Source organism: Mangifera indica, unplaced genomic scaffold, assembly GCF_011075055.1.
Source record: "Mangifera indica cultivar Alphonso unplaced genomic scaffold, CATAS_Mindica_2.1 Un_0018, whole genome shotgun sequence".
Taxonomy (NCBI): domain Eukaryota; kingdom Viridiplantae; phylum Streptophyta; class Magnoliopsida; order Sapindales; family Anacardiaceae; genus Mangifera; species Mangifera indica.
The window spans coordinates 341,790-412,881 of NW_025401110.1; the positions used below are offsets into that span (position 1 = coordinate 341,790).

At 32.0% G+C, this 71,092-nt stretch overlaps 9 protein-coding genes across 12 annotated transcripts; 4 read left to right on the forward strand and 5 right to left on the reverse strand.

Moving 5' to 3' along the window:
* The first annotated feature begins 1,188 nt into the window (after positions 1-1,188).
* LOC123205897 (rhodanese-like/PpiC domain-containing protein 12, chloroplastic) lies at positions 1,189-5,456 on the forward strand. The gene is made up of 8 exons (XM_044622956.1): positions 1,189-1,560; positions 1,636-1,755; positions 2,075-2,166; positions 3,037-3,137; positions 3,297-3,407; positions 3,868-3,976; positions 4,466-4,516; positions 4,960-5,456. The coding sequence occupies exons 1-8, from the start codon at positions 1,338-1,340 to the stop codon at positions 5,038-5,040; spliced, it is 888 nt and encodes a 295-aa protein (XP_044478891.1). The 5' UTR covers positions 1,189-1,337; the 3' UTR covers positions 5,041-5,456.
* A 1,053-nt stretch (positions 5,457-6,509) lies between these two features.
* On the forward strand, positions 6,510-9,055 carry LOC123205896 (calcium-dependent protein kinase 34-like). Its single transcript, XM_044622955.1, has 8 exons — positions 6,510-7,349; positions 7,508-7,651; positions 7,739-7,891; positions 7,983-8,098; positions 8,184-8,351; positions 8,457-8,584; positions 8,680-8,779; positions 8,936-9,055. The coding sequence occupies exons 1-8, from the start codon at positions 6,656-6,658 to the stop codon at positions 9,026-9,028; spliced, it is 1,596 nt and encodes a 531-aa protein (XP_044478890.1). The 5' UTR covers positions 6,510-6,655; the 3' UTR covers positions 9,029-9,055.
* A 3,517-nt stretch (positions 9,056-12,572) lies between these two features.
* Positions 12,573-14,376, reverse strand: LOC123205864 (flavonoid 3',5'-hydroxylase 1-like). The gene is made up of 2 exons (XM_044622910.1): positions 13,477-14,376; positions 12,573-13,202 (listed from the first exon to the last, which is right to left on the reverse strand). The coding sequence occupies exons 1-2, from the start codon at positions 14,374-14,376 to the stop codon at positions 12,573-12,575; spliced, it is 1,530 nt and encodes a 509-aa protein (XP_044478845.1).
* A 7,170-nt stretch (positions 14,377-21,546) lies between these two features.
* Positions 21,547-23,297, reverse strand: LOC123205879 (flavonoid 3',5'-hydroxylase 2-like). Its single transcript, XM_044622934.1, has 2 exons — positions 22,407-23,297; positions 21,547-22,329 (listed from the first exon to the last, which is right to left on the reverse strand). The coding sequence occupies exons 1-2, from the start codon at positions 23,295-23,297 to the stop codon at positions 21,697-21,699; spliced, it is 1,524 nt and encodes a 507-aa protein (XP_044478869.1). The 3' UTR covers positions 21,547-21,696.
* A 7,057-nt stretch (positions 23,298-30,354) lies between these two features.
* LOC123205865 (flavonoid 3',5'-hydroxylase 1-like) lies at positions 30,355-32,215 on the reverse strand. The gene is made up of 2 exons (XM_044622911.1): positions 31,316-32,215; positions 30,355-31,044 (listed from the first exon to the last, which is right to left on the reverse strand). Exons 1-2 carry the CDS (start codon positions 32,213-32,215, stop codon positions 30,415-30,417), a joined length of 1,530 nt encoding a protein of 509 aa, XP_044478846.1. The 3' UTR covers positions 30,355-30,414.
* A 7,453-nt stretch (positions 32,216-39,668) lies between these two features.
* On the reverse strand, positions 39,669-41,453 carry LOC123205875 (flavonoid 3',5'-hydroxylase 2-like). The gene is made up of 2 exons (XM_044622928.1): positions 40,507-41,453; positions 39,669-40,429 (listed from the first exon to the last, which is right to left on the reverse strand). The coding sequence occupies exons 1-2, from the start codon at positions 41,395-41,397 to the stop codon at positions 39,797-39,799; spliced, it is 1,524 nt and encodes a 507-aa protein (XP_044478863.1). The 5' UTR covers positions 41,398-41,453; the 3' UTR covers positions 39,669-39,796.
* A 9,839-nt stretch (positions 41,454-51,292) lies between these two features.
* LOC123205891 (splicing factor 3B subunit 6-like protein) lies at positions 51,293-51,927 on the reverse strand. Its single transcript, XM_044622947.1, has one exon. The coding sequence runs from the start codon at positions 51,878-51,880 to the stop codon at positions 51,506-51,508; it is 375 nt and encodes a 124-aa protein (XP_044478882.1). The 5' UTR covers positions 51,881-51,927; the 3' UTR covers positions 51,293-51,505.
* Positions 51,928-53,390: 1,463 nt separating this feature from the next.
* LOC123205868 (protein LAS1-like) lies at positions 53,391-59,390 on the forward strand. 4 transcript variants are annotated; one of them, XM_044622915.1, is made up of 10 exons: positions 53,391-53,535; positions 53,760-53,952; positions 54,037-54,128; positions 54,509-54,586; positions 55,333-55,439; positions 55,778-55,833; positions 56,444-56,618; positions 57,595-57,678; positions 58,022-58,309; positions 58,401-59,390. In XM_044622915.1, exons 2-10 carry the CDS (start codon positions 53,785-53,787, stop codon positions 59,270-59,272), a joined length of 1,920 nt encoding a protein of 639 aa, XP_044478850.1. In that variant the 5' UTR covers positions 53,391-53,535; positions 53,760-53,784; the 3' UTR covers positions 59,273-59,390. The 4 variants fall into 4 exon arrangements, with proteins under 4 accessions (XP_044478850.1, XP_044478853.1, XP_044478852.1 ...); XM_044622917.1 differs by having other exon boundaries at positions 53,394-53,535; positions 58,416-59,390; XM_044622918.1 differs by lacking the exon at positions 57,595-57,678 and having other exon boundaries at positions 53,392-53,535.
* Positions 59,391-69,253: 9,863 nt separating this feature from the next.
* On the forward strand, positions 69,254-70,669 carry LOC123205898 (heat stress transcription factor B-4-like). Its single transcript, XM_044622957.1, has 2 exons — positions 69,254-69,658; positions 69,883-70,669. The coding sequence occupies exons 1-2, from the start codon at positions 69,416-69,418 to the stop codon at positions 70,387-70,389; spliced, it is 750 nt and encodes a 249-aa protein (XP_044478892.1). The 5' UTR covers positions 69,254-69,415; the 3' UTR covers positions 70,390-70,669.
* Positions 70,670-71,092: the final 423 nt, after the last annotated feature.

The window sequence follows — 71,092 nt, forward strand, 5'->3', positions numbered from 1 at the left end:
GAATGGATGGTGCAACACCAAGCCGGGTGGAGTGATGAGCATGAAAAGGCTATTTGCCACAGTGGTACTCTAGCTAATGTGTATGTGACAAATCTTGACTCAGTGCATTGTCTACAACCTTTTCCAACTTTCAGACTTTGGCCATTGATGATGGTTTTATCAGAGAAGGCAAAGGTTTTTGAGTTAATTATATATTTCATGATAAGGATGCGCTATAAGATGCTTCCAGCAAATATGCTTTAGAGAATATGTTCCAATACAAGGTAATAAGGTTAACTTGATCTTGGTGGGAAATCAAATGTCTACATGATCGATGCTCATGGTAGACAGGGGCAACAAAAATAGATAATAGTAAGTATTTCCAACTTTATTATTTAGATAATGGCCACAATTGTCCAAAAGATTAAATAATGTCATATCACAAACATGTAATTGTTTGTACACTGAGATAACTACTTAAAATGATTTTATTTTTTTATAGTGGATTATGTATATAGGCCCAAGGAAATTATAGTTGATATAACAAAAAGTAAAAGATTGATATATATCCAGATATAATAGACCAAAAACTAGACATGAAATATATGTGTGTGTGTGAGAGAGAGAGATAGAGAGAAAGAGGCAATGGCCAAGGGAGAAGAAAGAGGGAAGGATGATTGACAATAAAAAAAAATCAGTTGTCGAAGAGGAGAGAGAATCCTAGGGGTAAATTACTACTTTTCAAACTTTAAAGAAAAGTTTAAAAAAAAAATTATAAGATTTTCAAATTAAAAGAAAAAAATGTGGTAAAAGTTTAATTTTTAAAATTTTTTTCTTAAGTGATAATTTTATCTCTAATTTTAATTAAAATTTTTAATAAAAATTTATTTATAAATAGATATTTAAGTTTTAAAAAAAAAATGTCTTTTGGTCATCCTTTAAACTCATTTAAAACAATTTTAATTTAAAAAATAGTGATTTTAACATAAACTTCTCTACCTTTATCAGGTTTTTGGTTTCATTGTGGCTCAAGGCTAAATCTATTTATCACCATGCTAATTATTTTGTTCATATAATAAATGTCAATTTTATAAGCTAATTATTTTTTAAAATCTTTATTTAGAATTATAGTAGATGTATAATTTTATATGTAATTATGTGGTTAAATAATTAAAAATTAAAAATAAAATAATATTTAATACGTTATCATTTGTGCGAATCGTTGATTGCTCTGTTTAATAGCTACTTGTGCACAGCCTGCTTATCTCCGCCGTGAGTCGCCCGAGTCGATCGAACCTTCAACCTCAACTCTCAACAGTTTCGCTCACTCTGGCTCTCTCGAAACTAAATCCGCAACAATGATAAGAACTACTCATATTTCGCCAGTAGCATCACCAGTGCTCTTTGTTCTCAAACAATCGTTGTTTCCCTCTCTCAATCTCTCTTCTTCATTTCTCAATTATCACCAACTCTCCACACTTTCTTCTTTCCGAACCCTACTCCCCAAACCCCTCAAACCCTCTTCACTGCGGAGCGTGAAACGGCCCCAGCCTATGATAGGTCGTTTTCCATGCGCTAAAGGTAATGCTTTTGCCCTTCTGTCAAAACCCATTTATGGTTTTGATTTTTTGTTCAGTGGGTTTTGTCGCATTTCAGCTTCGTTTAGTGGTGGAAGTAGTGGCTCTGAAGGTGGTAAAGAAATTTTGGTGCAGCACTTGCTTGTTAAAGAAGATGACCTCAAGCTTTTATTGGATCTTCAGCGGAGGATTGCTGAAGGTGATAATCGGTTCTTTTAAGTGACTCGAAATGAAAATTTATGACTTAGTTAAGATAATAAGGGAAAAAAAAAAAATGAAAGTTCAGTTGTATAAGTGATAAAAAGACGTGCACAGATGCATAAGTCAAATGCAAAGTGAGATAATATATATATATATATATATATATATATATATATATATATATATATATATATATATATATATATATATATATATATATATATATATTTTTTTCAGATGTTTTGTTTCTGGATTTTTTCTTGTTTATTCCTATACTGATTTTTTTTTTTTTTGGTTTATCTTTTTATTTCACGAAGGAGAGGATTTAAGTGATCTTGCTGTTGAATACTCAGTTTGTCCATCTAAGCAAGAGGGGGGAATGCTTGGTTGGGTGAGAAAGGGGCAAATGGTAAATGAGAGAATTTTTCTTTTCAATTTGTTGCTTTGTTGGTGGCTGTATATAAAGAATCTTGATGATTAGACAATTCATTTTGATATGATTCCTAGACAATCTTTCTTTGATTCATGCAATGAAAGTGGTAGTGACACACTCCCTATTATTGCACAATCTACTATAGCTTTTAAGATTAAATTGCACTTTTATAATTTTGAACATTATTGTACAATCTTCTTTCTTCATTTAACACATGGGGAATATTATTAACACACACACTTATATTGCACGAACTGCTGAAAGTTTTTAAGATTATATAGCATGCATAGAGCATTGAAGCTCAAGTAAGTTTCTTGATTGACTGCTGTTGTGAGCTGTACTAAACCACTTCAATTTCAAGTAAAGGCTTTTTTGTTCTAGTAGCAGCCAAACTCTATTTAGCCGGTTTGAAATGCTCTAAGGAGGACTGAGTATGCTAGTGTAAGATGTGGTACTAGAAAAATAGTAATTATTTTGTTGATTTCGGTACCATATGAAGACAAAAATTCTTTTTCTTTGAGTGGGACTCTGCTAATTATGGATTGCAGGATATAGGTGAATGTTGCATATCCTGGTCTATGTGATAACTGTATTAATTGAGCAATATTTCCTCAATGATACAGCATTCCTAATGTTTGCCTTTGTCTTCTAGGTCTAGATCTTTGGATTGCAAAGAACATCTACATAGAGGAAACATATGGACACCCATCAAATCTTTTCATTTTCAACTGTAAATGTGAATTGCACTAATTTGAGCATCTAGATACTTGCTCACTAGTTCATGGGGTTATCTTAGTTTTCAATATGGTTGACACATGACAGTTCTTACATTGTAAATTCATCCAGGTCCCTGAATTTGAGGAGGTTGCGTTTAGTTCGCCTTTGAACAAAGTTGCAAGGGTAAAAACTCAATTTGGATGGCACTTGTTGCAAGTTTTATCTGAGAGGTATGCCTTAGAATCTTGGTTGAATATTGTTATTGATGTTTGATATCTTAAGCGTTTGCATCAAGAGATAACTTATTAGTGCTTAATGAAATGATGCAGATGCTAGCTCTTGCTTTGTCTGTGCTAATGTCTTTTTGCATCTTTCATTTTTACTGACAGGGAAGAATCATCTCTTCAAGACATTCAGCCTGATGAATTTCATGTTAAAATGCAAGATCCGGATTTCCTTGAAGAGGCACAGTTGATTGATGTTCGAGAACCTGATGAAGTGTATGCTTTTTTTATTACATTTTGATTCTCCAGCCTAGTTTGCTGAACTTTAACTCAGATTAACTATTTCTCTAGTTCATAATGAAAATTATTTTCTGTGAGAAAAAGGGGAGTAACCTAGGAAATATGCAATTGATGATTGTGTCTGCAAAAAGAATGATCTTATTCCACAATGATCATCAGTTATAATCAATAGTTGTTTGTCTGGAAGTTTATGCGCAAATCTAGGGGTGAATCTTTTTTTTGGAAGTAAGCTACATATTGGCAACTTGATGTAACTAACATGTTTCTCTAAAAGGGGCTATATCTTTGCTTACACATTTCTCTGTGGGAATAATGGCTTTGTACAATTTGCTTGTTTGTATGGTTCGCTGCGTTTTTCATAATTTCTAATCATTTTCCATCTTGATTGTTTCTGTATTTTTGTGTTCACCACTTTTTGATCTTTCTCATATGACAGTGCTCGAGCTTCTTTGCCAGGCTTTAAAGTTCTTCCTCTCCGCCAGTTTGGGACCTGGGGACCAGATATAACTACCAAGTTTGACCCTCAGAAGGATACATATGTAATGGTGTGTAAAATTTTTATCAGTGTTCAAAGATTTTCAGTTTTGTCATTAGCAAAGAGAATGGCTTAATGTTGGGTAATAAATTTATATTTTCTTTCATCTTGGGCCTAAGTTGTTCTCAATTTTCTCTTTCATATTTGACTGGAAAGAACTGTCATTAATTTGATGAAGGATTTTAAACATTTTCTTTCCCTCTATTGCTCTTGTATTTGTTGTCAGTGTCAAGAGAATTCTCTGAAAATTGCATTAGGTGTTTTTTATGGCTAAGAAATTTTGTCCTCCTTGCCCCCAAATCCTCCTATGTTGTAATGAAGTCTTATCTTCTTCATGATTTATCTTAATTATTTTCTGCCTTGTAAGTTTTAATGCTACTCAATTTGTAATTTTTTCTTTTGATTTTATCTTTTCATTGATAAAATAATCACTTTTCAATTTTATCCCCTTCCCTACATTGCCATTATTTTATAGTGCTAAAATACATGTTATGTGCAGTGTCATCATGGCATGCGGTCATTGCAGGTTTCCAAATGGTTGCAGACACAGGTAAAGCCTTTTCCATTTATTGATTCATTTCCAGGAAAAATAAAACATGCTTGTTTGCGTGTACATGGAAAATGCTATCTCGGAAAAATGACTATATATTTCAATGTTAAATTTCAATATTTCCTTAGTGCATCATTTATATTTTTGCAATCCTCCCTTGTGCCTTAATATCTTCCTAGTTTTACTTGGTTGTTTTATGACATATCATTGCACACATGTATACATCTCTGTAACGACAATTGCCTTCTTGTAATTTGTCATCTTATCATCATACTCTTTTTTTAACTTATAGTTGACATGCTGGAAACATTTCCAACCAACAGTTAAATAGTACATAGATTAAAGTGAATTGCTATACTGTTGTGACATTATATATAATTTTTTCTGAGTGTTTTCAATGTAGTTCTGACCTTTTATCTTGGTTATTTGTTGATGACTATCAGGGTTTTAGGAGAGTATTTAATTTATCAGGAGGAATACACGCATATGCTACCAGGGCTGATCCATCAATCCCTACGTATTGACACAACAACTTTTCTGATCCCCCAATAGATGTCTTACAATACTAGTTACTTGAGAACCATGTGCAACGGATCGGGTCCTCTTTCTATGCAACATTCCTACATGGTAAACAGTGTTCTGAACTTCAAGGGTTGATAGAGATTGAAATTGTTGGTATTGAATTAAATGGAGTGAGGAAAGATTAACCTCAGATTCATAGAGGTTGAAAGAGATTGGATTGAATGAGACTGAGAGATGGGTACAAGGGGAGAAGCTCAGATTTAATTGTTGGGAGAATAAAGAAATATATTGTAAACTTATCAGCCTTGTTAACCATGCATTTTATTTTGTATCGAGATTTAGACAGAGTGACCGATGAATTATTATTGATTGAGATGGTACGTTGATTATCAGTAATTGAACAATTTGATAAATCCAACCATGTGTGTTGTATTGTCTCTTTTATGCAGCAAGTGTGTTAGTTTTAGTGTATGATAGTAATGAGCCATGCTTTTCAGAAGCTCATAACCCAATTGTGTAGCTTTTGATACAAGTTACATTATATGAAATTCAATAAAACTATGAGTGCCACTGCGATCATGTAATTTGATTGATTTTGAATGAAGAAAAAAATAATATTTAATTATATAATAATATATTATCTATTCTTAAAAAGTGTGTATATATAATATTATTCATATGTGAGATAAATAATTTAATAAAATTAGGTGTATAATTTTTGTATATAATTTTGTATACAAGTAATGTTATGTTATTATATGATTAAGTTTTATTTTATCTTTAATTTTTAACTATCTAATTATACGATGATACATTGTTGTTTGTGTATAAAGTTGTGCATATAGCATTATTCAAAATAATTTATTTGATATACTCATTTTCCAAAACACAATATTATGTGTACATAAATAGATACACACATAATATATCATCATGTGATTGAATGTTATTTTATTATTGATTCAGAATCACTCAAGTAATATCGGATTAAATGTATATCTATTTATGTACTCAAAATATGTATACATAATTTTATAATTTTCTAAAACAATTTAACCTAGTAGAAGTACTATAAGATATGATTGTGGCAAACATTTTAACTTGTTTGTGTTGAGACCTTTATTTTATACAAACTTGGATGGTTCACTTTCATAAACAAGTACTTGTAAAATTAGAATTAGACGGTTGTGAATAAACAGTTTATGTTTTGGCTAATGCACAACTAAAATTATATCTTACTATGTTAATACGAAAATCACAAACAGGTTTAAAATCTTCCCGGAAAATCCTCTCAACCCATGTCTCAAAACACAAATCAATTACTTCCCATCAGATTGCCTGACCCTTTCAACAAGAATTCTGTCCTAAAATTCCTCATTATCCCAATTTCTACACCAAAAATCCAACCTGTTTCTTAATCCTCCTCTTTCTTTTCTCTCTCTATACATGTCTTTCTTTCTCTTTAGAACACTTTCGTCAACCTCCATAAGGAAACAAAATAGAAACATTTGTACAAAAAACAAGAAAAAAATTATGTTAGTCCATCTCTGAAACAATCCCATCACCATCATTTTTAATTAATATAATCCTTTCATCTTTAATCCTTTACCGATTAATATGGGCAATTGTTGCTCTCAGAGTAAGGCTGATGATGATGGAAAGGACAAAGGCTTATCTAATCACCATGCTGATAGTTCCACAGCTCCTCCCAAAACTTCTCAGAATTCTACAAATCCTGGCGCCAATTCTTCCTCCAAGTCTCCCAATAAAGGTACTGGCGGCGGGGGAGGTGGCGGTCCTCTCGGACCTGTCTTAGGCCGGCCGATGGAAGAAATAAAATCTACGTACAATATCGGAAAGGAGCTCGGGAGAGGGCAGTTTGGCGTTACACATTTGTGTACGCATAAGGCAACCGGTGAACAATTTGCTTGCAAAACTATTGCGAAGAGGAAGCTTATTAATAAAGAAGACATTGATGATGTTAGAAGAGAAGTTCAGATTATGCATCATTTAACAGGCCAGCCGAATATTGTGGAACTCAGAGGGGCTTACGAGGACAAACAATCAGTTCATTTGGTGATGGAGCTGTGTGCTGGAGGAGAGCTGTTTGATAGGATTATTGCTAAGGGCCATTACACAGAACGTGCTGCTGCTTCCTTGTTGAGGACCATCGTCCAAATTATACATACTTGTCATTCCATGGGGGTCATTCATCGAGATCTTAAACCCGAAAATTTCCTCCTTCTCAACAAGGAGGAGGATTCTCCTCTAAAGGCCACCGATTTTGGTCTCTCTGTGTTTTACAAGCCAGGTATATAACCTCCGAATTCGATAAATTGTATATATTCTGGTGAGTAATACTGTATACACAAACAATGAAATTGGTGACATGTTATCATTTATTTTTCTTATTTGTGTATGTAATTTTATTAATATTCTGACTCGTCAGCTATTTTTATACATTAACAGGGGAAGTATTCAAGGATATTGTGGGCAGTGCATATTACATTGCACCTGAAGTTCTGAAGAGGAAATATGGACCTGAAGCTGATATTTGGAGTATTGGGGTCATGTTGTACATTCTTCTTTGTGGTGTTCCTCCTTTCTGGGCAGGTAAATCATGTTTCAGTTCTTGATTTATAACCAATTTATTTGTTTTTAATTTTCATTGGAAGGCGACTTGGTGTTTTCCTTCGGCAGAATCGGAAAATGGGATATTCAATGCAATATTGCGTGGGCATATAGATTTTACAAGTGACCCATGGCCTTCAATTTCACCTCAAGCAAAGGATCTTGTTAAGAAGATGCTCAATTCTGATCCCAAGCAGAGGTTGACTGCCATTCAAGTTCTAGGTAATTTCGCGACGACAACAATCAATAACAAAATTTAACAGCTAGAAAGTAAGAACATTATGCTGATGAAATTGTGCATTATTTTTACAAGGTCATCCATGGATCAAGGAGGATGGAGAGGCACCAGATGTTCCTCTTGACAATGCAGTTTTGAGTAGGCTCAAACAGTTCAAGGCAATGAACAAGTTCAAGAAAGTTGCTCTCAGGGTACTCAATTAACTAACATTCCACCCAAATTAAGATGCATTTGATTGGTTGAGATTGATAAAATTCATCTGAATTTAACTGGCAGATCATCGCGGGATGTCTATCAGAAGAGGAGATCATGGGGCTGAAGGAGATGTTCAAGGGCATAGACACTGATAACAGTGGGACTATTACACTTGAAGAATTGAAACATGGACTTGCTAAGCAAGGAACTAAGCTTTCTGAATATGAAGTTCAACAATTGATGGAAGCTGTAAGTCCATTGTGATTTTGTGAGAATTAGCTAGTAATTAGTGATTATAATTAACCCAATTAATTACTTTAATTTCCTTTCTGTTTCATGAAAAATAAATAATAGGCCGATGCAGATGGTAACGGTACCATCGACTACGAAGAATTCATCACTGCAACAATGCACCTCAACCGAATGGATAGAGAAGAACATCTTTATACAGCCTTCCAACATTTTGACAAAGACAACAGCGGGTGAATATATATAGCTAATTTCATAATTTATAACTTCAAATTGTAGTTTAATTACCTTAATTACCATCATAATTGTTATTATGATACACATATAGGTACATCACCACTGAAGAACTAGAACAAGTTCTCCGAGAATATGGCATGAGTGATGGAAGAGACATCAAGGAAATCATTTCTGAAGTTGACAGTGATAATGTAAGCATCACAAATTAATTGTTTTAGTGTTTCAAAAGAACCGAATTGATGCCTCGTAAAAGACAATTTAAGTGGCAAAGGACCATAAAAAAGTGATTCAACTCAAATAAGATTTTTTTATTAAAATAAAATTGACTTAAATGCTTTATGTCGTAGGATGATCGGATCAACTACGAAGAATTTGTAGCGATGATGAGAAAAGGAAATGACATAAATCCAAAGAAACGGCGTGAGTCTCTGTTTGTTTAACATGAATGAGTAACAATGGTGTGTGATGGGAAAAATGTACTTTAGAAAATATTTATCGATAGTATGCATAGATGCTCATGTAAATTTTCCGAGGCCTGGATTGGGAGATGGCTAAACACTGAGATTATTGGCAGTCTTTTAGGGTTCATTTATAAATTAAGCATGATTTGTTGTTGTTGTTTGCTGGTTAGGTATAATATTTTTTTAAAAAATTTATTTATTCTTATTTTATCATGATTGTAAAGAGTTTAATCTTATGTTTTACTAATTCTGTAATGTAGATAATAAATCACCCATACATTTATGGGTTTATACGGCACAATTATTATTCATCATGGCAAGATTACATTACGGACTTTACATTATGAGTCTGCAATTTTACGTTGATACACATATTGGTAAGATATTATATAATAATAAAACCGAAGATCACATATATTTTTAGTATATAATTTAAATATATATAAGATATTATCATATGATTAAATAATTTTAAATTAATGATAAAATAATATTCAATCACGTGATGACATATCATTTATATACCTAAATTTTGTACTAAAAATATATATACATAGCGTTGCTCTACTTATTAACTTCTACTAATATGGTGAGACGATCCAATATTAAAATAATGTCAAGTTGGTGGTTAAATAGTAATTATTGACCTAATTAGTAAATATGAGAATAGGAAAAAAAATGGTATGGGAATTTTACGGATATAATATGATAAATGATGAAAAAATATGTTTATAAAAAAAGATCATAAAATTAGGATATGGAAAAGATATGAAACGTATATATATGAGTTTAATACGACACATCATCAATAATATGTTTCTAAAAATACAACAATATCAATAATAATTTTAATATTTTTGATGAGTTAACAATTTAAATATAAAATATCTAATTAGCTATTAAATTTAATATAATATAATATGTAATTAAAATTTGGCCAAAGGACTATTTCCCACCTACGGTATGCGTATTTCTCAAGTTTCCCCCCGTTAACTTTGAAAATCCAATTTACCCACCCGTGCATAGTTAAAACTAACGGTTTCAAGGGTAAAATTGTTATTTTGTCTGTATTATAAAAAATAAACTTAAATTTAATTTATTTCCCCCCCTAAACCCTAAAAATAATAATTTCACCCCAACCCAAGTTTTAAAAAATAGCATTTTCCCCCCTAGGGTTTCCAGTTTTCATAGTGTATTTTTTCGGTGGAGTTTCTTCCTCTCCGGCGACCTCCAGGCCATTGCTCTTCCTCTCCGGCACGGTTTTCTTTCGGCGGCTCTCCTAGGAGAGGTGATCGACGAAAACAAGTCGTCTTCGTCGAGATGAAAACGAGGTCTTCGTCGACGACGAAAACTCTTCGTCGATGAGGAGTCTTCGTCTCTGGACGAAGACAAGTCGTCTTCGTCGATCACCGCTCCTAGGAGAGCTGTCGGAAGAAGACTGTGCTCAAGAGTAAGAGCCGTCGCCTAGAGGTCGCCGGAGAGGAAGAAACGCCATTGGAAAAATGCACTCTGAAAATTGGAAATCCTAGGGGGAAAATGCTGTTTTTTAAAACTTGGGTTGGGGGTGAAATATTAGTTTTTAGGGTTTGGGGGGGGGGGAAATGATATAACTAACGGACTCAGTTAATTTTAACAACCCCTGAGTGGGTAAATGGGATTTTCATAGTTAATGTGGGGAAACTTAAGAAATGCGTATACTTTGGGTGGGAAATAGTCCTTTGGCCTTAAAATTCACTCATTACTAAAAATTATCGAAAAAAGTTAGAGATTTGATGACAAAAAATTAGGTTTTTTTGTTTTATATAATTATGATATTATTGTAATTAATTGAAAATATAAAAGATACTTTTGTATTTTAATAAATTTATAAAAAACAGAAAATATAAAAAACAGTAAAAATATATGTTTAATACAAGAAATATATAAAATACGTATTTAATATATTTTGAGTTTAAAATTTTGAAATAATATATTTAAAACATAAATTAAATAAAAAATAATATAATAATATATCATCTATATATTTAAATTATATAAAAAATATATACATATAGTTTTATTAACCTTAAAATTTACAAAGCAAGGATGGATCAGCCCTGAAAGGCTAAGGGTTCACTCAAGAAACATAAGCATTTGGAGCAAGCCAAGGATTAATCATAGCCAAAAGGGACACGTGAGAATTCTAAATGATGTATCTATGCACAAAAATAATCTAAATAGCATATGATTGAGTAGATAAAAATTAAAATGCGGACTTGGAAACTAATTACCTCCCACCCATCATTAATTCAAATCTTGATATTCTCCCATTAGCTTCATCATCCTTGAATTTGTATACTTATAAAAATAAATAAAATATATGAATCATGTTGAAAAGTCTTCTTAGAATAAGTATTAGAGAGAGTGTTACAACTTACAATCTTGTTCAGAATTAAAATTCAAATAATAACTTTCTAATAAATTATGTTGGAGATAAAATCACGATCGAATTTAATACAGAAGAAAGTTGTGTTTTTCATTTAAATTTTAGTTTCCAAATCATTTAAATTTTATGACTATAATATTTGAATAAGCACATAAGAATTAAACTTTGTGACATGAAAGGTAGGGTAAAGGGTGTGAAAGTATTTTTGTAAGATAAGGAATAACTCATATTCTTGTTGATTGTTTGATACTCCATACCACCTTAGTCCTTAGTTAGTAAACATACGTAGTATTCACGTTTCTGTATTATTTGTATATTAAACATATTTAAAAGAATTTTTAAACCCAAAACGTATTAAATACGTATTTTGAATTTTTGGTTAAACTTAAAGCGTAAAATTGTCTTTTTTATTTTTAATTATTTACAAAAATATCATTGTCATTTTAAAAAAATTGTGTTTAATTATTTAGTCATAATTGTGTTTTTTTCTCCCCTATGACTGGTACAAAGATTCATTTTGATTTTGAAGTCTAAAATCTAAAACTGATTAATTTGTTTGATTTTTTCAACTGATTGATACGTTATTTATTATACAAAGAATTTTGATTATGTATTAAGTTATATTAGGTTTAATAATAATTAAATATTTTATATTTGAATTGTTATATCGATTTTTAATAGAAGATTTGTGAAAAGTATTAAAATTATCATGATATTATCGTATTTTTAAAAACGTATTATTAATGATATATTATTAAACTTGTATATATATGTTTCGTACTTTTTTCGTATGCAAATTTTAAGAATATTTTTTTATAAACATATTTTTTATTATTTACGATATTATACTTGTATAATTTATATATCATTTTTTTCTTGTTCTTATATTTCCTATCTACGAGCTATACTAAATACAAAATTGAGAAGCAAACGAATACAACTTTTTATCTCTCTCATTATTTTAGCTGGGAATACGACGCTGATTACAACCAAATACAAATTACTCTGTAAAAAAAAAAAAGAAATTGTTGCAGCTCTTATGGCAAATATGAAAAGACCAGCCATTTCTGGCAAATTTAGGAGCTTGATTATCTGTTGTTAAACATAGGCACCCGAGGCAAGTCTTGGGGAAACCATAGCCGAAAGAGGCACAGCTTTTTGCAGTGTGAGGCCGAAAATTTCTTCCATGTCTAACTCTTTAACTCCCTCTGGTAATTTCCAGTCAAACGAATGAATTAAGCTTCCCAAAACGTACTCAACTTGAACCATTCCCATTCTCACTCCAGCACACATTCTTCTTCCAGCTCCAAATGGGATCAACTCGAAGTCGTTTCCTCGAGGATCAATCTTCTTATTCTTTTCACTCAAAAACCGCTCTGGTGCAAACTCTAATGGGTTCTTCCACACGTCGGGGTCGCGGCCGATTGCCCAGATGTTTACTTGGAGGCGAGTGTTTTTGGGGATGAAGTAGCCGTTTACAATGCAATCTTCGGATGAGAGGCGAGGCAGATTGAGAGGTGTTGGGGGGTGTTTTCTTAAGGTTTCTTTGCATATGGCTTGTAAGTATGGGAGCTTCGGGATGTCAGCTTCTTCGAGCCTCCGGCCTCTGCCGATTACTTTGTCCATCTCCTCGTGTGCCTTTTTGAAAATGGTTGGATTCTTCAACATCTCCGTCAGGGCCCATTCGATGATGCTCGATGATGTATCCGTGCCGGCCACAAATAAGTTCTGGCACAAGTTTGAATAGTCTAGTTGAGTCATGCGCTTAGTCAGAAATTATAATAAAATTATCTTTATCTATTTTGAATTTTTATAAAATAATACTTAATTATATTATAATATATATTAAATATGTATTCTAATATAAAAAAAAATCAAATTTATATTAATGGATCCAAGGGGGCAATTGCCCCTCCTTGTCGCTTCCTCCTCCGGTCCATGAGCTGATTTACAAATCAATTAAAACTCTAACTAAAAGAAGAGAGAAGCGTTTAAGAGATACCAGGATGAGTCCTTTGATGTTTTCGTTACTAAGTCTTTCGTCGTCTGGCTTGTCTCCGTAAGTCAAAATAGTGTCAAGCAAATCAGGGTGTTCTTTGCGCTCATGACTGGTGGCAATATGTTCCTCAATCATCTTCGTTATCATGGAATCGACTTGTTTGTGTAATTTTTTCATTTTCTGCTGGGTGCCTCTGTCCAAGAAACCCAAGGCCGGGATGATATCCCCCACCAATAAAACCGCTGCATATTTCATCATCTCCACCACCAGAACCTTAAACTCATCCGATTCCGAACTGTTTGTTGCAAAAACACGACGGCTGAGAACCACCTGTCCGATCACATTCGCCGTAAGATACGATAACATTGTAGGCATCAATACGGGCTCGCCTTTCCGGTTAGCCTCAAGCAAATCCTGAAGCATGAGGCCGACCTCGGACACCCGAAAATGTGCCCAATTTTCCATGGCTTTACTGCCAAACATATGAGTATTACACACTTTGCGCAGCAATGTCCATCTGGGTCCATATTCAGCGTTAACCATGTCTTGTCCGTCATAGGCCATATGGTGGACGCCTGCATCGATTGGACGGTTTGAGAAATTGAGATCCTGGGTTTTGAGGAAGGCTTTAGCGGCTTCCGGGGTTGAGGCCACCACCATGTCTTGGCTTCCGAATTTCAGATACATGATTGGGCCGTACTTTTTGGCCATTTTGGCGAAGCCGACATGGGGCTGGCTGCCTATGAGGGGGAGGGCGCCGACGATGGGAAACCCCTGTGGTCCTGGAGGGAGCGGGGGTCTTGATTTCCTGAAGAGAGAATGAACGAAAAAACGTGTTATGAAGAAGAGGAGAACCAAGGCAAGGCCCTCCTCCAGCAGGAAGGAGTCTTGGAGTAGTGTCATTTCTTCTCAAAGGAGCGGCTTCCACTCGGTTGAGCGACAGAATCAATGTGGATGGTTGGAATATATAAGGGTTTGAAATTCATTTGAGATGTAACTATCCTTAGAAAATTATATTATATAAAGCCTTAATCAATATTTCCTTGAAGGTTATTTTCTCTAAACGTTGTAACTATCTAACAGATTCAAACCCATCTACTCCTAAACACACTTGAAACCAACAGCGAACAATTGTCTAATCCCAGTATCCATCACCTTTTTTTTATTCATATTTTGCAGTCAAAGACTGGTTCAAGGAATAAACCAGCCTCTTCATTGCCGGCAATGTGGGTCAGTTTTCATTTGGTTATTCTTAATTGTTTTAGTCGGTTGGCTTATGCAATTTGTTCCATAGCCTTCTTGCCTCCCGGGTCTCTTTACCAACTTCAAATCTGACTATAGCTGAGCACATGTCGAGCCACCATAATTCTGATGGCTGCATTATGTAACCATACTATGTACTTGGCATGGCCATGAAATAAATACTCAGTTCTCACGATTGAAGCTCAGAAAAAACCCTGATTAATAAAAAATGCTGCATAGGTGGGAGGAAAGGAATCAAATTTTCTAATGGCATAATTTGGTGGGGATGATTTTTATATTTTTTCATTCCTTAGGACAGGAATGTAAATACCCATGATGAACATTATGCTTGAAAACAGCACTACATATCTCCAGATATTAATCTATGTCAAATATATTCTCAATTTATATGTTTTCTTCAAGTAGTTAGTTGGTCGATGAATTTCATGTTAAATGAAAACTCATATTGGTAGACCTTTTATTTAGTTTATTTGCAGTGTTTTGAAATGTTCAAAGATACTCTAAAATTCATATAGTCTGACAGAATACTAAGTATCTATGGACATACGTATGAGATTGTCTTAAATTCTTAGGATGTGTTTGGTTGAGGGGGATTAAAGATTACTTTGATAATTTATCTTTTATTATTTACATTATTTTGTTTGGTTTATAAGTAAAAATAAATTATAGTAATCTTTTATTACCAATGATGATATGACATGTAATATAAGAGGTAATCTGATTACCACCCCTATCTTAGGTATTAAAAGATTACAAAGATAATCTTGATTTTATTATAATCTATAATTTATTTATTAATTTTTTTAGAGCAAAAATAATTTTATTTTCAATTAATATAACAGCTAACATAAAAAAATATTTTACAATAATTATACCTAATGATATTTAAGTAAAAAAATATACTAGTATTCTTTTATTACCTTTAATTAAACATAGTAATAATTTATACTCAATAATCTTTAAGGTAATCTATCTTCAAGGTAATCTTTTAGTTTTAATAATAAAACATTCCTAGAACCAAATGCCCCTCTTAGTGTTAATGAAAGCTTTCTATTTTTTGGTTAGCATGGAAGCCTAGGCCATGGAGTTTTTCTCCTTTTATATTGCAGAAAACACATACAATAATTATGAATAATGATATAATAATGGTTGTCGAAACGTAAGGAAAAGTAAATACACTTTTGTTAGTTTGTTGTTGAATATTAGGAAATGGTCACCCCAATATTTTACATGCATTATCTATAAAGTGTCATCACTTATTAGGGATTGAAGGCGTTCCCTTAATAATTAAGTCAAGGAGAGGACTTTAGGTCATTAAAGTTTTGAGTCCTAAGGTGTACTTCAAATGATCAAGTTCAGATGAAATAAGAGTTTAATTATATAAAAGGACATGTTATAAATGTGTAGGATCAAGTTCTCCTACTAACTGAGTGACTTATCACTCACTCTTCATTCCTTTTTTGTTTTGAGGTAACAAGTGAGGATGATGATTGTGATAGGGTGGGTTAGCGAGATAAGACAACTTGAGGGTAATATTGTCATTTTGATTATATATATATTTTATGTTTATATTATGAGTTGTTGACAATCGAATCATGTTTTCATTACTATACACTAGATGTTATTTATATTTGGCTATTATGTAATTAAAGACATCTTTTGATGTTCCTCTTGTTGATAGTTATAATTAAGGATATTCTTGGTAATTTATATGTGAAGTTTTATGTATGCTAAAATAGTTTAAGTTTATCATACTTAATTAGACAAGAGTAGAAGCATTTCTCTTCAAAGGATAATACTTTTGGAAATGAGTGTTACAAGTTAGTATCAAAGCATGATTTTGGTACCTAAAAAATGTCCAAATGTGTATAGTTAACTCAAGCAAAATTAAGATAAGTCCCTTTTGCTATGCTGATCACACTCACTAGTCAATCGTTGTAAGTAAGTTTAAAGTTATTACCTACTAAGTTATGCTTATAAGATAATATATGTGGGTTTTATATTATCATTATGAGGAGAACCAAGAGGTTTAATAAAAATCTTTCAGCTACCAACCCATAACAGGCATAAAACAAAGGGACAACTACCTTGACCTCCTATATAGGATTCAATACCATCAACATAAGAAACATAGTTCGCACTCCAAGTAGCATGAGTGTGCCGGTAATGGCACCACTAGTGCATGTTGCACTAGAGAGATTACTCCAATTGTAGGCCAAACCCAACTCCACTGGATATATGATTTTGTAGGCATGCACTAGCCTTTAAAGTTTTTAGGTACAAGTTATCCATATACAGTTGAAGAATGGCTCAAGGCAATAGTGAGATGACAATTTTGACCCAAATTTAAAGTCACTACTTTAACAGGGAGGAGATTCCTTGATAGAAATGAGGAAAGAGATGAGAATGAGGATAAAAAATATTCTCATAATCAAGGATGAGCTAGGGTCAAGGATACATATGTACTTGCCCACCTCTATTTTTGTCCCTATTATTTTATATTATATCTTTATTTAAGATACTATTGTATCTTTATAGTTTTTGATTATTTATGTTTTTCAAATTTATTTATTTTTTTGTTATGTATATCAAAGTGGTTAATATATGTTATTTGTGACATTTAAAATAGGTTGGTTTTAATTTTAATTAATTTTATTAGTTAATATGTTTATGTTGTGTTTAAAAGGTACAAAGAGAAAATTTTTCGTTGCGAGTACAGAGATAGAAAATCTTTGTTATCCTTATAATAGAGATGAATCAGGGTTGAGGATAGGGGTAAAGAATAGGGTATTTGACCCCACTGCTCCCCATTGCTATTTGTACAAGGTAGTGGAGAGTGTGATATCCTTGTTTCAAATGTTTGACAGAGCTAATGTGAAGTATGTTAACTACCTTCTTAAGGTAGATGCCCAATTTAGGATATCATCTAAATGGTCATTCGTTACATTATCTTATTCTATAGAAGCATCAAACTCTTAATTTTCCTTATTCATCAAACTCAAGAAGAAATAAGTTATAGACAATTTATTAAGTATCTAGATGAAAAACTTATTAAAGACCTACACCTAAAACTCCTTTTATAGTCAAAGAACATCCATTGTGACTGTTCAAATAATAATGAAACATGTGTTGAGCTTCTTATGATGCAAACAACACACTTCCAATCGTCTTCAACAAGTGATGCAAAATGATTGATACACCACTTAACACATACGAGATTATAATAATGTCAACTTACATCATCAAGAAAGATATTGTAAGTTCTCCATATAGCAACAATCTTTTTTTTTTGGCAATAAATTTTTTATAGTTCTTGAGATCCTTTACAAACTCCAAGAACTGGGGAACAAATTTTATACGGTAAAAAATGAGTTGTACAAAAATAACCCTCAAATACAATTGGATGTAGCGGACAATGAATACTCACTAATCAACTCCTCAACTTGAAGCCTTCAAGATTATCCCAATTCGGATTTCAAGCAACAACATTTTTGTAATGTTTATCTAGTAAAAACATTAACTTTCATATAAAAGTTATGTCGTCAATATAGAAACAACACTATCTATTTAAATTCAAAATCATAGGTCATTGTCGAGAGAAAAAGGAGGACTTAAATAACCTTTGTCCCTCCAATAAAATTTGTATATAAAAGAAGAGGAAATGGGAAAAGAGAATGAGGAGAAAAAAAAAATAAGAAAGGAAGAAGAGTATTATTCTTGCACTACATAAAAAAATCAGCGAAACATTATGAATATAGACATTATGATCACCAGTTTGAATACATAAAAACTTTGGTGGCACATCTCTTTCTTTCCCTTGTTTCTATTCATTTCCATGTTTATTTTTACATAGTTGTAACAAATTTATTTGAGTCTACTCAAACAATAATTGTTGTTATTGTAATTTATCTTACATAAGATTTTTAAATTGTGTATACTAGTTAATGATGAAAAATTGTGTTTACACTCTCCACACACAAGAGAAAGAAAATGTATAAATATAGTATACATACGGGACTTTCCACCGCATGATCACTATGTATGGAAATAAATGACAAATTGAGAAACGAAATCAACATTAATTTTACCAATAAAACTATACGTACTCATTTTGAGTATACAAATAGGTGTATATTTAATATGTATCATTATGTGATTAGATAATTTTGAAATAACGATAAAATACTACTTAATTTCGTGATTATACACATAAGTGTGATTCATTTTTATATTCAAAATAGGTATATATAATCAAACCAATAGTTTCATAATTTGGAAATAGAATGAATATTATAGGTTAGATTTATATTATACTAAAATTCTAGTTCTTGTGTGATGTACAATTGTAGTTTTCCATCACTCTGAAAATTTTTATAATGTACACTAAAAATATTTTTTTTATATGCAAAGTTGGCATCCACATTTTGGATTTTCATTAAAAATAATGTTCTAGTGAAGATAATCTATTATATAAATAAATGTCGATGAATATGGAAATATTATCTTAGTTTAATACAATGAATCCAATCCAAGATAAATTCATCTAGGTAGCTGAATCTATATCAAAAGGAAATGACTTTCAATTAATGTGGCTATAATTAATGCGGAATTGATAAATCATTAATTACATCGATAACTCGTTTGTCCTTTATTTGCATAGGGTAGATATACAGTCGAATAAGTAAAAAATAATGAATATTTCGGTGAATGGCCATAGTCAAGAAAGCAGGTCTCTTTCTGGTCCTATTCAATTGTCACAATGAGCAGAAGTGGACAATGAAGTTAGGGATAGCAACGGAGAGGGGCAAGGAGTGGATTTCAATCTCCTTCTCTATCCTTGTAGGAGATATCAATCTCCGTCTTTGGCTCGTCTCTGCTACGGAGATGAAAATGATTTATCATCTCCTCTCAGCAAAGAAAAATCCTCTCCCCATCTCTTCTCCATCCTCGTCAGAAAAAATCTCTTTCTCATACTTTCTAAATACAATATAAATATATTAAATAATATAATTAAGTAAAATTAAAATTAACTCATTATTTCAAATATCACAAATATAATATATTAACTACTTTAATATATACAACAAAAACCTAAATAAATTTAAAAAACATAAATAATTTAAAACTATAAAAAATATATTAGTATTTTAAATAAATATATTAATATAAAGGGACGGGGATGGGGGCGAGGAGGGGAAGGGGCGGAGAGGGGACACATGTATCCCTATCCCCAACCCGCCCCCGATTGCGAAGATTTTTTTCATCTTTGTCCCCGTCCCCTTTCCTGTTTCTATTGAAAAATCCTCTCTCTATTAGGGTCAGGGAGGGTCGGGACCTCTAAAGTCGAGCCCAAATTGCGATTCCTAAATGAAGTACCTATCTCTCTACTCAACACAAAAACAGTACGTTTTGAAAAGCACCAGCATTCTGAATGGTTTCAAAGTTTCTAGTCGATGGATAAGATGACATGAAAATTTTAATATTAAATAAAAGAAGGTGAATATATTTTTGTCTACTGCATAATGTTGCATTTGCAGGATCTCTAGATGTTGTTAAAGATATTTTTGTCAGAGTTATTTGTAAATTTGGTTACAGTGGAAGTAGTTAAATTCAAACAAATGAAAAAAAGTAAGACACAAAATATTTTTAATGTGGTTTAGTTTGTTGTTCAAGAATTAATGTCTATGATTAAAATATTAACGATTTTGAAAAAAACACTTCGACAATTTGAATACACAAATTACAAAAGAATACCACAAAGGGGATTCAAGCACCAAAGAGTACCTCTAGAAAGATTATTGAGTACAATAACCCTTGCCTTCGAGCTCACAATAAAACAAAGCTAATCCTAAGTACAAAAAGGGTGTCTAGTGTCTATATTTGCATATGTTTTAGTGTCATTCCCTTTGCCGTTGGTGATCCCTTGTAAAATTACAATGCTTTTGGTTACCACCGTTAACCTCCTAAATAGTTACATAAATGATATGATCACAATCAAGATTGATTAGACGGGAAGCTATTACTTTCTTTTGCTTGTGGACCGATCACATTGAGTGGGTGCCAATTGATGAAATGCCTTCTCTGATGGAGAGGTATCTCTTCGTTAGACGAAACACAGACTATTACTTCTACCCAATGTTCATTTCTTGAGGTGATGTATTATGGTGGGGAACTACGACACAACAACCATAAGGCCAACCAATCATAGTTCAGCTCTCTTTTTGCCTGCAGGAGCCTCTAATTCTGTTACTTTCACCGAAACACTCCCCACCAACAGTAACATTTCTAACACTCCACCAAGAAGAGCAAGTACGTATTGTTTGCCTGGTGTTTTACTATCCAAATTTCATGATATGAATGACAAGTTAAAAGTTAAAATCATTTTGATTTATTCATCATGATGTGTTGAAATATATTAGATCTATAAATTTGATAATCAAAACTTATATAATATAAAACTAATTAATTTGTGTTAAGTTTTAACATATTAACGTTATATACCATTCATTTATATTATTTTTATGTGATGCATAAGTCTTTTAGTTTTCAACACCCTTTATTAACTATAATCATTATAGGTTATTAGACCTATCATTTAATTGAATACGTTATCACTTGATATCTATAATCATTTTAGACTATTAGACCCACCTATTTTGTTTTTAAATTTTGATATCATATTAAAAAATATAAAACCCATAAATATAAAATTTGAAATTTATATTACATAAAATTAATTAATTTAAATTTATTACATTTATACACCAATTATTTATATTGTTGTTATACGGGTGACCCTTACACTTTTTTGTTTTGCTTTAAAATTATCTCAATTTATTTGAACGTACACTGCCATTCATACATTCATTCTCCTCGGATGACAATTCATTCTACTGGCATTTTTGAGATATATTAAAGAGTGATATGATATGTCGAAGTCTTTAGATAAGATTCAACGTACTACTCATAAGTATAACCACTAGGAGCAAGCCGCGGTGAAACAATAGCCGAAAGTGGCACAGCCTTTTGCAGGGCAAGACCAAAGGCTTCTTCCATGTTTAGCTCCACTCCATCTGGCAATCTCCACTCAAACGAATGCACCAAAGTTGCTAAAATATATTCAACTAAAATAATCCCCATTCTAGTTCCTGCGCAGATTCTTCTTCCTGCCCCAAATGGAATTAGCTCAAAATCATTTCCCCGTGGTTCAATCTTGGCATACTTCTCACTGAAAAATCTCTCCGGTGTAAAGTCTAATGGATTCTCCCACACGTTGGGGTCACGGCCTATAGCCCAGATGTTTACACTGAGTCTCGTGTTTGCAGGAATGTAGTAGCCGTTTACAACGCATCCTTCAGTTGAGACCCGCGGCAGGTTGAGAGGTGTAGATGGGTGTTTTCGAAATGTTTCTTTGCATATGGCTTGTAAGTATGGGAGTTTTGATAAGTCTGATTCTTGAAGCCTTCGGCTTCTTCCAATTCCTCGATCCATCTCCTCATGTGCTCGCTTCAGAATGATAGGGTTCTTCAACATCTCTGCAATCGCCCATTCGATAATACTTGAGGAAGTGTCGGTGCCAGCAGTAAATAAGTTCTAGCAGAAATAACAACAATTTCTGAGCTCCGTTATATGTGAAAATAATTATAAAAAGAAAAGAGAAAAATATATACCAAGAGTAGAGCTTTAATGTTGGTGATTGTAAGCCTTTGATCGTCATCAGAGTTCTCAAGACTCGCCAGCAGAACATCGAGAAAATCTGGTTTTCCTTTGCGTTGATGACTCGACGCCATATGCTCCTCAATCATTTTTGTTATTAAAACATCGAACTTTTTGTGCAATTTCTTCATTCCACGCTCGATCCCTTGTAAGTCCATCCAAGCAATTGAGGGGATGAAATCACCGATATTGAAAAATCCTGCAGATGTCATCAGCTCCACCACCATGTCCTTGAACTCGTTAGACTCCGAGCCTTTTGTCACGAAAACTCGACGGCTGAGTATAACTTGGCCGATCATGTTCGCCATGGCATAAGATAACATTTCCGGCACCACCACCGGCTGGCCTTTTCGGCTAGTCTCGCACATGGCACAAACCATGTGAGCTAGCTCGGCTTCGCGAACGGTCGCCCAATTCTCAAGAGCTTTTCCTCCAAGCATATGCAAATTACTCAACTTTCGTAGTAGCTTCCACCTTGCTCCATAGTCCGCAAAAACCAAATCTTGTGCACCATACGCCAAATGGGTGGCGCCTGCATTAGGAGGACGGTTAGAGAAATTGAGGTCTAGAGTCTTCAGAAATGCGCGAGCTGCGTCCGGAGTCGACGCCACCACCATATCTTGTGTTCCCATTTTGAGATACATGACTGGTCCGTATTTTTTGGCCATTTTGGCAAGGGTGACATGGGGCATGGCTCCCAGGAGAGGAAGAGCGCCGACCAACGGCCATCCTGGCGGGCCTGGAGGGAGCGGAGGTGATGATCTTTTGATGATAGAACGAATCAAATAGCGGGTAATGAAGAAGAGAAGAGTTGCCGCGAAGATTTCCCTTAAGAGGAACGCCATCGCTAAGAAGTATGAGATATGAAAGAGTCTTATCTGGAGTGGAACATAAATGAACGATTAATATGGGAAATTATAAAAAATGGTCAAAATACCCTCCCACTAAGCAAAAATGCCCAAAGTCATTATTTTCAAGCAAAAATGCCCAAATTTACTATTCCTAAGCCAAAATACCCATGACTTTCTCTAAAATACCAAAATTACCCTTCCCTTCATTTATATAAACCTCCTCACTCACTAGAAGGGGTTAAATAAAGTTTTATTAAAATTAGGGGGTATTGTGAAATTAAACATTATAAGAGCATTATAAATTTTTCAATGAAATTTTAGGAATAGATAATTGAGGGGTCAAACGAAATGTTATTAAAATTTGGGGGGCATTTTGATATATCGACTCGTATTTTTCATATTTCCGAAGAATTTTTCAATTGTCGTCATTCTAGGATTTTTCAACTTTTAGAATTTGAATTTCAGTTTTGTTTTTTTGAATTTCACCGTTTACGAGATATCGACTCGTATTTTTCAGATTTTCGAAGAATTTTTCAATTGTTACCATTCTAGGGTTTTTCAACTTTTAGAATTTGAATTTCAGTTCTATTTTTTTAAATTTCACCGTTTTACGATAGATCAATTCGTATTTTTTAGATTTCTGAAGAATTTTTTGATTGTTGCCATTTTAGAGTTTTTCAACTTTTAGAATTCGAATTTCAGTTCCATTTTTTTCGAATTTCACCGTTTTATGATAGATTGACCCGTATTTTTTCTGATTTTTGAAGAATTTTTCGATTGTTGTCATTCTAGGGTTTTTTAATTTTTAGAATTCAAATTTCAACCCGTGCACGACATATCGCATCTGGCCGAAAATGTCTGAACTCATCGGGGATTCGCAGCTCGCCGTCAATCCGTTTTCTTTTGCGAGAATTATCCTACACAAATTTTAAAAATTCGTTAGACATTCAAAAAAACAAATTTGTAACCAAACGTATTCGTGCAAAAAACATAAAAAGAAGAAAAATACGAAATAATCAAAAAGTAAATGACAAAACTTAACAAATAAGATTGTTTGAATTCTAGACGTTGAAATACCTTAAAATGTCAATAATTAAAAAATTGATTGAAATCTAGAAAATACGAGTCGATATAGCCAAAAACGGTAAAATACGGAAAAACTTCAATGAAATGTGATTTCTATAAGTTGAAATACCATAGAATGTTAACAATCAAAAAATCGATTGAAAATAAGAAAATATGATTTGATATATCCTGAAAACAGTGAAATTCAAAAAAACGGAATTGAAATTCGAATTCTAAAAGTTGAAATATCCTAGAATGACAATAATCAAAAAATTCTTCGGAAATCTGAAAAATACGAGTCGATATATCGTAAAACGATGAAATTCGAAAAAACAAAACTGAAATTCGAATTCTAAAAGTTGAATAACCCTAGAATGACAACAATCAAAAAATTCTTCAAAAATCTGAAAAATACGAGTCTATATCTCGTAAAACAGTGAAATTCGAAAAAACGTAACTGAAATTCGAATTCTAAAAGTTGAAAAACCCTAGAATGGTAACAATCAAAAAATTCTTCAGAAATCTTAAAAATAAGAGTCGATCTATCGTAAAACGGTGAAATTTGAAAAAACAGAACTGAAATTCGAATTCTAAAAGTTGAAAAACCCTAGAATAACAACAATCAAAAAATTCTTCGAAAATCTAAAAAATACGAGTCAATATATCGTAAAACGATGAAATTCGAAAAAAACAAAACTGAAATTCGAATTTTAAAAGTTGAAAAACCCTAGAATGACAATAATCAAAAAATTCTTCGAAAATCTGAAATACGAGTCCATCTATCGTAAAACAGTGAAATTCGAAAAAACGGAACTGAAATTCGAATTCTAAAAGTTGAAAATCCCTAGAATGGCAACAATCGAAAAATACGAGTCGATCTATCGTAAAACGGTGAAATTCAAAAAAAGGGAATTGAAATTCGAATTCTAAAAGTTGAAAAATCTTAGAATGGCAACAATTGAAAAATTCTTCGGAAATCTGAAAAATACGAATCGATCTATCATAAAACGGTGAAATTCGAAAAAACGGAACTGAAATTCAAAAACACGAATCAATATATCCTATAAATGAAAAAATCAAAATATTGAGTTAAAATTACGTTATTACATCGTAAATTGTGTCAAAAGCTCCAAAATTAGAAAAATCGAATCTCAAATTTGATAATTACATATGGAAAAACCCTAAAACTGAAAAAACGGATATAAAATTCGAAAACTACACGATCAGAAACCCTAGATAACAAAATTCTCAATTTACCTCCTCATTAAAATTCCTTTTTAAAACAGGTCAACTGTTATATGACAAATTTCAGAAAAATCTGCTGTGTTCTAAGGAATCTCTCCGACTCCCCAATATTTTAACAAAGCTATTGTACCCCCCTAACCCACGGTCAATGTCTGCTGACCGTGGGAGAAATCATTTGACCGTGGGAAATACTGTTCCCACGGTCAGACTACCAATCCTTCGACAGCCATTTGTGGCCAAAATTTGGTTGTTTTGGCCAAAATTTTTTCATAAATCAAATCTACACGTTGTATAATACAAAACCTCTCAATCAATTCAACGAAAACAACCAAGAATCAAAACATTTTAAGTATTGTTCAAATCGAAATCCTAAAATTTCAAACCTCAAAATCTCAATCAAATCTCAATAATATGAACAATAACTTGATTCAAACGAGATTATGAGAGATATACTAACCTTCTTTGCCATTTGCGGTTACCGAAAAGCAAGAAAATCGACGAAAATCTGGTTGACCGTGAGATGACAGTGGGAAAGTGGGAAATTTTGAATTTTCTTTGAATTTGCACAGTGAAATGACTGTGGAAAGTAAGAAATTTGCTGTGTTTATATATGGGGGCAGTTTTGTCATTTCACAAAATCTGGGTATTTTTGCTTAAACCTGAATAGTTTGGGCAATTTAATCAAACCCCCTAAATTTTGGCTATTTTTTTATAATTTCCCTTAATATAATTACTTTTAATTATAGCCGGATGACTATCTGTTGTTGCAATTATTATTTTTCTTAACTCTTTCTTCTAAGGTTTTTCTGCCTTTACATTCTTACATGAAGATAAATAATTGATTTTTGTCCTGTTGTGTGATTTTTCTTACCTCTCTGAAGATCATCTCGGCAAGAGAGTCAATCACTATACCACCGATGATAATGATATGCGTACTATGATAATTCTAACCCGTTATCAATCTACCTGAGAGAGACCTCCACATCCAACTTTCAAATTTCACAATCCAAAATTATTGAAACCACCATGATATGTTGAATGGCCGTTAACCCAAAAGCTTAAATTATTATAAAATTGTCCTTAAACTTAAAATGTTCCCTCACATATATGGTGGAATAATGGACTTGACACAGATTCAATAACACACAAAAACAAGTTTTATAACCAACACTTATACTAAATATACCTAATAGAATGGTAGGATCCATTTACAATACCTTTCAGTCAATCTAAAATGAATCTCACATGTATGGTCAAATAATGAAAAAGACAAGTAGTTTCATGCACATACAAACACAAGTGTGAATCCACACACAAACCAATACTTTCTGTTAAATTTGCCCCCTAGAATGCTAGGATTCAAGTGCAAGAAGTCAATATCACTCTTATACCGTATCAAGTAACCTCTAATATAGGAAATTAAAGCTTAGAAAAAAAATCTAATAATATAGTATTTGAGGAAAAAGAAGATAAGCCAAAAATATTGGTCAAGTATCAAAGTATCAATTTCAAAGAGCCACTGCCTCTTTAGCAGCTATGACTAAACTTGATGGCATCTAGTGAAGAATTTGATGTTCATCAACAATGTTATACATTCCCCGTTTGACAAGCAATTTTAACAATGTCTTTCCATGAAAGTCAGAAAGCAGGATTCTACAACAAATTTCAAATAATAACCAAAATTTTTTTTCCTAAGAATTTTATTCATTGCAAACAACCATTATCACTCATCTATAGACACATTAATTGGGTTGGGCCTCCCAAAACACGAAAAAAGAAACCCAATGTGATAAGACCCGACTGGCACTATAGAGTGTCGGGCTAGGCCCATGGGCATATCGGGCCGGGTTGAGGGTTTTAGTATTAGGCCCATGGGCTAACCTGATATTATTTACAAAATAAAATAAAAAATAATTTTTTTCTTCTTACGGCAAAAGCAGACTTATGCAAAATGACAGAAGCTGATTCTGCCACTTGGCGAAAGATGCTTCTGGCAAATGGCAGAAGTTGTTCTACTTTTGCAGCAGAAGCAACGGCTTCTGCCTTTTGTAGCAGAAGTCGTTGGCTCTGGCCAATAGCAGTTGCTTAATTTTTTTTTAAATTTTTAAATTTATTTATTTTTTTCTCTATAAAAACCTATTCAATTTTTCATTTTTACTTTCATTTACAATTACAAATTTCTCAATCTCTCAATTTCAATTATTTCATTATATTTTCAATTTTATTTTCTTTCATTAACTCTCTTTTGAAAAATATCTGAATTCACAATACTTTATGTTTATAATTTCATTTTTATTTTTATTTTATCGTTACAAAATATTATAAATTGAGTCAATGTCAAATGAATTCAATTCATTTGAATATTATCATGCTGGTGCTAATGATATTATTGATGATGCACAAAGTGGAATAGGTGGAGCACTAATGGGTGAAAATGGTACAGGTATAGGTTTGCATTATTCGACAGAGAAAAAAAAAACAAATGTCAATGGTATGAGAGCACTTCGATAGAATAGAGAAAACAATTGACGAAAAATTAATTCGTCTTGCAGTATGTAAACATTGTGGTTCTTGTTTAACATGTGCAAGTATAAGTGAGACGGGACATCTTCGTTGACATGTTACTGATTACTGTAAAAAAAATTTCATGTAAGCTCAAAGGACAAAAACAAATTGCATTCACCAGATTGCGATCCGTTGGTCCAAGTGACACTTCAGCAAGAGGTCTGAGTGGTTCCAGCATATGGGAGAAATGTTGACTTTTACATATAATCAAATAAAGATGCAATGTTACATAGCCAGGTATGTAGTTGTTTCTAATCAACTTTTTAGTTATGTAGAAGATGAAATTTTAGAATAGATTATGCAAAATAGTATTTAACCAGCATTTAGAAGAATTCCTAAGTCAACTTTTAGGTTAGATATATTGAGAAATTATGAATTAATGAAAATAAAAATTATTGGAGAATTAAGTAATTTTAATGGTGTTATTTCAATAACTTATGATTTATGGACTGCTACAAATCAATATATAGAGTATCTTTGTACAACTGCCCATTATATTAATTATGATTGACAATTATGCAAAAAAAATATTGCAATTAGAAATTTAGAATATCCGCATGATAATCTTACAATTTATCATGCATTAGTAAATATTTTTGAGGAATATAAAATTAATAATTCTATTTTTTCAATTACTTTTGATAATGCTAAAAATAATGATAAAGTTATTGAATATATATATAATCATTTGTCTCCTCCATTTAATGAAAAATTATTTCATGTTAGATGTGCATGTCATATTATTAATTTAATTACTCAAAAAAGCTTGAACTTAGTTAAAAAACATTTAGAAGTAATTAGATATGTCATTACATACATTTTATTTTCCCTGTCACAGATACAAATATATCATCAATTATGTATATCAATGGGGTTGAGAAGAAAAAAATTAAAAATAGATATTAAAATGATATGAAATTCAACATATCTCATGTTGAAAGCATATGAAGTTCCTATAACACAATACTTTAATCCCCAACCAAAAGATTCGATAGATCCTATTTTTTTGACAGATCAAAATTAAAAAATAGCTACGACTTTAATAAACTTATTAGAGTTATGGAAGAAAGCCACAAATCATTACTCATGTGTGTATAATCCAACAATTTGTTTTATAATATATAATATGGTAACAATAAGTGATATTTTTAAAAAAACATAAGTATCATCACTCTCATCGTGCTTTTCAGAATATATGTATGCAAATGGAACAAAAATTTTAAAAATATTGAAACGAAATTCCTTTACTTTATTCTGCAGCTACTGTTTTAGATCCTAGGGCAAAAACTAATGGATTACAAAATTTATTTGGTGTTATTAATGAAAATTTATCAATTAATAGCAATGTTAATTCTGTTGAATATGTTCAAGATTTTTTACCTAATATATATAGTATTTAGGTATATTCTGCATTGAAGGTAAGTTCTGATAGTTCAGGTAAAAACAAGTTACGCATATGGTCTCTGTTGCACAAAGGTGAACAAATTGCTAGTCAAAGTACATATTATAGTCAATTTTATAATTATATCAAAATTAACTATTATCCAAAAATTGTTTAAAGATATAATGTTGAAAAACTAGACGTTTTGACATGGTGGAAAGACAAGGCAAAAACTTTTCCTATGCTTACACCCATTGCCCAAGATCTACTAACACCTCCAGTGTCAACTGTAGCATCGGAATCCGCTTTTAGTGCAGGTAGATGCGTGTTGGATGTATTAAGTTATACAAAAAAATTTTGATTATGTATTAAGTTAATTAGGTTTAATAGTTAATTAAATACTTTATATTTAAGTTGTTATATTAATTTTCAATAGAAGATTTATGAAAAGTATTAAAACTATTATGATACTATCGTATTTTTAGAAACATATTATTGATGATATATTATATTAAACTCGTATATATACGTTTCATACTTTTTTCGAATGCAAATTTTAAAAATATTTTTTTATAAACATATTTTTTATTATTCGTGATATTATACTTATATAATTCATATATCGAATTTTCCTTGTTCTTGTATTTTCTATCTACGCGCTATACTAAATACAAAATTGAGAAGCAAACGAATACAATTTTTTCTCTCTCTCATTATTTTAGCTGGGAATACAACGCTGATTGCAACCAAATACAAATTACTCTGTAAAAAATATATATATATTGTTGCAGCTTTTATGGCAAATATGAAAAGACCAGACATTTCTGGCAAATTTAGGAGCTTGATTATCTGTTGTTAAACATAGGCACCCGGGGCAAGTCTTGGGGAAACCATAGCCGAAAGAGGCACAGCTTTTTGCAGTGTGAGGCCGAAAATTTCTTCCATGTCTAACTCTTTAACTCCCTCTGGTAATTTCCAGTCAAACGAATGAATTAAGCTTCCCAAAACGTACTCAACTTGAACCATTCCCATTCTCACTCCAGCACACATTCTTCTTCGAGCTCCAAATGGGATCAACTCGAAGTCGTTTCCTCGAGGATCAATCTTCTTATTCTTTTCACTCAAAAACCGCTCTGGTGCAAACTCTAATGGGTTCTCCCACACGTCGGGGTCGCGGCCGATTGCCCAAATGTTTACTTGGAGGCGAGTGTTTTTGGGGATGAAGTAGCCGTTTACAATGCAATCTTCGGATGAGAGGCGAGGCAGATTGAGTGGTGTTGGGGGGTGTTTTCTTAAGGTTTCTTTGCATATGGCTTGTAAGTATGGGAGCTTCGGAATGTCAGCTTCTTCGAGCCTCCGGCCTCTTCCGATTACTTTATCCATCTCCTCGTGTGCCTTCTTAAAGATGGTTGGATTCATCAACATCTCCGTCAGGGCCCATTCGATGATGCTCGATGATGTATCCGTGCCGGCCACAAATAAGTTCTAGCACAAGTTTGAATAGTCTAGTTGAGTCACGCGCTTAGTCAGAAATTATAGTAAAATTATAATTATCTAATTTGAATTATAATAAAATAATATTTAGTTACATTGTAATACATATCAAATATCAAATATGTATTCATATATAAAAAAATCAATTTATATTAATGGATCCAAGGGGGCAATTGCCCCTCCTTGTCCCTTCCTCCTCCGGTCCATGAGCTGATTTACAAATCAAATAAAACTCTAACTAAAAGAAGTGTTTAAGAGATACCAGGAGGAGTCCGTTGATGTTATCGTTACTAAGTCTTTCGTCGTCTGGCTTGTCTCCGTAAGTCAAAATAGTGTCAAGCACATCAGGGTGTTCTTTATGCTCATGACTGGTGGCAATATGTTCCTCAATCATCTTCGTTATCATGGAATCGACTTGTTTGTGTAATTTCTTCATTTTCTGCTGGGTGCCTCTGTCCAAGAAACCCAAGGCCGGAATGATATCCCCCACCAATAAAACCGCTGCATACTTCATCATCTCCACAACCAGAACCTTAAACTCATCCGATTCCGAACTATTTGTTGCAAAAACACGACGGCTGAGAACCACCTGTCCGATCACATTCGCCGTAAGATACGATAACATTGTAGGCATCAATACGGGCTCGCCTTTCCGGTTAGCCTCAAGCAAATCCTGAAGCATGAGGCCGACCTCGGACACCCGAAAATGTGCCCAATTTTCCATGGCTTTACTACCAAACATATGAGTATTACACACTTTGCGCAGCAATGTCCATCTGGGTCCATATTCAGCGTTAACCATGTCTTGTCCGTCATAGGCCATATGGTGGACGCCTGCATCGGTTGGACGGTTTGAGAAATTGAGATCCTGGTTTTTGAGGAAGGCTTTAGCGGCTTCCGGGGTTGAGGCCACCACCATGTCTTGGCTTCCGAATTTCAGATACATGATTGGGCCGTACTTTTTGGCCATTTTGGCTAAGCCGACATGGGGCTGGCTGCCTATGAGGGGGAGGGCGCCGACGATGGGAAACCCCTGTGGTTCTGGAGGGAGCGGTGGTCTTGATCTCCTGAAGAGAGAATGAACGAAAAAGCGTGTTATGAAGAAGAGGAGAACCAAGGCAAGGCCCTCCTCCAGCAGGAAGGAGTCTTGGAGTAGTGTCATTTCTTCTCAAAGGAGCGGCTTCCACTCGGTTGAGCGACAGAATCAATGTGGATGGTTGGAATATATAAGGGTTTGAAATTCATTTGAGATGTTGAATGAATTGCAAGTATTTCAAGTCTCACCGAACCAAACAAACAAGAGCACTGCTACGTGTGCAAGTCATTGGTATATCCAATTGTGTAAATCTTGATAGACATAGTAATTTATTCAACAGTAACTTGTTCAACAGTAACTGTTATCGTATGATATTTTCTAATATTAATTAACAAGGCTGAGTTAAATAATTCATGGAGGATGGCAGGGAAGCTCATTTTACGGTATGATGTTCAACCATTGTATTATTCAAATATGCAGAAATTTTAAATTAAGTTAATCATTTAAGGGTACCATTGTATGGTTCGATTATTATTTAAAATAAGGCAATATCAAACAGATTGTACTATGAGAGAAAGAATCAGAATACAACAAGAATAATATTACAATTACAGACTTCTCTTACTAATTTTAAATAATATTTTCTTTGGAAAATTATATTATATAAAGCCTTAATCAATATTTCCTTGAAGGTTATTTTCTCTAAACATTGTAACTATCTAAACAAAATATAATTAAAAACTCAATAATCCAATACAACTCCGAACACATTCAAACTCATTTACTCCTAAACACACTTGAAACCAACAGCGAACAATTGTCTAATCCCAGTATCCATCACCTTTTTTTATTCATATTTTGCAGTCAAAGACTGGTTCAAGGAATAAGCCAACCTCTTCATCGCCGGCAATGTGGGTCAGTTTTCATTTGGTAATCTCATTCAGATTCTTAATTGTTTTAGTCGGTTGGCTTATGCAATTTGTTCCATAGCCTTCTTGCCTCCCGGGTCTCTTTACCAACTTCAAATCTGACTATAGCTGAGCACATGTCGAGCCACCATAGCCACCACAATTCTGATGGCTGCATTATGTAACCAAACTATGTACTTGGCATGGCCATGATTTAAATACTCAGTTCTCACTATTGAAGCTCTGAAAAAACTCTGATTAATAAAAAATGCTGCGTAGGTGGGAGGAAAAGGAATCAAATTTTCTAATGGCATAATTTGGTGGGGATGATTTTTATACTTTTTTATTCCTTAGGACAGGAATGTAAATACCCATGATGAACATCAAGCTTGAGAAACAGCACTACATATCTCCAGATATTAATTTATGTCAAATATATTCTCAATTTATATGTTTTCTTCAAGTAGTTAGTTGGTCGATGAATTTCATGTTAAATGAAAACTCATATTGGTAGACCTTTTATTTAGTTTATTTGCAGTGTTTTGAAATATTCAAAGATACTCTAAGATTCATATAGTCTGACAGAATACTAAGTGTCTATGGACGTACGTACGAGATTGTCTTAAATTCTTAAGATGTGTTTGGTTGAGGGCGATTAAAGATTACTTTAATAATTTTTTTTATTATTTACATTATTTTATTTGGTTTATAAGTAAAAATAAATTATGGTAATCTTTTATTACCAATGATGATATGACAGATAATATAAAAGGTAATCTGATTACTACCTCTGTCTTAGGTATTAAAAGATTACCAAAATAATCTTGATTTTATTATAATATATAATTTATTTATTAATTTTTTTAAAGCAAAAATAATCTTCTTTTCAATTAATATAACAAATAACATAAAAAATATTTTATAATAATTACCTAATGATATTTAAGTAAAATAATATACTAGTATTCTTTTATTACCTTTAATCAAACATAGTAATAATTTATACCCAATAATCTTTAAGGTAATCTATCTTCAAAGTAATTTTTTAATTTTAATAATAAAACATTCATAGAACCAAACGCTCCTCTTAGTGTTAATGAAAGCTTTCTATTTTTTTGGCTAGCATGGAAGCCTAGGCCATGGAGTTATTTATAGAAACTACTAAGCTACAGTTGTATATACAGAATCAATTACATCTCCAAATGTTAAACACTCCTGGATTTTAAGAGCAAATTACATGAGTAGTTTCACAACCTCACTTAGTTGACCTGGTGAGATTGTCCAATAAAACAAATCATATGTTGATGCGGAAAATTGCACCATCGAAAGTTATTCCAAATTAATGAGATTTAGGTGCAAAAATATGAAATATTAAAACAGCTGGTAATAAGTCATTAATTTTTATGTGGTTCAACATAAAACAAATAATGACATAAATCTACAATGTAAGAATTGATGTAAATAGAATTATAGAAAATAACTAGAGTTTTTCTCCTTTTATATTGCAGAAAACACATACAATAATTATGAATAATGATATAATAATGGTTGTCGAGACGTAAGGAAGAGTAAATATACTTTCGTTAGTTTGTTGTTGAATATTGGGAAATGGTCACCCCAATATTTTACATGCATTATCTATAAAGTGTCATCACTTATTAGGGATCGAAGGTGTTCCCTTGATAATTAAGTGAAGTTAAGGATTTTAGGTCATTAAAGTTTTGAGTCCTAAGGTGTACTCTAAATGATCAAGTACAAATGAAATAAGAGTTTAATTATATAAAAAGATATATTATAAATGTGTAGGATCAAGTTCTCCTACTAACTGAGTGACTTATCACTCACTCTTCATTCCTTTTTTGTTTTGGAGGTAACAAGTGAGGATGATGATTGTGATAGGGTGGGTTAGCAAGATAAGACAACTTGAGGGTAATATTGTCATTTTGATTATATATGTTTTATGTTTATGTTATGAGTTGTTGACAATTGAATCATGTTTTCATTACTATACACTAGTTGTTGACAATTAAAGACATCTTTTGATGCTCCTCTTGTTGTAGTTATAATTGAAGATATTCTTGGTAATTTATATGTGAAGTTTTATGTATGTTAAAATAGTTTAAGTTTATCATACTTAATTAGACAAGAGTAGAAGCGTTTCTCTTCAAAGGATAATACTTTTGGAAATGAGTGTTACAAGTTAGTATCAAAGCATGATTTTGGTACCAAAAAAAATTTCCAAATGTGTATTGTTAACTCAAGCAAAATTAAGAAAAGTCTCTTATGCTTAGGGTTGGACTTGAACCGAGCCTGTTCAAGCTCTAGTTTGAGCTCGGTTCAAACGAGTCCGAAACAAGCCAGCCCTATAAAAGCTCGGTCGAGCTCGAGTTACTCGCCAAAATTGTTAATTAAAAATTTTAATACAAAACAACGTCATTTTAACCAATATATATTAAAACAATGTTGTTTTAATAACAAAATAGTTAAAAACTCGAGCTCGAAACAAGTTGAGCTAAGTTCGAGCTTGGCTTCCAAAAGCTCGACGAGCTTGAGCTTGAACTCGAGCTCTGTTATATATAAACCGAGTCGAGCTCGTGTTATGCTATGCTAATCACACTCACTAGTCAATTGTTGTAAGTTTAAAGTTATTACCTACTAAGTTATGCTTATGAGATAATGTTTGTGGGTTTTATATGATCATTATGAGGAGAACCAAGAGGTTTAATAAAAATCTTTCAACTGCCAACCCATAGGAGGCATAAAACAAGGGGACAACTACCTTGACCTCCTATATGGGATTCAATGCCATCAACATAAGAAACATAATTTGCACTCCAAGTAGCATGAGTGTGCCAGTAGTGGCACCACTAGTGCATGTTGCACTAGAGAGGACATTAGGGGAGTGAGAGATTACTCCAGTTGTAGGCCAAACCCAACTACACCGGATATATGATTTTCTAGGCATACACTAGCCTTTAAAGTTTTTAGGTACAAGTTATCCATATACAGTTGAAGAATAGCTCAAGGCAATAGAGATAACAATTTTGACCCAAATTTAAAGTCATTGACCTTAACAAGGAGGAGATTCCTTGATAGAAATGGGGGAGGAGATGAGAATGGAGACGAAAAATATTCTTGTAATCAAGGATAAGCCAGGGTCAAGGATACATGTGTACTTGCCCCGCCTATATTTCTGTCCCTATTGTTTTATATTATATCTTTACTTAAAATATTATCGTATCTTTAAAGTTTTCGATCATTTATATTTTAAAATTTATTTATTTTTTTGTTATGTATATCAAGGTGGTTAATATATGTTATTTGTGATATTTAAAATAGGTTGGTTTTAATTTTAGTTAATTTTATTATTTAATATATTTATATTGTGTTTAAAAGGTACAGAGAGGAAATTTTTCATTGCGGATAAAGGGATGAGAAATCTTTGTTATCCTTATAATAGAGATGGATCAGAGACGAGGATAGAGATGAAAAATAGGGCATTTGATCCCACTGCTCCTCATTGCTATCCGTACAAGGCAGTGGAGAGTGTGATGTCCTTGTTCCAAATGTTTGATAAAGCTAATGTGAAGTATGTTAACAACCTTCTTAAGGTAGATGCCCAATTTAGGATATCATCTAAAAAGTCATTCGCTACATATCTTATTCAATAGAAGCATCAAACTCTTAATTTTCCTTATTCATCAAACTCAAGAAGAAATAAGTTAAGACAATTTATTAAGTATCCAAATGAAAAACTTATTAAAGACCTACACCTAAAACTCCTTTTATAGTCAAAGAACATCCATTGTGACTGTTCAAATAATAATGAAACATGTGTTGAGCATCTTATGATGCAAACAACACACTTCCAATCATCTTCAACAAGTGATGCAAAATGATTGATACACCACTCAACATATAAGAGATTATAATAACGTCAACTTACAACATCAAGAAAGATATTGTAAGATCTCCATATAGCAACAATCTTTTTTTTTTTTTGCAATAAATCTTTTATAGTTCTTGAGGTCCTTTACAAACTCCAAGAACTGGGGAACACATTTTATACGGTAAAAAATGAGTAGTATAAAAATAACCCTCTAAATACAATTGGATGTAGCAGACAATGAATACTCACTAATCAACTCCTTAACTTAAAGCCTTCAAGATTATCCTAATTCGGATTTCATGCAACAACATTTTTGTAATGTTTATCTAGTAAAAGCATTAACTTTCATATAAATGTTATGTCGTCAATATAGAAACAACACTATCCATTTAAATTCAAAATCATAGGTCATTGTCGAGAGAAAAAGGAGGACTCGAATAACCTTTGTCCCTCCAATAAAATTTGTATATAAAAGAAGGGGAAATGGGAAAAGAGAATGAGGAGAAAAAAAAAAATAGGGAAAGGAAGAAGAGTATTATCCTTGTACTATGTAAAAAAACCTGTGAAACATTGTGAATATAGACATTATAATCATCAGGTTAAATACATAAAAACTTTGGCCGCACATCTCTTTCTTTCCCTTGTTTCCATTCATTTCCATGTTTATTTTTCCATATTTGTAACAAATTTATTTGAGTCTACTCAAACAATAATTGTTGTTATTGTAACTTATCTTACATAATATTTTTAAATTGTGTATACTAGTTAATGATGAAAATTTGCGTTTACATTCTCCACACGAGAAAGAAAATGTATAAATATAGTATGCATATGGGACTTTCCACCACATGATCACTATGTATGGAAATAAATGACAAACTAGAAATGAAATCAACATTAATTTTACCAATAAAACTATGCATACTCATTTTGAATATATAAATAGGTATATATTTAATGTTTATCATCATGTGATTGGATAATTTTAAAATAATGATAAAATACTATTTAATCACATGATGATACACATAAATGTGATTAATTTGTGTATTCAAAATAAGTATATATAATCAAACCAATAGTTTCATAATTTGCCAATGGAATGAATATTATAAGTTAGATTTATATTATACTAAAATTCTAGTTCTTGTGTGATGTACAATTGTAGTTTTCCATCACTAGAAAATTTTGATAATGTACACTAAAAATATTTTTTTTACATGCAAAGTTGGCATCCACATTTTGGATTTTCATTAAAAATAATGTTCTAGTGAAGATAATCTATTATATAAATAAATGTCAATGAATCTGGAAATATTATCTTAGTTTAATATAATGAATTCAATACAAAAACAGTACGTTTTGAAAAGCACCAGCATTCTTAATAGTTACAGAGTTTCTAGTCGATGGATAAGATGACATGAAAATTTTAATATTAAAGAAAAGAAGGTGAATATTTCAGTTCTACTGCATAATGTTGCATTTGCAGGAGCTCGAGATGTTGTTAAAGATATTTTTGTCAGAGTCATTTGTAAATTTGGTTACAGTGGAAGTAGTTAAATTCAAACAAATGAAAAAAAGTTAGACACAAAATATTTTAAATGTGGTTTAGTTTGTTATTTAATAATTAATGTCTATGAAAAAAATATTTTGACAATTTGAATACACAAATTATAAAGAACACCACAAAGGGGATTCGAACACCGAGGAGTACCTCTAGAAAGATTATTGAGTACAATGACCCTTGCCATTGAACTTACAACAAAACAAAGCTAATCCTAAGTACAAGAAGAGTGTCTAGTATATATATTTGCATATGTTTTGGTGCCTTTCCCTTTGCCGTTGGTGATCCCTTGTATAATTACAATGCTTTTGGTTACAAACGTTGGCCTCCTAAATAGTTACATAAATGATATGATCACAATCGAGATTGATTAGATGGGAAGCTTTACTTTCTTTTGCTTGTGGACCGATCACATTGAGTGGGTGCCAATTGATGAAATGCCTTCTCTTATGGAGAGGTATATCTTCGTTAAACGAAACACAGACTATCACTTCTACCTAATGTTCATTTCTTGAGGTGACGTATTATGGTGGGGAACTACGACACAGCAACCATAAGCCCAACCAGTCATAGTTCAGCTCTCTTTTTGCCTGCGGGAGCCTCTAATTCTGTTACTTTTACCTAAACACTCCCCACCAACAGTAACATTTCTAACACTCCACCAAGAAGAGCAAGTGCGCATTGTTTGCCTGGTGTTTTACTATCCAAATTTCATGTGATGAACGACAAGTTAAAAATTAAAATCATCATTTGATTTGTTCATCGTGATGTGTTGAAATATATTAGATTTATAAATATGATAATATAAACTTATTAATATAAAACTAATTAATTTGTGTTAAGTTCTAATATACTAAACTTATATAGTACTCATTTATTTTGTTTTTATATGATGTATGTGTCTTTTAGTTTTCAACACCTTTTATCAAGTACAACCATTATAGGTTGTCATTTAATTGGATACGTTATCACTTGATATCTATAATCATTTTAAATTATTAGACTCATATTCAAAAATATAAAACTTATAAATATAAAATTTGAAATTTATATTATATAAAATTAAGTAATTTAAATTTATTATATTTATACACCAATTATTTATATTGTTTCTATACGGGTGATCCTTTACTTTTTTTTGTTTTGCTTTAAAATTACTCAACGTCAAAATCAACTAATCAATAACTAACTCAATTTATTTGATCGCACACTGCCGTACTACTCATAACTCAAATTTGAAATTCATATATTCATTCTCCACGGATAACAATTCATTCTTCTGGCATTATTGAGACACATTAAAGAGTGACATGATATGTCGAAGTCTTTAGATGAGATTCAACGTACTACTCATAAGTATAACCATTGGGAGCAAGCCGCGGTGAAACAATAGCCGAAAGGGGCACAGCCTTTTGCAGGGCAAGACCAAAGGCTTCTTCCATGTTTAGCTCCACTCCATCTGGCAATCTCCACTCAAACGAATGCACCAAAGTTGCTAAAATATATTCAACTAAAATAATCCCCATTCTAGTTCCTGCGCAGATTCTTCTTCCTGCCCCAAATGGAATCAGCTCAAAATCATTTCCTCGTGGTTCAATCTTGGCATACTTCTCACTGAAAAATCTCTCCGGTGTAAAGTCTAATGGATTCTCCCACACGTTGGGGTCACGGCCTATAGCCCAGACGTTTACACTGAGTCTGGTGTTTGCAGGAATGTAGTAGCCGTTTACAACGCATCCTTCGGTTGAGACCCGCGGCAGGTTGAGAGGTGTAGATGGGTGTTTTCGAAATGTTTCTTTGCATATGGCTTGTAAGTACGGGAGTTTTGATAAGTCTGATTCTTGAAGCCTTCGGTTTCTTCCAATTACTCGATCCATCTCCTCATGTGCTCGCTTCAGAATGATAGGGTTCTTCAACATCTCTGCAATCGCCCACTCGATAATACTTGAGGAAGTGTCGGTGCCAGCAGTAAATAAGTTCTAGCAGAAATAACAACAATTTCTGAGCTCCGTTATATGTGAAAATAATTATAAAAAGAAAAGAGAAAAATATATACCAAGAGTAGAGCTTTAATGTTGGTGATTGTAAGTCTTTGATCGTCATCAGAGTTCTCAAGACTCGCCAGCAGAACATCGAGAAAATCTGGTTTTCCTTTGCGTTGATGACTCGACGCCATATGCTCCTCAATCATTTTTGTTATTAAAACATCGAACTTTTTGTGCAATTTCTTCATTCCACGCTCGATCCCTTGTAAGTCCATCCAAGCAATTGAGGGGATGAAATCACCGATATTGAAAAATCCTGCAGATGTCATCAGCTCCACCACCATGTCCTTGAACTCGTTAGACTCCGAGCCTTTTGTCACGAAAACTCGACGGCCGAGTATAACTTGGCCGATCATGTTCGCCATGGCATAAGATAACATTTCCGGCACCACCACCGGCTGGCCTTTTCGGCTAGTCTCGCACATGGCACAAACCATGTGAGCTAGCTCGGCGTCGCGAACGGTCGCCCAATTCTCAAGAGCTTTTCCTCCAAGCATATGCAAATTACTCAACTTTCGTAGTAGCTTCCACCTTGCTCCATAGTCCGCAAAAACCAAATCTTGTGCACCATACGCCAAATTGGTGGCGCCTGCATTAGGAGGACGGTTAGAGAAATTGAGGTCTAGCGTCTTCAGAAATGCGCGAGCGGCGTCCGGAGTCGACGCCACCACCATGTCTTGTGTTCCCATTTTGAGATACATGACAGGTCCGTATTTTTTGGCCATTTTGGCAAGGGTGACATGGGCCATGGCTCCCAGGAGAGGAAGAGCGCCGATCAACGGCCATCCTGGCGGGCCTGGAGGGAGCGGAGGGGATGATCGTTTGATGATAGAACGAATCAAATAGCGGCTAATTAAGAAGACAAGAGTTGCCGCAAAGATTTCCCTTAAGAGGAACGCCATTGCTAAGAAGTATGAGATATGAAAGAGTCGTATCTGGAGTGGAACATAAATGAATGATTAATATGAATGGAAAAGGCGTTGGCGGAGCCATTTGAGATGTGCAATGTGTCTTAGCAACCTGGTAAGTAGAACGTGCGCTCTTGCTTCTTTCATTGAATGAATTGGTGACAGCAATGATAGTTAGCTTGACTAGTCATTCCTCCCTCATTCCTTCGACGCTGTGAGGCATCGCTAAGAAAAGAGATAGTGCTTAGAGATCATCGGTTATCGCTGAAAAAATTAGATTTGAAAATTTAAAAATCGTAAAAAGAAAATATAGTTTTTGAAAACTTGGGATTAGGGGAAAAATGTTAGTTGTTAGTATTAAGAAGAGAAAAATGAGATCAAATTTAAGTTTATTTTTAATATTAAATATAAAATGATGAATTTATTCCTAAAACTAACAAATTTAAATAACCATAGATAGGTAAATGAGATTTTCAAAGTTAATAAGGAGAAACTTGAGAAAACTACATATTTTGGGTGAGAATAAGTCCTTTGGCCAATTAAATATTTAAAAAGATATAAACTAGACTTGACAGTATGTCGTGTCTAGTCAGATCGGACCGGTTGTAGTAATCTATTATTCTCTCAGATTATATTGGACTCAAGACCTATATAGAGTTGGGTCTTTGCGTTTGATCGGTCAACAAAAATATATAGGTTTACTACACGGCTAGTGCTATAACGAGTTGTATTGTTTCGGGTCTTACCTTCAATGGGTAGGCACGTGGGCTTTTGGCAAGCTAGTCTATTAATTATGTTTTTTTTATTTTTTAATTATTTTTTGTTATATTTTTTGGATTTCACATACTAATTTTGTAGTTTTCCTCGTCTGAGTAATGACAAATAATTAACAAATTTAGATTTCTCATATTATGTCTTGATTTTCCTATAAAATTAATAATAAATTTATTATTACTTTTTAATTTTTCATAACATTAATGAATACTTTTTGATTTTTTATATAAATTATTCAATTCTCTATATAATAATAATTAATTAATAAATTTTTGAAAAAATTGTGTACAGTATCATGCCAAGCCGAACTTCACAGCTCGTATAACCCATGGGTCAACCCACAAGCTACTACAATGTGTGTTAGGCCCTTTCAAGCTGATCCAACTCTCTTGACATGTTTAAATAAGACCATTAATTAAAAAGGTGGATGAATATATTATCTTCAACCCTCAAGAGGGGTTTAGTTTATAGAAATCAAAGATTATTCTCATAATATATTTTTTATTATTTGTATTATCTTATTTGGTTTATTAAGTAATAAAAGATTTCTATAATCTTATATTACCAATAATAATATAATAAGTAATATAAAAACTAATCTGATTATTAGCTTTAATAATCTTGATTTTTATTACAATTGTAACCTTATTTATTAATTTTTTAAGGTTAAAATATTCTTACTTTAAATTTATATAAATAAAATAATATTTTTTTATTATCTCCAACTAATCATAATAATTAATATATTAACAAATTTTTATCGAATATAATAACAATAATTTATATTTTAAAATATATTTTTATATGATATTTTTTATTTTTTATAATAAAATATTATATAAATCAAACATATTATAAATACGTATAAATTTGCCCTAACCCGAGGCTTGGGCAAAAATTATTTTTGATTGACTGTTTGGTTTGTTGTGGTTTAATTGAGAAATTTGGAGAGGAAAATGAGCCGTTTTGTTTTCAACGAAGTAGTTAAAAAATGTGGTCCTTCATATCGGTGCTTCAAAAGCGATGAGTTTCTTTATGCTTTAAATTTTTTGAATAACTAATATTTTCTTTTTTGGGTTTTTTTTAATTTTTTGGAATTAATTATCAGATCGGGAACAAGAAGAAGAATGATTGACAAAACTTGGGAATATATTTTATTAGTATTTATTTTACTACTTCTAATTATAGCCGGATGATTATATGTTGTTGCAATTAGGTTGTATTTATTATTATTATTATTTTTTTTTTTCTTAACTCTTTCTTCTAATGTTTTTCTGCCTTTACATTCTTACATGAAGAAAAATAATTGATTTTTGTCCTGTTGTGTGAAAAAGCACACCTCTCTGAAAATCATCTCGGAAAGAGAGCCATATCACTATACCACGGATGACCCTCAAACAAGCAAAATATGGTAAACCATGCATGATAATGATAGGCACACTATGATGATTCTAACCCGTGATCAATCTATCGGAGACAGACCTCTACATCCAACGTTCAAACTTCACAATCCAAAATTATTGATACCATCATGATATGTTGAATGGGGATTAACCCAAAAGCTTAAATTATTGTAAAATTGTCCTCCAACTTAAAATGTTCCCTCACATATATGGTGGAATAATGGCCACGCAGCGATTTGCCCTGTGAATCAGATTGAAACCAACCCAGATAAAACTGATATCGGAATCAAAAAAATCGAAATCAGATTGAATCGGAATTGAAATCAAAATCGAATTTTAATGGTTCGATTCCAATTTATCTAATTTTAAACCGTAAAACCGTCGATTCACATCTGATTTATAAACCAATAATTTTATTTTTGTCCAATTTTTTTATTTTTTTAAATTAAAAAAAAAACAACGATTCCCTACAAATGTGCAGGGAATCAAATATGCAGGGAAATGTTGGTTTCTTGCAAATATGTAGGGGACTGATCCCTGCATATTTCAAAATCATTTGTAGGGGATTCAAAATTTTGTGCAGGGGTTGCATATTTCAAAATTTTTTGCAGGGGATCACATTTTGCAGGGGACCGTGGTCCCTTGCAAAAATTCTAAATTTCGTTTTGACCCCCCATTTTTTAAGATATTTTCTTTTAAATTTTTCTTATATATATCAATTCAATCTCTCAACTCTCTTACTAAATCCTTCAAACTCTTTTATTCTTTCAATTCTTAATACTCTCTCAATCTTTCAATCAAATTTAATTAAATTCTTTCTTTATTTTTTATTAATTTCAATTTATATTTTTATTATACAATTCATAATTAATTATAGAATTTATTCCTACAATTAATTTTATTTATTATTTTTCATAATTAATCATATAATTTATTTATTATCAAAAAATGATAAGTAGTGAAAATTCTTCTAGTAATAAGAGATTTAGTCAATATTCACATATATCAAATGTGAATGAAAATCAATTTATAGATGATTTTTCAACACAAGAAAGTGAAAGTCACTATGTAGAGGTCGAACAGCAACAACAACATCAACAACAAGTGGTAGTCCTGGCCACGGTTCATGAATCGACGATTTCGGTTTGAAACCACCAGTTCACGGTTTAAAAAAATAAGAACCCTAAAGCGAAACCATAATAGGACAATTTGTAACCGGTTTGAAATCGACGATTCCGATTCATAACCGATATTGAACCATCAATTTTAATACACGATCTTGATTTAATTTTTAAATTATTAATTACAATAATTAAAAATTAAAAGAAACGTTTAGACTTAATTTTTCAATTAAGCTTCTTACGTATCTTCTTGGGATTTAGAAGAATCAAAGTCTACGTAATTCTCTTACCTTTGTATATCTAATAGCCGACAGTATCCCTTTACTTTATCATTCACCTTCGTTATCTTGACTATTATTTTCCGTTATTGCACAATTCGTAGTTAAATCAAGCAATTTTTTATTTAAGTCTGCTTTTATATTTTGTTGGCGTAATTCAGCTCTTATCCAATCATCCACGCATATTTGAGCCTCAATAGATTCGAGAGTCAAACTTTATCGTCTCTCATCCAATATATTACTCATTTGACTAAAAACTTGTTCTACTGCGACAATTGATACTGATGCTGTCAGAACTTGTTTAACAATAGCTGCTAATGTTGGAAAGGTTTATGCATGTCAACTCCACCATTGCAGAACTGGAAAATCTTAACTTATATTGTTGTCACCAAACTCAAAAATATTAGTTAAATAAATATCATGCTCTAAGGTAGACCCAAATATTCCTCTTGGTCTTTTGCTCATTTGCATCATAATACGATCACTATAACTCATATTTTGGGTTGATGCTAGGGAAATAAGTGAGAGAAAGGAAGAAGAACCACCTTGGTTACCATAAATTAATGAATATTCAACATAAATTTCTTTAATTAAACTCATAATGTTAGTTATAGTTAATAGAATATTAACTTCATCCTCACAATCTAATTGCAAACATTCATAATATAATGTCAAATAATCCGTAACACTATCTAATTTAAACCTAGGATAAAAAAAACAAGCAATAAGAAAAATTTCTAAAATTGTTTTATAGTAAGTTAACTATTTTTTTCATTAAAATAATAACTTCTTCAAGAATAACATCTTATTCGGTTTCCTATATAGACCCAATAATATTGACGACTTCATTTAAAAATAAATGAGAACTAGAATAATAAACCTCATTTAAAGTATAAGTTGCATTATTAAAATTTCTTAATACATTTAAAATTGTTTTACAAATATCTCAATATTGAGGATATAATGTAACTTGTGGCACATATTATGAAATAAATGAACACAATAAATCCCTATAATCAAAAGACTCGTTGAGTAATTCATATATTGAATTCCAACGAGTCAACACATCTTTTGAAAATCCTTTTGGTGTTTTATTATGTTGTTTACAAAATTTACCTCATCCTTTCATAGTTTGGGGATGTGTCCATAAAAATGAAATTGCTATTTTTATTGGACTAATATAATTATTACGATAATTTCAACCATCCTATACACATAAATTTAATACATAACATGCATATCTAATATGAAAAAAATTTACCACCTAAATTGGGTTTACAAATTTTAATTAAATCAGTTATTGAGGTCGTATTTGAACGTGCATTATCAAATGAAATTGAAAAAATTTTATAAACTAATTTATATTCTTCTAATATTCATTTAATTATTCTATAAATATTATCGGTCACCAAATACCGTAAATGCGAAAATTCTTTTTTGTAATTGAAAAATGTCATCTTTCCAATGATAAGTTATATCCACATAAGAGTGAACTTGTCAATGATCACTGCAAATATTACTACATATAGATACACATCTATCAAAATTTGTAAAAAATTGAATTAATTCTTTTTTTTTTGTTTTTTATAGACACTAAATAATGTTATTTTTAATGTATTTTTTGAAATAGTTTTATATGCAAGATTTAATGCAGTTTTACAATAATTATTAAAACTTAAATTTTCACCAAAAGTAAATGTTAAATGATCTATTGCTACAATTTTTGTAAATTTTTCTTTACTTTAATTATCATTATAAATAAATAAAGATTTATGTGTGGAACCATACCCAGTTATTTATGTTTGACCTCGACTTTGCCCTATTTTTTCTGAATGCTTCGACTTCAAATGTCTTTTAAACGTTCCGTATCCACCTCCTTGTTTGAATTTATAAATTTGTTTGCAATAATTGCAAACAACTTCAAAATTACCATATTCTTTTTGTATTTTCTTAAAATGAATGTTGAATATATCGGAGATAGGAATTTTTTGGAAATGTTGTTCCATCTCCACCTGTTAGACATGGCACAAGCCGGTTTGACCCATGAATCGGATCGAAACTGATCCGGATAAAATCGAAATCGAAACCGGATTGAACCGAAACTGAAACTAGATTTTGACGATTCGGTTTCAATTAATCTAATTTTAAACCGTAAAACCGTCAGTTCACATCTGATTTATGAACTGACGGTTTACATCTTCTAAACTGATAATTTTATTTTTTTTAAATTTTTTTAAATTAAAAAAAGAAGGAACCAACGGTTCCCTACAAATATGCAGGGGATCAGGTCCCCTGCATATTTCAAAATCTTTTGTAGGGGACCGTTGGTCCCCTGCATATTTCAAAATTTTTTTACAGGGGACAGAATTTTTGTAAGGGGCCAATCTGCAAAAATTCTTAATTTTTTTTGACCCCTCATTTTTTAAAATTTTTTCTCTTAAATTTTTCCTATGTACATTCATTCAATCTTTCAACTCTCTCACTAAATCCTTTAAACTCTCTCATTTACTCTCATTCTCATTCTTTCAATTCTTAATGTTCTCTCAATCTTTCAATCAAATTATCTTAAATTTAATTAAATTCTTTCTTTATTTTTTATTAATTTCAATTTATATTTTTATTATACAATTCATAATTAATTATAGAATTTATTCTTATAATTAATTTTGTTTATTATTTTTTATTATCTTTCATAATTAATCATATAATTTATTTATATAATTAAATTTATTTATTATCAAAAAATGACAAATAGTAAAAATTCTTCTGTTAATAGGAGATTTGGTCAATATATACATATATCAAATATAAATGAAAATCAATTTATAGATGATTTTTCAACACAAAAAAGTGAAAATCCCCATGTAGAGGTGGAGCAACAACAACAACATCAATAGGTGGAGATGGAACAACACTTTCAAAAAATTTCTACCTCCGATATTTTCAAGATTCATTTTAAGAAAATACAAAAAAAAATAGTAATTTTGAAGTTGTTTACAGTTATTGTAAGAAAAATTATAAATTCAAATAAGAAGGTAGATACGGAACGTTCAAAAGACACTTGGAGTTGAAACATCAAGAAAAAATGGGACAAAGTCGAGACAAAACACAAATAACCGAGTATGATTCAACACATAAATCTTTATTTATTTATAGTGATAATAAAATTAAGGAATAATTTACAAAAATGGTAACAATAGATCATTTAACATTTAGTTTTTGTGAAAATTTAAATTTTAATAATTATTGTAAAACTGCATTAAATCCTGTACATAAAACTATTCCAAGAAACACATTAAAAAGAACATTATTTATTGTATATAAAAAACAAAAAAAGAATTAATTCAACTTTGTACAAATTTTGATGGACGTGTATCTATATGTAATAATATTTGGAGTGACTATTGACAAGTTCACTTTTATATGAGTATAACTTGTTATTGGATAGATAATAATTTTCAAATACAAAATTGAATTTTACTATTTAAGGTGTTTGATAACCGACATACGACCGATAATATTTATAGAATAATTAAAGGAATATTAGAATAATATAAATTAGTTTATAAAATTTTTTCAATTTCATTTGATAATACACGTTCAAATACGACCTTAATAACTAATTTAATTAAAATTAGTAAACCTAATTTAGATAATAGATTTTTTTATATTAGATATACATATCATGTATTAAATTTATATGTACAAGATGATTTAAATTGTATTAATAATTATATTAGTCTAATAAAAACAACAATTTCATTTTTATGGAAACATCTCTAAACTATGAAAGAATGGGGTAAATTTTGTAAATAACATAATAGAAGACCAAAAAGATTTTCTAAAGATGTGTCGACTTGTTGGAATTCAACATATGAATTACTCAACGAGTCTTTTGATTATAGGGATTTATTGTGTTCATTTATTTCACAATATGTGCCACAAGTTATATTATATCTCTAACATTGAGATATTTGTAAAACAATTTTAAATGTATTAAGAAATTTTAATAATACAACTTATACTTTAAGTGAGATTTATTATCCTACTTCTCATTTGTTTTTAAATGAAACCGTTAATCTTATTGGGGCTTTACAGGAAGCCAAACAATATGTTATTCTTGCAGAAGCTATTGTTTTAATGAGAAAAAAAATGGTTAACTTACTATAAAACAATTCTAAAAATTTTTCTTATTGTTTTTTGTTTTTATCTTAAATTTAAATTAGATGGTGTTACGGATTATTTGACATTATATTATGAATGTTTACAATTAGAGTGTGAGGATGAAATTAATATTTTATTAACTATAACTAACATTATAAATTTAATTAAAGAAATTTATGTTGAATATTCATTAATTTATGGTAAACAAGGTAGCTCTTTTTCCTCTTTACCACCTATTGTCCCATCATCAACCCAAAATATGAGTTATGATGATCGTATTATAATACAAAGGGGCAAAAGACCAAAAAGAACATTTAGCGCCATCTCAAAGCTTGATATTTATTTAATTATTATTTTTAAATTTGGTGATAGCAATATAGATAAAGACTTTCCAGTTCTAGAATGGTGAAGTCGACATGCATCAACCTTTCCAACATTAGCAGTTATTGCTAAACAAATTCTAGCAACACCAGTATCAACTGTCGCAGTAAAACAAACTTTTAGTCAAGAGAGTAATATATCGGATGAGAGGCAATCAAGTTAGGCTCCCGAATCTATTGAAACTCAAGTATGAGTGGACGATTAGACAAGAGACAAATTACGCCAACAAAATATAAAAGTGGACTTCAATGAAGAATTTATTGATTTAAGTACGAATAGTTCGATCGGGAAATAATAGTCAAGATAGCGGAGTGAATGATAAGGCAAAGGGATACTGTCGGCTATCAGATATGTAAAAGTAAGAAAACTACGTAGGCTTTGATTCTTCTAAATCGCAAGAAGATATATAAGAAACTTAATTGAAAAATTAAGTCCAAGTCTTTCTTTTAATTTTCAATTATTGTAATTAATAATTTAAAAATTAAATCAAGATCGTGTATTAGAATTGACGGTTCAATATCAGTTTCGAATTTGGGTCATGAATCGGAACCATCAGTTTCGAACCGTGGTTATGAACCGAAACCGTCGGTTCCAAATCGATTACAAATCGTCCTATTACGGTTTCGGTTCAAGATTCTTATCTTTTTGAACCGTAAACTGGTGGTTTCGAACCAAAATCACCGATTCATGAACTGTGGCCAGGACTACTTAACACATATTCAATAACACACAAAAGCAAGTTTTAACCAACACTTATACTATATATACCTAATAGAATGGTAGGATCAATTCGCAATACCTTTCAGTCAATCTAAAATGAATCTCACATATATGGTCAAATAATGGAAAAGACAACTAGGTTCACGCACATACAAACACAAGTGTGAATCCACACAAAAACCAATACTGTCTGTTAAATTTGCCTTCTAGAATGGTAGGATTCAAGTGCAAGAAGTCAATATCACTCTTATACCATATCAAGTAACCTCTAATATAGGAAATTAAAGCTTAGAAAAAAAATCTAATCATATAGTATTTGAGGAAAAAGAAGATAAGCCAAAAAGATTGGTCAAGTATCAAAGTATCAATTTCAAAGAGCTACTGCCTCTTTAGCAGCTATGACTAAACTTGATGGTATCTAGTGAAGAATTTGGTGTTCATCAACAATGTCATACATTCACCGTATGATAAGCAATTTTAACAATGTCTTTCCATGAAAATCAGAAAGCAGGATTCTACAACAAATTTCAAATGATAACCAAAAATTTTTTTCCAAAGAATTTTATTCGTTGCAAACAACCATTATCACTCATTTGTAATTCTTAGCCACTAAATTTCTAGTAACTTGTCTATTAGCATCAATCAGGGAAAAGAATGATGTAAAAGAAAAAACGCAAAACTTCATCGATGGCAAATACCCCTAAAATTACACATCTTGAAGCCTAAGGCACCTAAGAAAAAGTGACAACTACTGCTGCATTGCCCAGTAAAATTTTCAGCAGAACTAAATTACATAACAGAACAACCCAAATCACCCAAAAGAACATCACCCCAAGTTAATACTCTGCATTGCAGCACCATGAAGAAGAACCACAAGAAATCTTCAACTTTGGGTATTCAATAACCAATAAAAAATCCTAAAACCACTCAATTTTGTGAGCCATGTAGACACCAAAACCAAGGCAATTCTATTGTTCTCAACAAAAATTCAAAAAAAAAAAAACACAACATTCCCCCAATCCCAGTGTCAAACCTTCACAAACCCAAATTTCCAAACAAAAAAAGGATAATCTTTACTGAATTATCATAGCATCCCACATAAAACAATCCGAAAATTAACACGAACAAAATTTCATATTCACAAAATCTAACTAAAAAGTTTATCATAAAACCATTTTTAGTTCTCATACAACAATATCCATGCATCTTTTGAGACCCATAACCTAATTTTAAAAAAATTCGCATAAACATCCAATGCCCATCACTTATCTTTAGTAGAAACTCCATACTTCTCCTGCATCTTAGCAATCTCGTCCTCCTTCTTCTTCTGATCGAATTTCTTGCTCATCTTAGCCTGTTGGTAATAAAGAACAATCAAGTACCTGTTGGCGACGTTGAAGCCCGACAAGTGGTCGACGGCGGTTTTGGCGTCGTAGATATCTTCGTAGACAACGAATGCCGTGCCCCTTGTATCCTTGTTGGTGCCGATGCGTATCTGCCGAATGGCGCCGTATTTGCCAAAGATATCATACATCTCTTCAGAGGAGATGTTGAAGGGGAGATTCCGAACGTAGAGAACGCGGTTCACTTCGGGTGGGAGACGGGTGTTGGCCTTGCGGAGACTGATTGTGGCCATTCTATTTCTTCTGAGTTGTGAGTTGAAGGATTTGACTTGATTTTCTATTGAATATTTTAAAGCTCGATGTAGTGCAATTTGATAATTATTAATAATGCCCCTCAGGAGCCTTTGTTTAGATTATGTAAAGAAACTTAGTAATTTTTTTATTAAAAGTGATAATTTTTATAAATAGTAATAATATAATAAATAATATAACAATTAGGTATAATAATCTAATAGCTTTTAAGTTTGATTTTAAAAAGTTTTTATTCTGATTTAAAATAAAAGTAAATAGCACTTTTTTATTTAATATTTAAGTTTAAAAATACCTTTTTATCCCTCACCAGTATAAATTATACTACTTTATCTAAAATTAAATTCTATTAAAAAATTAACAAAATAAAGATAAAATAATATCATCTATTAATTTGAAAAAAAATAAAAACTATTTATCTTATGGTAATATTCAAATATTTTTAAAATGATAATTTAACTTTTAGTTAATTCTTGTTATCTTTTCAAACCTCCATATATTTTTAAAATATTATTATATACAAAATAGTTTGTAATATATAATTTATACCTCTAATTTGTAATATTATATTTATTTCTTTTATAGTTATAATGGTCATTCATTATAATTACAGATCTACCAAGATTCATTGAAATTTTGACTTGTGCAAATTCATTATACAAAGGTTTTAATATTCACATAATGTTATTATGTTTCTTATCGGATAAATGAAGGATTGAAAAAACACTTACAGATAAGAGTATGATAAGAGACTTTGTAACGTGGGTTTTTGTTTTGATTAACTATGTTACAATGATAACTTATAATGTTCGTGATGTTTTTTCACTTTGTTGGTTTAAAATTTTTTGTTGTAGTGTAATAAATTGATAGACTTTCACATGTTTTCCCATTCAAAATAGAAAAAAAAAAGTATTTAGGTAACTTAAACGAAAAAAGATAAATTGATAATTAAGTGTTTAGAATAGTCTTTTAATTTAATAAAATTATATATATATATATATATATATATATATATATATATATATATATATATATATTTTATACATAATTTAAATATACAAATGATATCTCATTAGATAAAGTAATATCTAATCACATGATAACATATTATTCGTATACTTAAATTATACATAAAAATATATATATATATATAATATTACTCTTCATAATTTCACTAAAAATGACAATTTTTTAATGAAATGAATAAGTTTTTATTTGCAGAAGTAGATGATTGATGGGCAAACTTAAGATAGAAAATTGTCATTTCATCAAAGTTTGGGTGGGAAATAGTTTTTTTTTAAAATTGGCCTTTTTTGATGTGATTATTATTTGCATTCAGGATTTCAATTCCCAGAAATAGTTTAATGATTATTACAGGTTTTTATTTTTAAGGGTAAAATCGGTATTTTATTAATTAAAATCCTGATTGACGGAGAGAGGTAACGTTGGGCGGAATGTAGCGTGACCTCGAAAGGTTAAAAATTAACCTATCTGCCGCCAAACTTGCTTCAAAGCCACTGCCTCGAACCGGAGACACTTCACGCAGCTGTGCCATCGTCCAATCCACGCCTTTTTCTGCCCCGCGGTGAATCACCGCGATATCTCTGTCTTGCTTGCGCTCAGAAATTTCAAGAAAAAGGTTGCTAATTTGTTTTCTTGGTGGAACTGATAGGCAAACGGTTAACATTGGCATGTTATTTTTATTATGAAAAATTAATTGTTCATATGATTTAAATTTATAATATATTTAGTTTTCTTCAGTTTACCTACAGACTTGTAATGAAATATGTTTTATAATAATATTAAGTTAACATTCTAGTTTAAACGTATGAAATGCGAAGCATAACTAGGGTTTTCGTTTAGGCTGTTTGGACGTTCTGTGGAGTCAATGCTGGGCTTCGAGGAAGACATGATGACTGTTGATGATGAGAATTTATCATCATCGTCATCAAACAGCTACAAGTTGGTGCCATGGTTGAGTTGGGACGAGTGGGATTTCATCAGAGAATCCCTCTTCTCGTCTTCTGCAGATAAGGTTGCCTCTGCTGTCAATAGAGTAAGTTAAACCATGCTTTTTGGAAAATTTTGTTGGTTTGTTTCCAGTGAATAATGAATGAATTTAAATCTTTATGGGTTTTAGATATCTACATGGAAAAGCAGAGGATGCCTACCTGTTGTTATTGATGTCACAGCTTCAATCATTGAGATTCAACAGAGAGATCCTTATTACAGGTAATCCCTTTAATCCAAGATCTTAGTTGTATTGTTTTATGCAAATGAAGATTTATAAATCAAAATTATTTTGTATATTTTATTAATTATTATTACATTGTTTTTATGAAGACAATTTCTTTTGAGTTTATGTTTGGATTTGTCAAAAGAAACATTTATTTTCTTTATCAATTGTGAAACATCTCAAACTTTACGTAAAAGACAGATGTAATTCAAAAGAAAATGTCTCACAATAAGAAAATATAACTATAGTAGGAATCGTGATAGCTCTAGTATGCATTTTTATATCCTAATAAATAAATTATAAAATTTGTATTAAATTACAAAAAATCTATGAGTTGAGGCTTTGTTAAATTATATATGTCTTTTTTTGATCGTAGAGATAAAGAGGAACAATCACCTGATGTTTTGAAGTCAGAGCAATTGCTTGCCATGCTATATTGCATGTCAATCTTGAGGTTAGATTGCTTCATTTTATTCATTCCTTCTTCATTTTTTTCATTCCTTGTAATATATTATCAACATAGTCCTTTTCTGTTCTGTAGTTTTGTTGCTCTTATGGTGGTACATATTTTTCTCATTAATTTTGGTCCTTCCAATATCAGGAATTAGTTTGTTTGAGTTTTTCAAATTCCAACATTCATAACTGATATGTATCAGCCATTTTTTTCTTGTGACAAATTCTTTGAGTGCTCATTGGTCTAAAAGCTTACATTTATATAAAAGGGATCTAAAATTAATATTTATACTCTGACAAGTTCATTTATGCTTATGATCACATCTAATTTTGAGAATAAGTTAATTCTCATATACATTGATCTGGACATATGTGACACTGATGTTGATTGAAGTGTCTGAAAACTCTCATGATCAATTCTCTCCAGTACCACATTGACTAACCATTACTCCTAAACGTAATTTATAGGAAATGGTTCAATATAGAGGTAGCATGACAATTTTAAGGATGTTATGGGTGGAATGAAATTAAGTAATTTTTTCATGTCACTGGGGAGGAGGTTTTTTCTTTTTGGGATAAGGTGATGCATTGGACTTAAACTTTTATTATCATGATTCTGATTGGCAATTCAAAGTTCACTTTATTAATGCTTAAGATTTTCTTTTCTTTGGTCTGGTTGCCTTTAAGTGTATTGTTGTTATTGTCACATCAGAGAACATTAAACTTACACACTTTTAATTGCTGAAGGCTTGTGAATTGTGTTGTTGAGAAGACACGAAGAAAATCAGAGTTTTCAATTGCTGAAGCTGCTGCTGCTATTGGTATCCCTCGTAAACTAATTGATGTTCGTCATGGTAAGTGGTTTCAACTTATTACAAAATGTTTCTCTTATTTGCTCATTAGTTGTCTCTTTCACAATTTATTTTCTAATGCTCTGGACTAAACCATGGAGTAGGTTGCAATTTTACACCTTTTCTCATGCTTATGTGCTGAATATGGGATTTAATCGTTTGATATCTTGTAAAGTCTCATATATGGAAGCATTGTGATAGTACTAGTTGTCAGCCACAAAACTATGGTTGTCTTTTATGTAGTTATGCAGTCAATTTTATTGTTAGTTCTTATATTTTATTGGTTTAAGAGATTTTCTTTTCATAATATTTGTATTTCTCCTCTTTGCCTGCTAATATAGAGGGTTCTCATCGTGATCTTCCTGCACTGCAAGTAGTTCGGGATTGCTCAAACAAGGTATACTTTGTTTTTAATAAGTTATCTTTCTAGTGTAATGCTCGCTTTGTTGGCATGTATTGGGTTATTCTTCTTTGCTAAAGTTTGCTTGGTATTAAACAAAACTTGTTCCATTGAATGTGGGCTTGCAACAGATATGGAATTTTGTTTATCCTTATATTTGTCTCTTCTTTTTCTTTTCCAAAAACCTTTATTCAAGAGATAGGCTACACTTACTAATTTAATTTGGTTTCATTACAAACATGAAGTATAATACATTTGTCTTCGAGAAAACGGTGCGAGTTGGATGTATGGAATTTCTTTGCTTGATTAGAGGATGTCTCTTTTATATCTTTTATGCTTGGATAAAGACTTGGGCCTGATATTGTTTTTTCAGATCAAAATATTAGGCTCTGTTTTGTGACCAAAATATCAGGCAAAACTGTTTAAGATTCAATTAATTAATGTTTTAGAAAATTTTAATTTTTAATTTAATGATAATTTTGTTTTATGTAACATACGTTATCGCATACATAACTTTGGTAATAGTCCTTTATTCCTCTGTATATCTTTAATAATGTGGTGCTAATTAAAAGCTTGTTAAGTTAAACAGTCATATCTGATGTTTCAGGCATTGGATTGGTTGAAAGCATATTACTGGGAGCCTCAAAAGAAGCAGATTCCATTTCAAAGAGATACAACTGCTGACATGCGAAGAGATATTAAGTCGAAATTCCAGGAATTGGCTTTCTGCTTTAAATCTAAGGAGAACAGCCAAGTTGGTTCATCATTAGTCAAAGTAAAACGTATGTATGAACTTTCCTTATAAATTCTTTGCCAGTCAAAAGAGAACTTGCCTCTTTGAAATTTCTTTTATGTTTTGGTCAACTTCTTTTCCCATAGATTTTGCAATATTGCATTCTTTTTTCTGCTATTATTGCATATGTCTAACATAGCTTTGATTTTATATCCATATCTGCTGTGCTTGTTATGCATCCAATCTGAAAAAAAGTTCTAATCTTTTAATATTTTGCCTTTAGGTTCACAAGGCAGGAAGGTTACCATTAAATTCCTGAGAGAAATTTGATCTTTGGTCTAACAATTTTACAGTAGTATATGTTTTTCTGTGATACCCAAAATACTAATTATTGACTCAAATGTTTGGACCCACTAGATTCCATTAAAGAATTCATAATGCTAGAGCCAATACATTCATTTTAAAATACTGTTTTGTCCTATGCACTGGAACATTTTCTATGTTCATGTGTTAACAATGTAATAGATATCCTTCCTTGCTCACCATGGTTGTCTCCCAGTTCTACTGTTACTATTTGATTGTTGACAATAATTGGTACTCTCCCTTGCCCAATCATACTGAGTTGTTAAACTCTGTCTCAGGTGAGGCCATTCCTGTTAAACAGTAATTAAGCAAATACCTGCAGTCACTAAAACTTAATAGAACTATTATTTTATATAACAATGACTTAACTGCCTAGGACATTTATTCTTTTGCAAAGTGATGATTTTCAGATTGTGTTGGTGATAGGTTTGTTTCTTTGCTACCTAAGATAATGCTTTTTCTCTAACCAAACCAATGATGTGGCATTGATCTTATTTTTAGAAAAGCTTTTTCTGCATCTTTGGTTTTATATTGCAATATTTTCTTTTAAAAATTCTACTGAGCGTTAGGCAATTGCATGTTCTTAGTCTCTCTCCCCTAAACGTATATGTATTTACATATGTTTGTTTCTTTTAATTTATAGTCTTTAAAAATTTTAATAGGTGGCAAATTTTCTGAACGGCTTTGTGGCCGTAATAAGTTTGTCTCAGTTGTGGTTGGCAAGCTCCATTCATCCAAATGTGGAGGTTAGCCATTTATTTTGATTACCTTTATTTGATCAATATCAAAATATGAATATCAAAATGAGATAAAATCTAAGCCAAGGGAGAAAACTTTGACACCAATTTATAATTATGGGCTTTCCCGTATACATCTAGCAATTTTGACTATATAATGTTTGATTTGAATGTTTCTGAGTAGATTGTACTTTTTTTATTTTTGTTTTTTTATAAGAACTACTCCAATTCTTTTGAATAATGTAGTTCTGAATGAAATACAATGTTTAGAATCTTCAAGTTTGCAATAGTTATACACTTCAATCTCCGAACATAAGAATATATATTCTGATTTATGCACTTATAATTTCAGGTTATAAGAAGAAAGTGACCAGGTGCTTGAAAACTCTTGTCCAGTTATACTCTTCGTTCTCATCAGAAATGGTATCTGTGTTGCTGGAGTTATTGCTGAATGCTTTAGATTCCTTAAATTTGGAGTTTCAAAACAATTCCCATGCTGGCCAAAATATGCACATGGCTTTCGATGATTGGAAGCCTGTGTTAATTAGATTCTTGCATAAGGAGCCAGAATTACTTCTGACCCTCCTTCATACAGTTCTCAATATGATTGGAAATGAAGGAGCCAAAAAATATGAGTCTGGTAATCCCCAACTATCCTTTAGTGTGAGCTTTCTTTTTTATTTGCTTTCCAAGTTTTAGGTAATACAAATATTTATTTTTCTAGTACTTAGTGAATTTTTTTGTAGGGCAACAAAATCAGACATCATCAGAATATAGAACAGAGACTCATCGAGAAGAACACCTTTCTTATCTGTTTGCTTGGCTGGTTGGACTTCTAAGGAGACTAAAGCCTCTTCAGGGCACAGATACTGCAGCTGAAGTCAAAGTCTCTGCATTAGGGAAAAATATGTCAAACGGAGTTCTAATGAAGCTCCTGCAAAAATGTCTTCTAGTGGCTCCTGGCAATGAGAAGCTTATTGATTCAGCCCTGCAGCTTGCAAAGCTGCTTGGAAATACCAAATTACTAGATAAACTCAACAAGCTCTCTACGATATATTCACCACATATAGGTTTTAATGAAGAAAACTCTTCTGACTTAAGTTCCAAGAAGCTTGTTCTCCAGAATGAGGACTTTATCCATCGAGCAGCTAAGAAGCTTGAGTTGGTTAAACGTCACAGGATGCAGAGCAAAGTTGTTAACACAGGTGATTGTAAAGCAGAAACTTTGAATAGATGGGCTGTGGCAAAATCATGGAACCCATGCCCAATTGGTATGTTGCCTCAGGATCTTGGTTCGTCCGGTTATCTTCCTAGTCTTGACTGCTACAATAACAAACAAAGTGAACCCGATCTATCAGAAAGGAAAGAGAGGTGGGATCTGAGCCAATGTAGCAGCAAGAGAGAATCTAGCATTAATATTCAGATGTTAGATAACTCAAGTGTCAAGAAGATGAAAGCAACTGTAGAAGATTGTGAAATGAAGAACGAAGAAGCTTCATCATTTGAAGGTGTCAAGGGCCATTTGATGATAGGGGGTGTTTGGAAGAAAGTTGGAGAAGTAGAACTGCATTCTATCGAGTCTGGTATAAGGATTCTGGTTTAGTTAGATATTAATTCTACTGGGTTTTTTAGTCATGGGATTTATTTATACATTGGTGGAAACAAATGCCAGTGCTCCAATTTTGGTTTATTTATTTCATTCCAACTGATTTATAGTTTCATATTCTCTCGATGGTGTGTCGCTTTTCTTACATTTTGTCTCGCGTTAAACTTCCAAGCATGGATTAAGTATTTAAGGGTAAGAGGGCAAAGTCGTGATGGCTCTGGTAACATGAGAGGTGAATTCGATGGGTTAAAAAGTTTGTAATGAGGGAGAATGAATCAGGTGAAATCATTACTGAGCAGTGGTTCTTGTGTGCATGTTTTTTCCTTCTCAAATAGAATCAAAACAGTTGGGTGGCTTAAAAATAAATTAACAAAGCACGCCTTACCCCAATGATTTTAAAAGGGTGCTAGCTAGAATCCCTTGGATATTCCTCCCACAGACAACATAGTTCTGTATAGGATTAGATTCGAATTAAACTGAATTTAAATAAGGGAAAACTCATTTTTGAGGAGGGTGGCTCAGCTTGGCTTGTGTTTGGCTTGCTTTATAAATTGAGAGTTTGTGTTCGGTTTAAGTTTGTATAGACAAGTTGAACTTAGCTCGAATTCATTGAGCTTGTTCGCTTGAAGATGGTTTACTTGTGATTTATGCAGTGCGATTTACAAATTTTTTTAAATATATTTTAGCTTAGACTTAGGTTCGTATATGTCAAGCTCGTAATTGATTTTTAAATATATTTTAGTTTAAGTTCATATTCGAATTTGTATACATCAAGCTCGGATTTTGGTTTGTTCTTCAAATCCAGCCTTAGTTCTATCGCTTTTTCATCCGCTTCCCCGTGAGAAAATTTTATAGCACGAGTTGTCCCCTCCCTCGTACTCCGAGAAACAAAAATTGAACCATTAGTTAACATTATTCTAAGCTTTTTGCCCTATGCAATAATAGATCAATTATCCTATAAAAAGATTGAAAACTTTTTATAGGATAACAAATTGCTATTTCTTGAACATTTGAAAAAGCTTACATTCATCATTAGTTTTCCGCTTCTTGACAAACAGAGTTTGGTCAAGTTCTTCCGTTTGTTATTGTTCTTCTTCCTTCTGCTTTATTTCTTGAAGAATTGCATCCGTCTTTTTCTTAATCTCCATATGTTTCATTACCTGTTAAATTCCTCTATTTCGTTCTGTCATCAATTCCAGTGCTTGTTCACCAGTTGCCTGCGTCATCGTCAGCACTTCGATGAAGGCTACATCATCGTCGTCAAGGAGTGAAGTTGATTTCTGAGCCTGTAGATTGTAGAAGAGCAATAGAGACGTCTGCGAAAATAACAAAACGATGACATTTTGTTAAACAAATTAGAAAAAAAAGTTACAGTTCGGTGCAGTTTTTTCATTCAAACGGCAAACTAAACTATAACCCATTTTTTTCGATGGTTTAAACTTTAAACTAAATTATAGAACCAAATCAAATCGTAAATTTTGAACGATTCAGTGCGATTTTACTGTTTGGACTGTTTTTCTCACACCCCTAGTTGTAATCAAATTAATGTGAGATATATAAACTTAACACTTGGCCTTCAAAACAATTTACTGGTTCTTCCATTGAATAACAGCAGTAAACTGGATTTAACCCAACCTTGTTTTGGGGTTCTTGTGGCTAACATAAACAAACAAGATTAGAGCACACACATGATTTGATATGATTGAGAAAGTCTTAAGAGCCTTATTTTAACAAGATTATAACGAAGAATTTACAGCAAATAATGTGTAAATAATAATTTTTTACAACGGATTTCTATGTAGCACAGAAATAAAAACGGAAAAATGTGGAAACATAAAAACGTGGAAACGCATTTTTTTAAAAATATGGGAAATAAAAAAGTGAGAAAACTTATAAATATAAAAAATATAAGAGTTTTTTTTTTATAAATACCAAATTTTTATAACAAAAATACATAAACTTATATAATATAAAAATATATAATAAAAAAATGAAGAGAAAGAATACTATAAAATATAATTATAGATACTATTGTAAATTGTTCTTAGACAAACACATGTAAATATTTAAAAAAAAAACAATAATACACACCAATCTATATAATATGTCAGGGAGAAGATGAATTCAATATGAGATTTAAAGATATTTCAAGTCTGAAAATATAAAAAATGTGTATTTAATCGATTTCACGATTTTTCTTTTAAAAAAAACACGTTTCAAAATTTTTCAAAAATTTCAAAATGACCCGAAACATTTTATACAAGTTTCGAAGAGTTTTAGAAACAGAAATGTTTCTAAAACATGGAAATGTACCCTATTGTGAGTTTTCATGCTACTTTGACGGATTCGTTACAGTGGGTGTAAGTGAAAAATAATTATCATCAGTACTAAAATATAAACTAACATTGAATACTAAAAATTAAATTGTAAAATTAAATGATGACTTATATAAAGGCCAAAAGACTTATTTTCACCCAAGGTTTAATTCATTCTCAAACTCTCACCCGTTAAGTTTTAAAAACTTAAACACTGATTTATCAACTATTAAAGTTAACAAAATCTATTAAATTTAAAGGTATAATTGTTATTTAACCAATAATATTAAAAAAAACAAAATTTTATCTCATTTTTACTTCTTAATTTTAAAAACTAATAATTTCACTCTAAATCTAAATTTGAAAAGTTATATTTTTCCCCCTGGGGTTTTTTTTCTTTTTCTTTGTTTTGGCCGATAGATAACATTTCCCACCCATCTTCTTTTCTTGCTCGGGAGACATCGTTGGCGGTGACGAAGAGACAATGATGATTCATCTTCATCTCTTCGGGCAGTCGAAGATGTTTCATCTTTGTCCTTTCAGATGATGCTTGAGAGACACTGATCTTTGTTAGAAGACATCAATCTTCATTCGGGAGATGCTCCGAAGACGTCGATCCACACTTTAGAGAAGTGGAAACAAGACCAAATATAATTTGATCGTTTTGAGCAAATCTAAAATTGGTGTAGATATAGCCAATCATTAGTTCCCAATCGTGGGGTGAAGGGAAGCCGATATATAAATTAGTTACTAAAAGAATTAAAAAAGCTTTTATTGTGTCACTTAAATTATATAGGAATTCTTGAACCCAAGAGTTAAGAATAGGTAGGGTTGGACTTGAGTCGAGCCAGCTCGGCTTGGCTCAGTTCGAGCCCGAAACGAGCCAGGCTCTGCTCGGCTCGATCGAGCTCGAGCTGGCTCGAGTTGGTTCGGTAGATTTTTTTTTTAATTTTTTATACAAAACGACGTCGTTTTGATCCATATATATATACAAAACGATGTCGTTTTGATATAAAAAACAAGCCGAACTCGAGCCGAGTCGAGTTCGGCTCGAACCGAACTAGAGCCAGCCATAAATAAACCGAGCCGAGCCCGAGCTGGCTGTGAGCCGAACTCGGCTCGGCTCGAATCCAGCCCTAAGAATAGGGTCACGGTGTCATCGACCACCAAAAGAGAGGTTGACGACGACGTGAATCAACTAAAATTGGGTCAAATCTCTGGCTTGATTTTGACCAATTTTGATGTGGTTTTTGTACCAAAAAGCCACCGGGGAGGGAGGGGGTGCCGATGGTGGGGTTGACGACACACTGGAGTGAATTGCCGAGAAGAACAATTGTTGAAAAAAGAGAATACATTTTGTGGGGGTATAACTGCAATGTTTTAAACTTTGAAGGGGTTGGCTATTAACCTTAAAATATGGAAACTCTAAATGGTAGGGGAGAAAAGTAACTTTTTAAAACTAAACTATGGAAAAATTTTCAGTTTTCAAAACTAAGTGGAAAAAAGGGATAATTTTTTTAAATAAAATTATTAAATGATATTTTTACTTTTTACATGAATAACAAAATTTAATAGAAGTTGGATTATGGATGAACATTTAAATTTTTGAAAAGTTATTAGTATCAATTTGATAATAGACTAAACCTTAGGTGGGAATAAGTATTTTGCCCCAAACACAATTTCTTTCCTTTTTCACTAACAACAGCAAACAGGATTTAACCCCGCTGTGTCTTTGGTGTTTCTAGGGCTAATATGAACAAACATATGTACTGTATATTCATGTTCTATGTTAGATCAACGGTGCATAAATCTAGGACTGTATTTTTCATCTGTTCATAACATTAATTTTCCTTTGGCAAAAGAAATCAGTGTGAACTCAGATCTGCTTTCTGAAAGTGATCTTTCCATATGACTTTAAAGTACACAACATCATTGATTTTTATAATGCTCTGCAGATCATCATCAGTTTGGCCTGGCCAATATAATTGTCTTCTGTATATCATATTTTGTCTTCCAGATCTCAGCCAAAAGAAGGGTATCTTTTTCCACCTTTATCTTTTTCAAATTACATAAAAAAAATGCTTCATAAAATTAACCCTATTCCCATTTCCAACAACTCTTGGAATTCTCAAGCATCTTCCAACCCACTTTCAGAAGGCTTTAAAAAACTTGGTGGACCAAATCACTGATAAGGAACAATGGCTTTATGATTAGAATTTCAATCAATAGTATATCAACTTCTCCTTTAGTCAAGCTTTTTTCAACAGGGACAAATGATGAGATGCCATGGTGGTAAAGTCCAAGATGCAAATCCTTATCTTTTAAAAGATACATACAAATACAGTAGCATCCTTTAAATCCTTTGCATGTGAAAATTTAATCATTCCTCCAAGATTAGATATTATTTCTTTTGCTCTATTCATAGTATGTGTTACAACAACAACAACAACCAGCCATATTGACAATGCTGCTTAGAATGCGGAGGTTTTGAATTTGAAACAATTGAATAATAATAAGGAAGTTTCAAAGGCAAAGATGAACCACCTCTGGTAAGTATACATTATGCATTATTTCAAGGCCAAATGACTGACTATTTCTTACCCAAACTTTTCTTAAACCATGATTTCCCACCCTTTAAGTTTTGAGTTATTCACCTGCTTGTCGTCCACTTCCTTTAGTAAAAACTATTACGTGAAAGGTTAAAAAGGTCATTCTATCCCAAAACTTTTTAATTAAGTTCAAATCCCTAATTTAACACCTCAAATTACCAATTTTACAAAACTGCATGCATGGAAATTCTCTATTTAGCTACACCGAAAAAGCGCAAATATTCTTTCTTAAGATACCAAACTCTGCTACCATATGGGGCTTCACTTTGGCCGCTCCCACTAACACCATCCCCATCATGTCACAGCACCCTGTAGGCCGCTCTGATCGTAGTTTTTGACACTGATGTGCTACCGTCTCAAAAATCCCAGAAACACACCTTTGATAGTCTCAACATCTCGCCGTTCTTGCAACCTAAAACTAAGCCTTCACCACCGACAGCCTAATACATCAAGAACCCCCTTAGTTACCACCATACCACTTAACTTTTTCTCGGGCTTACTATACCTCCCAGTCTAACCCCACACCTTCATTGCCAAAACCAAAATGGTGAATCGATCTTGGATAATTGTTTGATTTTTCATTGGTCTAGAAGATAGTTGTTAAGATTTGTCCGGAATATGAGTAGATAGCTATAAGTGGATGGTTGCAAGTATGGAAGTGTGGTGTGACAGCTTGAGGGTTCTTAAGGTGGGGCGGTGGGAGAGGGAAAAGAAGATGCGGTGAGACCAAGCATCTTGGCTTGACGAGATCGAGAAATCCAACCAAGCTGTGGTCTGTCCGATGCTTGCAAGTGAAGACGACTTAAGAAGAAGTCAACGTCTTTGTTCAACAACAATTGGCAAAGCCTAGCCTGTTGCTGCTAGAAAACCCGCAACAATAAGCCTAAAGTAAAATTGAAAAAATAAAGATAATGAAAAAAAATAAATTAATGTTTAATTTAATTTAGAGTCTTGTTGTAATTTTAATAAAAATAAAAAAAAATTGATATTTGATATTTGATATTTGTATTAAGTTTTTAAGGTGGTTCGTAATTTTATTTTAAAAAATTAATAATTTACCATAAAATCAGATAATTTTCATTTATGGAGATAGGTAGATGATGAGTGTATAAATAAATGTTCAAATTTAAATATTGAAAAATCTGACATTTCATCAAATAGTCATTCGATCTTATTTTAAAGAATAAAATTATATGTAGAAATAAATTTTATTAATTTATATATATAAATTAATATGAAATATATGATTAGAGGATTTTGAAATAAGAGAAAAAGTAAACAAACATATCAACTGATTACATATTATCACATCAGTTTATATAAATAAATTAATAAGATTTTATATATATATATAAGGTCAAATGACTAATTCCCACCCAAGGTTTAGTGAAATGATAATTCTCACCCGTTAACTTTCAAAAACTCAAATATTTACTCATCTGTTTAAATTCACTGATGTGGTTAAAAATAAAATTGTTATTTAGCTAAAAATATTTAAAAAACTAAAAAATTATCACATTTTTCCCTTTGATTTAAAAATTTAATAATTCCCCTACTCAAATTTTGAAAAGTTGTGTTTTCCCCTATAGGGTTTGATTTATCCCAATAACCACTTTTTGGCAACCATTCCAAGAAGGTTGTTGGTCAACCTTTCCACCACCTTCCTCTTCAGTGATTTTTTGACTTGAAAACCATTGAAAATGTAGTCAAAATGGTATACAACATTGCATAAATCAATGTGATGTTGCACAGATTTCATTTGGCTACTTCGACGTCAACTGAATGATACACATGTCAGTGCATCATCTGGTTGATGCCAAAGTGGTTGAACAACGCACAAATTTTTGTGATGTTGTTCGACCATTTGATTGAATTTTTTATGGTTTTCACATTGAGAAACCACCAAGGAGAGAGGTGGTGGAAAGGTCAGTTGACAACTTTTCCGAAATGGTCGTCAAAAAGTGGTTATTAGAAAAAATCAAACCTTATAAGGGAAAATATAACTTTTTAAACCTTGGATGAAGAAAAATTGTTAGATTTTTAAATATATGAAAAAATATGATAATTTTTTAATTTTTTAAAAATATTATTATCTAAATAATAATTTTACCCTTTAACTTTAATTGTAACTTTTAATAGATAAATAAATATTTAAGTTTTTCAAAATTGACAAGTGAAAATTTGTCTTTTCCCATAACCTTGGGTGGGACATAGTCCTTTGGCCTATATATAATTTTATGGCCAAAAGACTTATTCCCATCCAAGTATAGTGAATTCCCAAATTCCCACCCACCAACTTTGAAAAACTCAAACACCCACCTATAATCGAATTTTCGTTAAAAATTTTAATTAACGTTAGGGGTAGAATCATCATTTAGCAAAAATTAAAGTTTTATCACATTTTTCTCGCCCATATTTAAAAACTTACATTTTCCCCCCAACCCAAGGTTTGAAAAGTGACAAAACCCCCCTAGGGTTTGTTTCTCTTTCTCTAGTGTTGATTTCTCCTTCTACGACCATCGACTGTCCTCCATTTCCTTTTACCTCTCCTCCGGTCTCTCTGCTTAGCCTCTCAGGCTGTCTTTGACCGGAGATGCAGACGAAAACAAAATCGTCTTTGTTAGGACAAAAACGCGTCGTCTTCGTCTCTCAGATGAAGATGATACGTCTTCATTTCAAACGAAGACTGATCGTCTTCTTTTGAGATGAAGGCGATTTCGTCTGTCTCTAGTCGAAGATGGTCGGAGAGGCTATAGAGAGAGACCGGAGGAGAGATAAGAAGGGAAGGGAGGACGGCCAACGGCCGGGGAAGGAGAAATCGACGCCGGAGGAAGAGGAAAAAACCCTAGGGGGGTTTTGTCACTTTTCACACCTTGGGTTGGGGGGAAATGTAAGTTTTTAAATTGAGAGAGAAAATATGATAAAATGTTAATTTTTTGCTAAATGATGATTCTACCCATAACGTTAATTGAAATTTTTAACAGAAATTTGATTGTGGATGGGTGTTTGGGTTTTTCAAAGTTGGTGGGGGAAATTTAAGATTTCACTATACCTTGCGTGGGAATAAGTCTTTTGGCCTAATTTTATTCTACTGCAAAAGATGGTCATTCTATTACCATGTGATCCTCTCGTTGGCCTTTACTTCAAAGAGAGATAGAAAAGAAAAGAGGGGAGATTTGTCTCATATAGGCACAAATCTAGATGCTTAACGCGTGAATATGAACAACAAACATTCACCTGCTACAATATTCTAAAGTTTAAGCAGCTAGGTTTTTCTACTCTTACCATTCCAACACCCTTGCATGGTCCGTCCTCTAACCAGCTTCGATGCAACATGACTTATTAATACAATAGATCATATCAAATATGGTCTGATATGATTATAGACATGTTTGTATGTGTTACATACAAAATTTAATCTTCTAAACGGCATTAAAAATAGATTAAACTTATTATTTCGCATCAAAGATCAATCTCATATTTTTATAATTCAAAATTATCATATAGAGTTCAAAATTAGAGTCTTCTGTCAATCCTTATAATTTATAGGAAGTAAGAAAATAATGGTTTTGGACCTAATAAATATTTTAAAAAAGATTCAAACCCTAGATCTTATGAGAGCATGTAACATATGTCCTATTGCTCAACTAATTAAGACTTCGTGGGTCCATTTGCATGAGATTTTATACAAGTGTTTAGATAAAATATTCGGATGGATTTATCAGGCCAAAAGTATAGTTTATGGGAAACTCACTAGCAAAATTTTAACATCTTAAACTTCTATTTGTTAACTATTAAAATTAAAAAAATTATTAATATTGAAAATATAATTATCGTTTAATCAGTAATATTATGAAGAATTATCTTATTTTTTATTTTAATTTTAAAGCTAATAATTTCTCACAGTTTAATTTTAAAATTTTACTTTTCTCTTCTACAGTTTTTTTTTCTTTCTTCTATCCATTTTCTTTCTTTATTGCGGACGACAAAGGCTGAATTAGCTAAACCTTGTCATTTAACCAGATTAATTAAGGAACAAAACTTGTTTTCAACAGTAATCAGTATTAACTAGTTAATTCATAGTATAGAGAAAATTTAGGCGCGAATTAAGTTAGCAGTAGGAAGTAGAAAGGAACATTCCGGGCCTTTTGTTCCTTAATTGATTGATTGTGAATTCCAATGCACCCCCGTGACTTGACTTACACAGAAACTGGACTGGACTGGCTAATGAAGTGGAAGGAATCATGAATTAATTAATATATTATCCTCCGTTAATCAGTGAATAATCATATTCTAATTTTCATAACAAATTAAGAACAGAATGCATTCATTTTATAATCTGCAGCTTCACTACTGTCAGAATCATGCACGCCCTTTCATATCCCCTAGCATAAAAAAGAAAGCATATGTTTTTTTTTTATTATATTCTTCTCTCTCACATATGCTAATAATACTAACCATTTATTCGTCATACAGAGCAACCCCATATGAGTATCTTATTCTGTTTAAAGTGTTCTCACTTCTCAGCCTTTGAAAATTTTGTTTTTTAGTATTAACAGGAGAAGCAGGGGCAGAGGTACCCTGAGCGCCCTCTGTGGACAGCTTGAAAATTTTTGAATTTGTAAATAAAATATAATAAATTAGGTGAAAAAGACTGAAATGAAATGACCCATGAAACCTTCATTCATAATTTTTTAGCCTTGAAAATGAGAAAGTCATTTTGTAATTCTCACAAACTTAATAAAAGTGGAAACATGCAACATGATACATATTTTCATGAATAAAAATGCAATTCTCATAAACATAATAAAAATGAAAACAATGACATTAATTTGATACCCTACAATTGGACTCTCCAAGCTCAGCCCTTGAAGAGAAGCAACAGCTGCTTTCTCCAAAACTCTTTGGCACAAAAGATTGGAATTCCCTGATCAAGGAAATGAAAATCAATCTTATTACTATTAAAATAATAAATTATACTTATTAATTAATTAATTACTGACATGGTCATATGCTTATTAAAAAGTTAGAAAAAACAGTAGCCAGCTCCAGGAAAAAGAAAGGGCTTTTTATTTAATTTAGTGACATGGTCATATGTTTCTGTTTCATAAAGTTGGAAAATTATAATGAGATAGTGAGTGGAGAAGAGAAAGAAAGAGAGAGTTAAATATATTTCAATTCAGAAGAAGAAGAAGCATTTATCAGTTTATGAATTAATGGTGATTATGGGGTGTGAAGAAATGGTGTTCTCAGTGGAGTCTCAGAAGACAGTTCCAGCTCCATTTCTCACAAAAACATACCAACTTGTTGATGATCCACTCACCAACCACATTGTGTCTTGGGGTGAAGATGAATCTACTTTTATTGTGTGGAGACCTCCTGAGTTTGCCAGGGATCTTCTTCCCAACTACTTCAAACACAACAATTTCTCAAGCTTTGTCAGGCAGCTTAACACCTATGTAAGCAGTATTTCATCTCCCTTCTCCACTTTTTTTTTTTTTTTTTTAATAACAGGAACCTTCTTAACTTGATTGAACAAGTAAACCCCAATCACTATACTAGATAATTCAATGTTTCACTAATCATGGGTTTATGCAGTTCGAATCCAGACAATCCCGTAGAGAATCTTGCAGCTCTACCATATCTTTCTTTATATTGATGGTTTAACAATATATGTTTTCAGGGATTTAAGAAGATAGTGGCAGATAGATGGGAGTTTGCAAATGAATATTTTAGAAAAGGAGCTCAGCATTTACTATCAGAGATCCACAGAAGAAAAAATTCCCAGAATCATACTCATCAACAGGTAAACTTCCAAGAGCAACCGGCTCATTTTCTTCAAGCGGATCAGGAAAATTTCTGTTGGGTAGACTCTCCACTGCCATCACCAAATAACTGTTATAAATCTCCTACTGATGTTCTAACGGCGCTCACTGAAGACAATCAACGGTTGCGCAGAAGGAACTACATGCTTTTATCTGAACTCACTCACATGAAGAATCTCTACAATGAAATTATCTTCTTCATTCAGAATCATGTAAAACCAGCTGCTCCGTTTGACCATGAGCATGGACCGACGGTTCACAGTTACTCAGAGTCCAGGCTGAGTGAACTGGTTAAGTCATCTTCAGTGGCTGTGGCTGAGGAGCCTAATAGTAGCGTGAAGCTCTTTGGGGTTGCTCTCAGTTGAAAGAAGAGATTACACTCGGGAAAGGTAGATTAAGAAGAACTTGAATAGTTGGTTTAGTTTTTGTAGGACTTGAATATTGAAGTTGAATTATTATTATTGTTATTATTATTATTATTATTAAGAAGGTTTAAGCTTTCTGATGGAACGATAATTTAACATATTTTCTTCGAATCTCTCGTCTACCACTTGGTATTATTAAGCAAATCAATCACTCATTCCAATCTGGGATCTAGTCGATTTCTCATGTTAAATGCTAGTAGGATTGTGGTTGTTTTAGCAAGTTTATTTTGATAGACAAGCTTAGTAGATAATTTTAAGGACTAAACAAGGTTAAACTAGCTACTTAATAATAGGGCTGGATTGCAAGCTTCTGATTGAGCCTATTCGAGTTCAACTCGGCTCGACAGAAATTGACCTCACTAAGTTTGGCTCCCTTTAAGACGACCCAGTTCAACTACTATGTCAAGCCAAGCTTGACTTGGTCTTATAGTTGTAAAAAAAATTACTAAAATAATATCATTTTCATATAATTAATTAAAATAACGTCATTTTAATTTATTCATATAAAATTTTTTCAAATTTATAAATTTAATGAGTCGAACATCTTTTAAGTCCGAATTTGAAATATTTAATTTTTAAACTTAAACTTAAATTTAAATATGTTTAAACTAAACTCGTTTGAACGGAGTTAATTTGTAAATTA

Bases quoted from the DNA above. Each gene is read 5' to 3' on its own strand.
- LOC123205879 (XM_044622934.1), bottom strand. From the start codon at position 23,297: ATGGCGTTCCTCTTAAGGGAAATCTTCGCGGCAACTCTTCTCTTCTTC. The intron at 22,330-22,406 runs GTATATATTTTT...TATTTCTGCTAG, and splicing joins ACATTAAAGCTCTACTCTTG to AACTTATTTACTGCTGGCAC.
- LOC123205891 (XM_044622947.1), bottom strand. From the start codon at position 51,880: ATGGCCACAATCAGTCTCCGCAAGGCCAACACCCGTCTCCCACCCGAA.
- LOC123205898 (XM_044622957.1), top strand. From the start codon at position 69,416: ATGGTGATTATGGGGTGTGAAGAAATGGTGTTCTCAGTGGAGTCTCAG. The intron at 69,659-69,882 runs GTAAGCAGTATT...ATATGTTTTCAG, and splicing joins TCAGGCAGCTTAACACCTAT to GGATTTAAGAAGATAGTGGC.
- LOC123205875 (XM_044622928.1), bottom strand. From the start codon at position 41,397: ATGGCGTTCCTCTTAAGGGAAATCTTTGCGGCAACTCTTGTCTTCTTA. The intron at 40,430-40,506 runs GTATATATTTTT...TATTTCTGCTAG, and splicing joins ACATTAAAGCTCTACTCTTG to AACTTATTTACTGCTGGCAC.
- LOC123205897 (XM_044622956.1), top strand. From the start codon at position 1,338: ATGATAAGAACTACTCATATTTCGCCAGTAGCATCACCAGTGCTCTTT. The intron at 2,167-3,036 runs GTAAATGAGAGA...AAATTCATCCAG, and splicing joins GGGTGAGAAAGGGGCAAATG to GTCCCTGAATTTGAGGAGGT. The intron at 3,977-4,465 runs GTGTGTAAAATT...TGTTATGTGCAG, and splicing joins AGAAGGATACATATGTAATG to TGTCATCATGGCATGCGGTC.
- LOC123205868 (XM_044622915.1), top strand. From the start codon at position 53,785: ATGCTGGGCTTCGAGGAAGACATGATGACTGTTGATGATGAGAATTTA. The intron at 53,953-54,036 runs GTAAGTTAAACC...TATGGGTTTTAG, and splicing joins TTGCCTCTGCTGTCAATAGA to ATATCTACATGGAAAAGCAG. The intron at 55,834-56,443 runs GTATACTTTGTT...CTGATGTTTCAG, and splicing joins TTCGGGATTGCTCAAACAAG to GCATTGGATTGGTTGAAAGC.
- LOC123205865 (XM_044622911.1), bottom strand. From the start codon at position 32,215: ATGACACTACTCCAAGACTCCTTCCTGCTGGAGGAGGGCCTTGCCTTG. The intron at 31,045-31,315 runs GTATCTCTTAAA...AACTTGTGCTAG, and splicing joins ACATCAACGGACTCCTCCTG to AACTTATTTGTGGCCGGCAC.
- LOC123205896 (XM_044622955.1), top strand. From the start codon at position 6,656: ATGGGCAATTGTTGCTCTCAGAGTAAGGCTGATGATGATGGAAAGGAC. The intron at 7,350-7,507 runs GTATATAACCTC...ATACATTAACAG, and splicing joins CTCTGTGTTTTACAAGCCAG to GGGAAGTATTCAAGGATATT. The intron at 8,352-8,456 runs GTAAGTCCATTG...AATAAATAATAG, and splicing joins TTCAACAATTGATGGAAGCT to GCCGATGCAGATGGTAACGG.
- LOC123205864 (XM_044622910.1), bottom strand. From the start codon at position 14,376: ATGACACTACTCCAAGACTCCTTCCTGCTGGAGGAGGGCCTTGCCTTG. The intron at 13,203-13,476 runs GTATCTCTTAAA...AACTTGTGCCAG, and splicing joins ACATCAAAGGACTCATCCTG to AACTTATTTGTGGCCGGCAC.